General features: G+C 50.0%; 2 protein-coding genes across 3 annotated transcripts; one reads left to right on the forward strand and one right to left on the reverse strand.

Annotated features, from left to right (window-relative positions):
• Positions 1-206: 206 nt before the first annotated feature.
• On the forward strand, positions 207-35,972 carry GNAI3 (G protein subunit alpha i3). 2 transcript variants are annotated; one of them, XM_074977904.1, is made up of 9 exons: positions 207-422; positions 21,512-21,554; positions 21,660-21,801; positions 24,500-24,657; positions 29,333-29,461; positions 32,716-32,845; positions 33,463-33,616; positions 34,491-34,700; positions 34,802-35,972. In XM_074977904.1, exons 1-8 carry the CDS (start codon positions 305-307, stop codon positions 34,679-34,681), a joined length of 1,065 nt encoding a protein of 354 aa, XP_074834005.1. In that variant the 5' UTR covers positions 207-304; the 3' UTR covers positions 34,682-34,700; positions 34,802-35,972. The 2 variants fall into 2 exon arrangements, with proteins under 2 accessions (XP_074834005.1, XP_074834006.1); XM_074977905.1 differs by having other exon boundaries at positions 315-403.
• A 3,647-nt stretch (positions 35,973-39,619) lies between these two features.
• On the reverse strand, positions 39,620-56,535 carry GNAT2 (G protein subunit alpha transducin 2). Its single transcript, XM_074977859.1, has 8 exons — positions 56,418-56,535; positions 52,347-52,389; positions 51,268-51,409; positions 47,263-47,420; positions 45,366-45,494; positions 44,676-44,805; positions 40,207-40,360; positions 39,620-39,810 (listed from the first exon to the last, which is right to left on the reverse strand). The coding sequence occupies exons 1-8, from the start codon at positions 56,533-56,535 to the stop codon at positions 39,620-39,622; spliced, it is 1,065 nt and encodes a 354-aa protein (XP_074833960.1).
• Between the last annotated feature and the right edge of the window lie 9,173 nt (positions 56,536-65,708).

Raw genomic sequence — 65,708 nt, forward strand, 5'->3', positions numbered from 1 at the left:
TCCCGGCCACGCTGCACCTCCCCCAGCACGTGCGACTACAAGTCCCAATGTGCACTGCGGCGGGGGCAGGATTCCCAGCAGGCAACGCTCCACGCGACCCGCAGGGTGGGTGGGTGGTTGGCGGGGTGCGAGTGGAGAACTACATTTCCCAGCGTGCGCCGCGCTGCCGTCGGGCGGGCGGCCCCGGAGCGGATATCCGGCCACGCCCCACCAGCCGTTCTCCCGGGCTGAGGAGAGCGAGAGGAGCCGTCGCCCCGAGCCCCTGAGCCCCGCGCGGTGCGGCGCGGCCTGGCCCGGCCCCGCCATGGGCTGCACGCTGAGCGCCGAGGACAAGGCGGCGGTGGAGCGCAGCAAGATGATCGACCGCAACCTGCGGGAGGACGGCGAGAAGGCGGCCAAGGAGGTGAAGCTGCTGCTGCTCGGTGAGGAGGGGCCGGGGCGGGACCGGTCCACAGCGGGGGGGGGGTCCGGTCCGGTCCAACCGACCCCCCTCCCCGCCCCCGGGCGCTTGGCCTCCGGCAGCCCCGCGAGCTCAGCCGGCCGAGCGGCTCCCGGGGGGCGGGGCGGGGTGTGCCCGGCCGGGGCTTCAGCACCAGTCCCGGGCCCGGCTGGCGGTGGGGGGGGGGAAGAGCTCTGAGGGGCGGGGCGCATCTCCCCCTCCCCCGCCCCCGCCCCCCAGTGGACCTGGCCGGGGTCTGACCCGCTTCACCGGCCCCTGGCCCAACTCCCCCTGGCCCTCGGCTTCCACCCCCGGACGCCCTGGGGTGGGTGGTGCCCGCAGAGCTGCTCCTCCTCGGGGGCCGGTTTAATTATGCCGGCATAGAGCGGCTAGACGGGAGCGCCCCCAGTGACCCCCCCCCCGTCACGTCCCTAGTGTAGACAGGCCTCAGCCGGTCTCCGCGGTGCTTGGGGGAGTGTAGTGTAATGTTTTATTGTCTCTGAACTCGGAGCTCTGGATGTGGCCAGGCAGATCCTCTGAGGGGAGAGATGGTGGTTTTTAACCTGTGATCGTCTTTCTAACCGTAACACGTTAAGGTGCTGTGAAAACGTTTGCCTGCAATCCAGTGTTGTGTTTATTGGCGATTGCTGACACGTTGCCTTTTTTGTTATTTGTTCAAAGAACTACAAATACTGAGAGGCTATGAATAAATTGCCATGGTCTGTATGGCTTTAATGAGTCTTATTAGAAGCTGGGTCTGGTGCAATGAAGACAAGGATTCAAGGAAATAAAAGGGAAATTAAAGATTGCCTGTTGGAGAAAATTGCTAAATGATAATAGACTTCCACGTGAAACAGCAGCACTCCCTTTTCTTGAGTCTTTTAAAATGAGCTAAAGAGTAAAATGTGAGGTGCAACCTTGAATTGATTGGGGTGGAATGTGGATTCTCTCATTTCTATATTTCATAATCAGTTGCTTCATGAAGTTTGCTGTTTCAGTTAGAGACCTGCTGTAGTGTTGATGCATGTATTTATCTACTCAGAAACATACATGCTGTAGAGAGTTTCCCTCACTTGTGTGGGAAATGTTAAGCTAAGATTCCTGGTTCCATAAGGGGAGACATCCTACAAGCAACGTGTGTATTGCTTCATTTGTTTTTCATCTGTGTTTAGTAAGTGAGGCCCTCCTGTTCATATCCTTTGTGTGTATGAAATTTTTTTGATTGGCTGTATGTGGTGATAAGTCTTATTCCTGTGGAGGTTTGTTGCTTTGGAGTTGCAAAATTAATAGGGAAGGTACTTGCAATGGGATTAACCTCCTTTTTTAATACTTTGTATGGGGGTTTTTCTTTGTGCTGTGATGCTGCCATAGAGCAAATTCTGAAAAGCTGCTTAAAAAGAAGCTTGTGGTGGTATCAGCAGTTATGCCTCTTATGAACAGGCATAAATAACGTACAGAAAAATTGTACAAATCAAACATGCAGAGTTCTCATAGTGTGGGAAACACTTTTCAAAAGTGTGAAAGGTGGTTATGCACGTAATTCCTATTGTCTTTCAGTGGCAGTTAATTGGCTTAACAGCCGTTTGTGCTTTTGAAAATGTTTCCATCTACTGTAACTCCATTTTTTTAAAGAAACAAACCAAGCTTAGTAAGGTCTTTGTGACCAGTGATTTAATGATTCTACAAAGATCTTCGCTCTCCATGTATTAGGTAATATACAGCTAAAACAGAGCAAACAATTTCTAGCATGCACTGCATGCTGTAGTCATTTCATTAAAATTTCAAAAAGCTAGATTTAATAGCTTGTGAATTTTAAACAATTTGCAATAGCATTTTTCTTTAAAAAGTGTCTAGTTTGAAGCAATGTAGCTAATTTCATTAAGCTGTATGAGATGTTTGGAGTGTTTAATAACTGGACCCAAGTCACTTGAGGCTGATGCAGTGTAGTTTTGAACAAATGTATTGTTTTATAAAGTCCAAAATCCATTCTCAAATCCTTTTAAAATTCAGCAGTACTTTGAATGAAGGTGAGAACATCACATACAGTAGACCCCCGACTTACACAGAGGTTGCATTCTTGCACAGCCCTGCATAAGTCAAATTTTGCATTGCTGGGGGAGCCAGGAATCTGACTAGTGCAGTGGTGCTGGATGGTTTGGTTACTCCTGTGAGCCAGGATCTGGCTCCCCACCACTCACAGGAGACAGGAAAATGGTGGGTGCTGCTGTTCTGGTCAGTTTCCTTGCTCCTGTCAGGGGCAGTGGGAGTCATGCTGCCCACCTGACAGGAGCTGGGAAACTGGCAAGCACAGAAGTGCTCATCAGTTTCCCATTCTTGTGAGTGGCAGGGAGCTGGTGCCTGGCCCTGGGCTGCCCACCACTCAGGGGAGCCTGGAAACTGACCACTGCTGCACTGGTCAGTTTCCCATTCCTGTGAGTGGTGAGTAGCCCAGCTCCCTCCTGCTCAGTCCCGTTAACCCGAGATGCGCGCACTCAAGTTGAGTGAATTTCAGGGTTCTACTGTACATCTTCTCAGCATCTGTTTGCACTTCTCTGCAAAATATCTGAGAGCTCACAAAGGCCACATCTAGTCATTTCCCTGCCTCAGCCTTTTAGCAGAATTCTCCGTCTTATGACACTTCTAAATTGGTACATTATTCAACATGTGGTTTATACCAATCTTTAGGATTCGAACATTTGACTTTTCCCTGCCCCTTCTAAATTGATTCTAGAATTTTTGGAGTAGCCTTTTTTTCCAGCTATACATCCTGTTACTACTGGCCCCTTTTGTTCCTCTGGGTTTCTACTTTTCTCTTGTTGCAGTTCCTTTCTCTTTGCCCTTAAGAGATGCCCAGAAGTGGAAGAAAAATAGGGTGCTAAGTTGTCTGGTCTTGCTCACTAAGCCCTTGGTGTCTCTTGGGGCAGCGGTGTAACCTAATTATAGTTGGGTTTCTGTAGCACCCTACATTATAGGATCTCAAATTACCCTACAAATGGTATTTGTTTCACAATCCTGCCTGTTAGGTAGTGAAATGTTAAGCCTGTTTTGGATATAAGGAAGTGTAAGACAGACCAGTGATCGCACAAGACCTTGTCTGAACTGCGTGATTGTCATGTTGCTAACTGCTGTTAACAGGTCTCTTTGAACCAGTGCTGAAAAAAATAAACTGGTTGTGGATATCAGTCTTCACCAGTGTCTTCTATAATGTTGCTGACATCTGTCGTTGACAGCAGGTCAGTCTCCTACCTAGAATATGGGAGGCTGTGGAGAACCTGTAGGAGAGGAGGGACTAGGACCCAGGAGACCTCTGCTCTGAAGAGTACACCCTCCTTCCTATTTGTTGCCAGTGCCTCCAGGAAAATGCTGCTGAGCAGGAGCAGACCTGCAATTTAGCTGAAGTACGGCTCTAAGGGATTTTCCTGTTCCAATGAGCAAAGTGTGGGAGGGTGTAGAAATGGTATGACTTTTGTCCCCTCAGCTTAATGTCTACCCACGGGCCCTTCGTTTTCAGTTTTTGTTTTAATTTTCCTGGGAATTTATTTCTGTTTATTACAACAAAGATAGGCAAAAACCAGTGCAAAAATGATTAATTTACTGGGTAAATATCAGTTTATTTTGCTAGTTGGAAAGATGGGGAGGAAAATATTCGGAGGATTAATGCTTCACATTCCATTCATCAGTGCGGTTTGCTGCAAGGCTGAAACAGAACTCAAGACACAGTGCCACCTCTGACTTTAAGCAAGCAATATATCTTTAATCCCAAAACAAACCTTGTGATTTGAATAAACAGTTTACTGCCGTAGACTTAGAACTCCGAGCCTGTAAATATTTAATTGTGCTGTACTGTTTGCAGCACATGCCTCTCAGAGAGTAGTTATTAACAGTTCACAATCATGCTGGAAGGACATAACAAGTAGGGTTCTGCAGAGGCCTGGTTTGTGACTGGTTCTATTCAATGTCTTCATCGGTGATTTAGTTGTTGGCATAGAGAGTACACTTATTAAGCTTGCACATGATACCAAGCTGTGAGGGATTGCAGCTGCTTTGGAAGATAGGCTGGAGAAATGGCTTGAGGTAAATAGGATGAAGTTTAATAAGGACAAATGCAAAGTGCTCCACTTAGGGAGGAAGAATCAGTTTCACACGTACAGAATGGGAAGCGACTGTCTAGGAAGGAGCACTGCAGAAAGGGATCTAGGGATCCTAGTGGACCACAGGCTAAATATGAGTCAGTGTGATACTGTTGCAAAAAAAGCAAACATGATTCTGGGCTGCATTAACAGGAGTGTTTTGAGCAGGACAGCGGAAGTCATTCTTCTGCTCTGCTCAGCACTCATTAGGCCTCAGTTGGAGTATTGCGTCCAGTTCTGGGCACCACATTTCAAGAAAGATGTGGAGAAATTGGAGAAGGTCCAGAGAAGAGCAACAAGAATGATTGATCAACGTTCTAGAGAACTTGAGCTGTGAGGGAATACTGAAAGAACTGGGCTTGTTTAGTTTAGAAAAAAGACAGAGGGGACATAAGTTTTCCTGTACCTAAGAGAGGGTTACAAGGAAGAAGGAGTAAAATTGTCCTCCTTGGCCTCTGAGGATGCAAGGAGCAATGGGCTTAAACTGCAGCAAGGGAAGCTTAGGTTGGACATATGGAAAAAGTTCCTAACTGTCAGGGTGGTCAAACACTGGAATAAATTGCCAAGGGAGGTTGTGGTATCTCTGTCACTGGAGATATTCAAGAGCAGGTTAGATAGATGTTTATGAGGGATGGTCTACTCTAGACAGTGCTTGGCCCTGCTGTGAGGGTAGGGGGCTGGACTCAATGACCTCTCGAGGTCCCTTCCAGTTCTAGTCTTCTATGAGTCAACTTCTTTTTACTCCTGTTTTTTTGTTTGGTTTTCTAAGCCTTTGAATACTTGTGTTCTGAACATTTTTCTGATGCAGATTTTCATTTTCTTCCCCTCCTTAGTGGGTCAGATTTTTGAATTGGTAACTAGCATCCTAACATGTATGTGGTGGGTATGAGATTAAGTGTGTTTGGATGTGCATGCACTTCAGACTTCTATCTACACTAATGCATAAACTTACTTCAGCAGGCAGATTTGCATATACACAGACTGATACTATAATACATATTTCATGAGGTGTATAGTATTTTCTTGGACTGTCAAATAGGCTGGTAACATGGAGATGTCCCACTAGTTATCAAGTGACTGCCAAGAGAAGAGTGTTTTTCTTAATAAAACAATTTTTATCTATTTAATACAAAAGTAGTGTGAAAACTGGGGAAAAAACCCTAAACAATCCTCTTTGTGTAATCCAGGATTTAAAAAAAAAAAAGAGTTAAAATTAAAAGAGAAAGGGGTTAGTTGCAGTTTATGCCAATAGTACACTTCAGCACTCCACATTTACTGTAATGTTTTTTAAAATGTTCATGAAACTGGATAAAACAAATGCATTATTGGCTGGAGAAGGTAGTTGTGGTGTTAAATCTAGTGAAGCTCACTCCTCGGTATGGAACGTTTTACTTGATAGCATCATTGGCAACATCTCTTGTTTGAACTGTTCATGCATAAAATACACTTTACCAGTCTTTTTTTTTTTTTTAAAGTCACTCTATTTCTGTGGTACTTGAGCATAATTCAAAAACACAATTCATACAAAACAACTGGAACAGAAACCTGTTTTAAAACAAAATCTGACCTATATAATCAGTCAACCAACAAGGCATTTGTTATACAAAGAACACCCCCCCCGACCTTTAGAGAGCTGAACTACCAGCTAGCTATTTCTCTACCCTTCCTGAGCTCAGCATGTTTCTGACTAAAGGACTCGGGAATGAATTCCAGGAGTAAGGGCCTTAAATTGAAAGTTTCCTGGTGCTAGCTCCCTTCTTTGTAATCTGTAAATGCCTAGAGCTGGCACTAGAGCACATGTCTGAAAAGCAGGGCATCTAGGGTTTCATAGGGTAAAATCCTCAAACTCTGCCTAAAACTGACTGCAAGACAGTGCAAATTACAGTGCGCTAATACAATGAGGTCACCTAATACAAGTCTGGTTTCTATACCATACGTAAATCTCACCCCAGTTTGAGAGGATTGTCGAAATCTGCAGCATTCTGATTGTGAATTTCAAGTTCGTCCGCTCAGTGTGCAGCGGCAGTCAAAAAAGCAGATGCTAGGGCTCATTCAAAAGGGGATCGAGAATAAGACAGAGAATCTTACTGCCTCTGTATAAATTCATGGTACACCCACATCTTGCATACTGCCCACACGTGGTCACATCTTAAAACAGATATGTTTGACATTCAAAAAGATTCCAAAAAGGACAACAGAAATGATTAGGAGTTTGGAATGGGAGCCGTACGAAGGGAATTTAAAGACAGGGACTTTTAGCTTAGAAAAGAGGAGCTAAAGGGAGGAAATGATAGAGCTTTATAAAATCATGAGATATGTTATGGAAACAAATAACTTTTCCTTATTCACTTATTCCATAAGAACTAGGAGTCACCAAATGACATGAATAGGTAGCATGTTTAAAACAAACAAAAGCAAGTGTTCCTTCACATAGCACAGGGTCAACTTGAGGAACCCTGGTCAGAGGATGTTGTGAAGACCAGTATTTTAACAGAGTTCAAAAAAGAACTAGATAATCGTAGAGGGTAGGTCCATCGGTACTTACTAGCCAGGATGGGTAGGAATGCCCCAGTCTCTGTTTGTCAGCGGCTGGAAATGGATAATGGGTGATGGATCATTTGATTGCCTGCTTTGTTCATTTCTTCTGAAGCATTTGGCATTTGACGCGGTCTGAAGGCGGGGTACTGGGCTAGCTGGACCTTTGATCTGACCCTGTATATCTGTCTGTACTTCTATTGTCATCCTATACAGTACTACTGTTTTCTTCTCTCCACTGCCTTCTCCCTCCAAAAAGAGAGATCAGTATTTACTGTGAAACATCTAATCATTCATCAGAATGGAAAGGGCTTTCATCTACTTTTGAGGAGAAACCCCTGATCTGTCAGGCTATTAGTCAGAGCAAATCCACTTTCAGAAACTGTATGCATGAAGTGGTGTAGGTGCCAACTTTTGTTTTCCATGAGGCATAAGAATAAAAATGTGGTACAGTCTGTCAGCTTTGGAATGAAACTTGTGCCGTGGGACTTTGCGGTCTTCTCTCTGGCTGCTTTTGTTTTAAGGTCATCTCTGAACCAGTTTTGACTTGTGTGCAAGAGCTCAAGTAGGTTTTCCTGGGGTTGTCATCCTATTGATAGGAGGACAAACACTCTTCTGCTAGCTCCCTGCTCCAGCCCCTGGCTCCTCCAGCTGGTGGGGAGCCACAGAAAAGCTGTTTTGCTGCAGCTGTCTGCCCGCCCAGCTTCCCCAGCTGGGGGAAGCTGGGTGGGCAGACAGCTAGGCCTCTGAGGCTTCTCCTGGCTCCCCACCACCATGGGGAAACTGACCAGCACTGGTTTGCTGGTCAGTTTCCCAGATCCTGCAAGCCCAGGGAATCCAGGAACCAGGCTGCGGCCTGGCTCCCTGCTACTTTGGGAGCCAGCAAACTGACTAGTGGTGCTGAGTTTCCTGGCTCCCGCAAGCGCAGGGGAGTTGGGAGGCAGGCTGCCACTTGGTTCCCAGCTTGTGCAAAATTTGAGTTATGTGAGGTTGCCCAGGAATGCAACCCTTGCATAACTTGGGGATCTACGGTATGTAGAAGTACTGGTTATGCACTCTTTTATATAACATCTTTTGCTACGTCTTGTCGCATTAGAAGATGATTGAGGACATTGCTGTTTCCAGTATTGAAATTAGTAGCTGAATGCATCTGATTTCTAATCTTATTTCAGGAACATGCCCCAAGTGGTTCATGAATGGCAATTGAGTTGGAGAGTTGGGGTTGTTTCTTGCAAGCATTGAACACTTTTAGTCAGTGGTCATGTCTACTCCTACAAACTTACAGCAGCACACCTGGACTGTTGTGTTTGTGAGGTGAGGGAGAGCTTTCTTGTTGACATAAGGCCAATTCAATGAGTGGTGGTAGAGCGTTTCCTGCTGATCTAGTGCCCAAGTCAGCAAACTTTGTCGCCAAGGGCAGTTTTTGCATCCCTGAGCGACAGAAGTTTTGCCAATGTATGTGCTAGTGTAGATACAGCCTAAAGTGTGCCCCTCCCATGCAAAAAACCCTCACTGCTTTTCACCCATGCCCATCTTGCCCTGTGTGATGGGGTTCGGGGTCTCCCAAGCTCTGTACCCCGTCCACAGGCAGGAGAGCAGTGGGTTTATTAGCCGACAGGACGCAGCATTGTACAGAGGAGTCGGTACAGCTGGCAGAGACAGCCAGTCCAATCCATGTTGGGGAGAGGAGGCCCTGAGGGGCCCCTAGAGCTGGGGCCTTGCCCCCTCCTTGGTCTCGCGCGCTCTCAGCCCAGACTGCTTCCCAACTCCCAGTTCCAATTCAAACCCCTCAGGCTCCACCTCACCCTTTGTCTCCGGTACAAAGGTGTTACCTGGTCGTCAAGGTTACCCTCAGCAGGAGACCCACACACACTCACTCACGCCACCCACCCACCCTGTTCAGATCAACTAGTCCGTCAGCTCTTATAACAGACCGATATAAGCTTAGTAATACGTTGGTGGTGGTGGTCCTTTTTTACTCTATAGTAAAAGGGGCTTGTGAAATATTGCTACTTCAAATAAGCCTGAAAAGGTTGAGAATATCTGCCTAATTTAAAAAGTATCAGAGGGGGAGCTGTGTTAGACTGTATGCTCAAGAACAACAAGAAGTCCTGTGGCACCTTACAGGCTAACAGATGTTTTGGAGCATAAGCTTTCGTGGGCAAAGACCCTCTTCATTAGATGAAGTGGGTCTTTGCTCATGAAAGCTTATGCTCTAAAACATCTGTTAGTCTATAAGGTGCCACAGGACTTTGTGCCTAATTTGATGTGGCAGTCAAAGGATGAGTGATGTGACTACCATATATGTGTTCAAGTTATTTCAAGAATGAATATTTTCAGCTTAGTTCTTACATCATTCAGTAGAAAAAGCTGTGGTAAAAGGCCATTAGGAGGCAGATTGTATAATTTCATGGTTTCATGTACTTCCAGCTGGAAGATTGGCTTGCAGTGCTGCAACATTTTACTCATTCATTCTCCATATTTAAGAGCTAATGACAGCAGAGCATGATGTAAACCCATGTGGGGGGGGAAAAGAGGTTGCTAAAGCAGTTTACTTGGGAGATGGGTTTATTTGATCTTCTGTCAGATGATCTGTTTAATGCTTTGCTCCATGTTGGTAGGATGGGTTTAATTAACTTAAATGCTCCCAAGGCTGCGAAACAAACTACCAAACAAAATGGCAAGGTTGGTGGTGGTAGGCTGCATAGATCAGAGTGCATAGAAGTGGTTGCTAATGCTTTAGTTGATTAAGGAAAAAAAAATCTTTCACTGGAGAGGAAATGAGATTGCAAAGGCTCAGTAGGGCCTCATGGATTTGCTCTGCTATCCACCATGGACATTGGTGTGCAGGTGCCTAGTATACATGGGTACAGCTCATATTTGCAGTGGGCGAGTTTACGCTGTTGGCCACGGGCGACCAGAATTAGAGGAAACCCTGGTGTTAACAAGGTCTGAATTCCCATGCACTTGAGTAATAATACTTTTGAGCAATCTGTCAGGCTGGTGAAGGCCATTGTTTGCATTTGTGGTTAATTTTGTGTGCTAGAGATGGACATGTGCTCTGTCTATATTCATGTGTAATACGCAAACTAATACTTCTTCTTCTGCTGTAAAACAAGTTTTACCTATCTTCTTCTGCTTCCTCTTCGACCCCCTCTTCTTGCTGCCCATAATTTGTCATGATGGTTTTGTAGTTAATAAAAATTAGTAACCGATTCAGACTGCTTCAGGGATGAATACTTCAATTGGAATATTATATGTAGGGTTAGGGTTAGTCTTTGAATGCGGAGAACACTCCAGTGTAATCAGACATGCTGTGTTTATACCCTACAAGCATATCAATAAAGTGGGGTGGGCAAAATACAGCCCATGGATCAAATCCGGCCTGGCCGTGTGCACAGAGCCACGTTGGTCGAGTGCTTAGTTGAGCTCTGCTGGGGTGGGAGGAGGAGAGGTTTCACATGCTGTCCCTACCCTCAGAAAAATCTCTCAGCTCCCATTGGCTGAGAGAGCTGAGCGATTTTTGCTGGGCAAGGGGGCAGCCTGCAAAGTCTCTCCCCGTAGCACAAAGCACTACATGGAGTGATCTTGGGCTGCTAGCAAACCTGGAAGCCTGCCTGAGAGTGCCGCTGGTCAGGAGCTTCTTAGGTAAGTGTCTCCCAGCTAGAGCTGGCCTCTGGCACCCCAGGCCATCCCAGACTCCCTCCCCCAGGTCAGCATCCTCTCCTGAACCCTGCAGCAAAACCACTTGCCTCAGGCCCTCTGCACCCTCCTGCCCCCCTACTCAGGTCACAGCTTCCTCCCAGGCCCTGCATCCCCTCCTACACCTCTTCCCAGGCCAGAATCCTCTTAGACCCATACCCACTCCCAGACCCTGCACCCAAATCCACTCCTTCACCCACACTCCCTCTCAGATCCACCCACTCTGCCCTGTGCATCCCTTGGTCACTTTCCAAAACCTTGGAGTGCCCCCTCCCATCAAAAATTGTTGCCCGTGCTTGCTACAAAGTGATTGATTCCTAAAGCAAGTTTACTGTGGGTGCTGAGCTTTGGACTAGAATAAGATCCTCAGAGAACCATGAAAGAAATATCCACATCAGAGACCCTGTCTAACTATAGAGGTTAACAGGTTGCAAAACAGCTGTTCCTTAATCCAGTTACAACATGGCCAACAAGTTGTAATGTGGCTGAGACCTTACTTCATCCCCATAGCCATGGTGAAACCTTGCTTTCCAACTTTTAGCACTTTTATAGCTGAGTCTGGGGGTGATTGTTCTGATCCAGGTCCCAGAGTTGGTTGAAGAAGTTTCACAAAAGAAGTGGGTCTTTGCCCACAAAATTTATGTTCCAAAATGTCTGTTGGTCTATAAGGTGCCACAGGACAACTTGTTCTTGAAGATACAGACTGACACGGCTGCCTCTCTGATACTTGTCACAGAAGACTGTTAAATTTGAATTAAGGGCTAATAAGTCTTATCTGGGAGTGGGGTGCCCAGACGACTAATGTTCTGTTTTGGCGTTTCTATCTAAAAATCTGTTTACAATAATAGTTCCATATGCCAATAGTCTTTGGAAGATCTTTAGTCAACCTTAGTATCTTCCAATTGCTCAATCAAGTTTTCTAATCTGATGCCTTTAGCCTTCCTTTAAAGGCTGCTATGCATTTTACTGAAATATTATGAAAGTTTTCAAGATAATAATAGTTTTCACCACCTACCAAAGGTAAATTTTTAGGTACATCTTTGAATTCATCCTCTCAGCATCCCATGGGTCATCCTGCCTTGAAATGACCTCATTTGTGAAATGAGTATTACATGGGACTCATAAATCAGTTTCTAGTTGTTTTTATGCTGGCATGGACACATTAGCTCTGGTTTGCCTTTGTTCTGCTTGATTGGCAGGCATGACCAAATACAAACACAACACGTCGTGATTATGTCGAGTTCTTCTAGGTTTTTCTGCAGTGCAGGTGTAATTTCAGAAGCCTTGAGGCAGCTGCGTACCCTTAAGTAAAATGCAGGTAAATACAGCAGTACTATGAGAATTTTAAATGCCCCAAAGTCAAAAGTTAGTGCTTTGAATAAGTTAACGTTAACATCTTCAATAACATACATTGTTATGATCCCTTAACATGGTTTGTTTAAAATTGAGATGCGATGACCTAATGCTAAATTGCTATATTTAACATCTGTGCCTAATATTCACTCGAATTGCTTTGCTGCTGTAATTTTCAGTCAGTGTTATAAGAATATAAGTTGTGTGTTTCTGTCTTTGAAAAGTAAATCTGCAGGCAGAAATCAAGTGCAAGTTGCATTAGCTGCTTCAGCATGGGGGAGATGTACAAACTGTGGACAGGGCCATTTTTTCAACCAGAAGAGGAGGTGGTGTCTTGTGATGCCGTAAAGGGTGGATGTGACGTTTTTTGTCTTTCGGTATCTGACTTGTGAGCCAGTCTGACTTAGATAAGGTGGGGGTGATACATCCTGTTATATTATTGTGACCTAACTTCCTTCCTAACAAACTAGATTATAATTAAGTAACTTAGCTGACGGCTAGTCTGTAAGACAAACTTTGATTCGCTCCTCTCCCATTTGACAGTATGTCTGACTGTCTGACCTGCTTTGTCATCTTGATGGCTCCGCTTTCTCTGCCCTTGACCGTGTCTGCTTGAGCAATTGGCCTTAAATAGCAAGTTGTTTCTAGTTCTGTTATAGAAAAATCTATTGCAAGTCACATTGACTGTAAACGCGATGGACAATTTAGAGGGGGGAAAAAAATGTTACTACTTAACCGTCAAGTATTTTGGAGACTTAAACTGGGAAAGTAGCGTACTGTAAGCCTTTGTGTGTGAAGGGAAGTATTCCATGTCCCCCACAGCAAGTGAACTGTAATAACAGATAACATCATTTGTGTCTGGCTTTGTAAGTCAAGCATGTCAGACTAAAAGCCCGCTGAGGGCCGTGCAAATGAAAATTGATAGCTTTCAGGGCCACCAAAGAAAATGTACTTCTGTCGGAAGGGTGGTGTTCTTATTATTAGATTGTTTTGGGACTATTTTATAATTGTTCAGGTCCTGTTTGAATATAATAGAATAATTTTAATTGAGAATGTAGTAATATGAATTTGCATAGTTCATAAAATTTGTGTAAAATTTGCTCATAGGTAATTTTTAATGTAAGGTACTTTGTAATTATTTACATAATACAGAACTTGCTGCAATAAAATTATGTATAGACAGTGAGCTAAAAGTTACAAGCTTAGCAGTTGCATCACTTCCTCTTCTCCTCAGTTTTGCCTGGAACCAAAGTGGGCACCTTGTGGAATTATTAATACGTTCTTACTCAAACTGGTATAGGAAATCAAACGTCAATTTAATTTTAAATGCCTTTATTAAATTGAAAGCCAAATGGGCTGTGGATGGGCAATAGTGGCTTGTGTCTTCCCCTTATCACGTCCCCCACCCGGTCTTTGCTGCTTGCAACCTCATGATGGCGGCCCCCTTTTCATTCTCGGGACTTTGCTGCTTCTTTCTGAGGGTGCCTAATCTGTTACCCTCCTGGCTGCGTGACCTGGATTTTTCTCCCACATAAGCTCCCGTCTGCTTGGCATGGTTCGACGGTGTAGTTTGCCCAGAGGCCAACTGAAAGAGCTGCCCAAGCCCTGCTGCAGGCCCAAGATGCTGCAAAGCTGCCGCACAGAGCTAAGTTAAACTCACTGGGTAAAAAGTGCTGTCTGTCCTGGGCCAGAAATTACATTTGCCCTTCAGTGGGGTAGCCTGCAATATTTTTGTTGCTATTTCATTCATTTCTGTATTTTGGGTATGGAAAGTTAAACACCCAGTCATACAGTTGCTAGCAAAAGCTGTTTCTTGGCTATTTACTGATTGGCTGCTTCCCAGTTAACTGATAAATGTGGACTTTTTGTGAGCTTTGGTATTTTCTTCATATTACAGGAAGGTGTCTGGCTTCCTTTAAGGAAGTGTTCGGTTGATGATGTCTCCTTTTGTGTAAATGTGCCCACTGATGCTATTACTAATAAGGAGTTGACCATAAAGCTTGTCGTGTATGGTGCTCCCCCTGGAAATCAAAGGAAGTTCTGTTCATGGGCCATTGTTTAACCTCTGGGTGTGTCCACATTAGTTAGAGACATACAGCCCAGTAGCTGGTGGTCTCCATCACAAGTAAACAGGCGCAACCTGAACCCTGGGAGCCTGAGCTATGGGGCTTGAATTGCAAGTGGGGTCTTATATAGCTCTTTGCAGGGATATGTAACTAGAGGTTGACTTGTTTTGCTACTCTTCAGCCTAATGATGAAATAAGCCCTGTAATACAAAGTCTAATAGTTGACCATATATGGTCTGTCCTTTTTAAAGCCCTTAGTGCCAGCTTTGGTTTTTTTGTGGGTAGGGGTGGAGTGACTGTCTGCCTGGAGGAGCAGCTGAGATCTTGGGCTGGCTTCCCCAGGGAGCTAAAGCACTTCTGGCACTGGCTTCCTGAATATCTGATAACCTAGCCACTAAGGAGATGCTGGTTGTGAACAAGCTGTACACTTTGGGGTAACATGAGTGCTGTCTCATGTGCAGCCCTCTCCTTTACATTTTTTCTAAGGTTCGTTGTTCTCTTACTGCTGATTTTGAGGGGAATTGAAACTTCTATTTGCTGCGCAGTTACAACATGCCTGTTCTGAAATTGGTTAACCAGAGTCAGCTTTGGTTTCTTGTGCTGAATGTGATCTTTGGGGTAGCTGTTCTAATCAAAGCAAAAAACAGCTTCACTTAGAGTTTTGATAGTGAAAATGGCTAATGCTCATATGAATGCCAATTATTTTTGAGCCCAGTAAAATACTCTTATTTTCTGAGCTTTTGAAAGCTTTACAATTGGTACATCTGGTCAGGTTCTGCCTCTGGTCTCTGAGGAGGCATGAAGGAGCCGCAAGAACATCAGATGTAATGTTATCCAATTACAGGAGCCTACTTGGAAAACAACTGTTTGGTGTGAGAAACCACAGTGGAAATGTTTTCTGTTGTCTTTAAATTCCTATTTTGTTAGTAATCTAGACGTGGTTGGATGATCTCCTTTTGCATAAATATACTCTTGTATTCAGGGTTAAGTTTTCAAGCTCTGTTTAAACAGAATATACAGCAGAATGATTGGACTTGGCTGAAAGCAGTAAATTAGGGTAGTAGTTAAACATCAGTTTGAGCTGGTTGGGATTAAGTACAGAATTGGGTCCACTTGCAGGTGCTCTGGAAAAAAGAAGGCAACTTGCAAAGATTAGCATACCTCTCACATTTCAGCGCTCTAATTAGGCGGCGTTGCAAATGCTACTGAAAACTGAAATAACACTGGGACCTAGAGAGGTTGGAAACAAAGGTTCCCAGCTTAATCACATGCATCCTATCTGGGTTGTGGGAGTGGGGTGAACAATCTAAGAAATGGCCCGTGCAGCATTATGCTGCGTGCTCAAAATCGAGGTCCAGAGCAGAAAGAAACAAGCCCTCTGTGCACCTAAAGCTCCGCTTGTGGGGCTGGACATCTCATAGCCAGGAAGGCTTGTCTGCAACATTGAAAGCACACTGAGCAAAAAAATCACTAGGAGTGTGGAAGGTTGTCTTGAGGGCAGATTTAGAATGCGTCTTGTGACGCATGGCTGTTACAGATTCTGAGAGAGGAAACTGGGAAGGAGAACTTGAGCTACATAAGACTCCTTCAGGGGAACAGGAGCCCTGCGAGGGAGGTAGCCGCCCAGTCACAAATGACTTTCAAAGCTAGACTGGCTGACCCAAGGTAGGAGACAGTCCTGCCCTTGCAGCAGGAGAGGGCTAGACACAGCCTCCATGTTTTTTCCAGCTACTTTTCCTCTTTCAATTTTGTCCTTTTCTGAAGGAACCAAACAACGATAATGTTCTCTTCTGATGCAGTTTGGGGACTACTTTTTTCCCTGTTTTTGAAGTAAAATTTAAGTGGGGACTGACTTGGGAAATGAGAGGAAAAGATTGAAATAAAAAAATGTGCATTTTTAATTTATTTTAATTTTTTTTTAAATTTAAAATATCCTCGCAGCCTACCTTGGCCCTATAGCGGAGTCATGAATAGTAACATTTCATGTGGCACTTCGTCAGTGGAATAGTAGGTATCACAAATTCAGCATTGAGTGTTCTGCAGAAATAGATACCATTTAAGGTAAATGGAGCGGGAGGGGGAGACTTCAGCAGCAACGCAGTGACGAGAAATGAGTGTGAATTGAGTGTGCATCCGAAAGTAGTGTGCATGAGACTTCTTGCCATTAGAGCTTCTTGTCAGAGGGGTGGTCTGTTTGTACCAAACTCTGTATGCTGCTGCTCGAAATACACTGAAGCTATTCAAACATCCCCTTTGTAAGGGGAATGTAGAGGATCTCTGTCGAAATCAAATGAATCTTTGTCTCTCATTCTCCCCAGTGTGGAAGTTCTGAAAAGGAATATTACAGAATACTGGAACCACTAAATTCTTAGGCCTAACCTTAAATATTGCTTATTGAATGCATGAGGAATAGTGCATAGAAAAGCACTTTGAGCGATAGGCATTCCTGGTATCATTTCTGTTGCAATTCACCCTGCTTAGAAGTTATAGGCAGCCATTTTGGTATCTGAATTACAGAGGGGAGAGAACAAAGAGCTAGCTTACTAAATGGAAGATATTTTAATAGGGAAAAAGCACATTGAATTTTAAAGAAGCATTGCTAAAGTAACCCATAGTTTCGTTAGCCTCAGTGCTTTTCAGTCTTGTAGTGTCTTTTGTGGCAGATGGCTGCTCGTAATCTTGGAGAGAACAAACTTACACTGAGACCTGGTTTAAAGTCCTCTCCGTTCCCATTGTTTGCCTTAGCATCCGGATCCAGATAGTTACTCTGCATTGACTGAGCCGGGATTGGCTGCATCTTGGTACTTGATGTGTAAGTAATGAATAAAGCTGAGCTACATGAGACACTGTTAAAATATTGAACTGCTGTGCAGTACTTCATGCCTTGATTGGGTCAAAGACAGCAGTTGAAAACTCACTACTGGTGTGTTTGCCTCAGCAGCGCAGAGCTACTCGTGATGAAATATGAGTCAGTGGTCCTTCCCCACCACCCATGACAGACTGATTCTGATTGGAATTTCCTGCCCCCCGGCTTAGAAGCAGTCTTGCTGTCCTGCGGACAGCTATCAGCATTAGCCTCCTGATGAAGGATTTTGAGGCAGGTAAACAAGTAGCATCTTCTGATCAGCTCTGGGAGCATATTAGGGTGTTTATACTCGTAACTTGGTATGGCCTCAGGTAGTAAATCTGAATTAAATCAATATATATACTCCAAGAGCAGAGCTCATCCGGAATGCATGTACCTGAATGACCTGTCAAATGGATTCCTTCCCACTTTGAAATGCAATGGTTTGGTATCATAGGTACCTAGAGGCTCTGTGCTGCAAGACACTGTAAATGCATAGCAGGTGAAGAATCCAAGAAGTGTATAATCTGGATTAAACTAGTCAACCAGCAAGTGAGAAAAGGAAGTTGTGTGCCCATTTTGCAGGTTGGCAACTGAGGCACGGAAAAGAAGCATCTTGTCGATGACATGGGCAACACATGAGTTCTGTGACAGTTCGGTGCCTTAGCCACAATATGTATTCTTCCTCTTGATAATTTGAACACGAATACACTGAATTGGCTGATTTTCAAATACACTGAGTCATGTCTGTACGTATTGTGTTTAGCCACTGAGGATTTTCAAACAATACCACGACCACTTGTTCACTTTGTGTTTCCCAATTGTAGTTTTAGATTGTTTCAAACTTCAGTCTCAAAGTTCCCTGGCAAATAATGAGAAACTTTTTTTTTATAAAGGACTGCCCTTATGTTAAATTTGTTTCGCAAAGCAGTTAAATCCCCATAAACTTGTCCTGTTGCCAAGAATATACACGGGGGTGGGCGGGGGGGAAACAAAACCCTGCAGGTATTGCCCCATTCAGTTTCTGGCAGTTATTGTCTTTTTATATCCCGCTTCCAGGGTGACAACAGTTTTCTGTATTCAAGTTTGCATACTATTTCCATAACTAATGAATAGCTGCTTGTATTTGGCTCTTACATAAGTGTTTAGAAAAATCAGGTAGGTCTGTGTTTGCTCTTTCTGTTTCTCTCTAATCTCTGTACCTGGAGACTTTGCATTCACATGCCAACATTAGTACTCTGCCATGCTCATCCAACATTTTTATCCTGGTTTAAAAAGCTGTTCAAAATAAAGGAACTGTAAAAAGTTCAGGTTTTATCCATCATACAAAAGTTGTTACAAAGTCTCCTCTCTAAGTTTCAAAAATCCAAGCTGCAGACTTTCAGGTTCCTCCTGCAGCATGTCATTAAATGCCATGAACAGACAACGTACAGGATGACTTTCTTTCAAACCGTGTGTGTAGTTCTCTCTCTGGGAGCTCAGCTTTCCTGAGCTGTAAGGATGTAAAAACTAAATGTGAACAGGGCAGGCTCTCGAGCAGTGTCTGTTCCCTCTCCGTCTCTGTTTGACGCTAGCAGAGTTCCTTGGAATAGTGTTCCGAAGGCTATGCTTTCTAATGCTTCTTTGGGAAGCTTTTGCTATATTGATACTGAGAAGGCCATATACCAAAGCCCAGATTTCACTAGACAGAAGTACCAAGATTCTAGAGACCAGATGCTGTAGTAGTCTCATGCTAGATGTGAACGGGGTGTTTGAGTCACACAGTCATCAGTGTTAAAATGCTTAGAATGCCATGAGCCCCAAGTCCAAACCGAGGTGAGCTTCTTTGCAGCCTTCTGTGGGTAATAGAATTCTACCGCTCACTGTGCTCCTTTTACACGAGATCTTAACCTGAATCCTGTCTGCTCTTAGTTGGTTTTGGCATCTTTATTGAAGAATATTATTTAATCCAGAAATTTGTCTAAAAGTCGCCTGCCTCTCCACTGTGAGAGTTTGTCACCCCTCAAAGGGGCTGCCCTTCAGCAGGGTGTGTGTGGTGCTCCAGGATGAAAAGCAAAATATCGAAAAGCAGAACTTTCTAGATGCAGATAGTTTTGATGACTCTTTGGGCTGGGTCTGTGGACTCTGGCAAGGTGAGGCTTTTCATCCTGCTGTAGTTGCCACTTCCGGACACATTCCTGAGTTAAAAGAGGAGTGTGCCAAGTGGTACAGCTGGGAGGCCTGGTATCTAGCCAAGAAGATCCATCCCAAGGCAAACTTTCACTTCTTGTTACCTTTGGAACCTTATGTCCTGTGTTTCCCAGATGGCTGCCCTAAAACAAGGGAAAGTGTTCCTTCCTTGGAATTGCTTTGGGAAGAATAAGATGACCTGACATGTAAGGAATTTTCTGTACTTCAGTCCTAGCCTATCATTGAAACAAACAGTGTCACTGCTATTTTAGGTTAGGTTTCCATAAACAGCTGCGAAGTGGAATCTGGGTGAGTGCTTCATTAGACCCTCCCACTTCCAGGAAGGCAGATTGCTGATGCACAAGGTGGGAGGCTGGAATTTGCCAGTAGACAAAGTCTTATCACATCTTGCTTATGAGCCAAATTAAGTGAACTTAGGCATCGATCTTAACATAACACAACGTAAATACAGGTTAGTGTGGTGGGATGTTCCCCTGGCTGCTATTTGCCCTCTGATTTCCCGTGGTGCAGCAGGTTTTTCTCCTTTGCCCACTGCGCTGCTAGGAGTTATCCTCAAGACCAAGTGTGGTAGATCAGGAGAGAGTACAGTACAGAGAGTACAGGAGATCCCATTGCTGGAAACCTATGGCCCAGAGAGGCCTGGGAAACGACAAAGTTTCAGACTTGACTGTCTCCTATTTTGTGTGTGTGTGTGTGTGTGTGTGTGTGTGTGTGTGTGTGTAATGTGAAGGGGCAGGTACGTTCTCCAGAGTAAAAATCTTGACCTCCTTAGAGTGCCATTGACCCATGGAAAGCTGTATTGACTAATGGCTAGAGCAGGGGCCTGTGAGTGGAATCTTCTCTGTTGCTGCTCACTGAGACACAGATCATCACTTAACTTCTGGCCCAAGCTTTCTCTTTAAAATGGTAAAACAGCAGTAGGTTGTCAAAGCACTTTACAAACAATAAGCCTTACATCATTGGCCATGGGGTTATCTCTGCAGTGCAGAGTTAATGCCTGTTACTTGTGCTGCTTTGCATTAGGTACACAAATTTGCGGAGTGCCATGGTGGGGAACTTTTTTTGGGCTGGGGCTCAGTGACCCCAGCAGAATCAGTTGGGGACCACATTGCAGGGGAAAAGCTGACAAAAAAGCCCCCTTCCCAGATGTGGCCCCCAACTGAGGCTAGTTGATTTTGTGAGGCCTCCCCAGGTGCTGAGGTAGGACCAGAATGAGGGGTTCAGTGAATGGGGCTTGCTGGGCAGTGGTGCGTGGGAAGGGAGTGTAGGTGCCTACAGAGCGCAGCCGGACGAGGCGATGTGCATGTTGCTCCACTTTCCCCAGCGTGCTGCAGGGAAGGCAGCCCCCTGCCTCTCCCTTTGACCAAATCGCAGCTGACAGGGGGTGTGGGGGGGTGTCTGCACAGAGCTTTGCCCTGGAGCACCCAGAGGTGCACCTCTCCCACCCTCCAGGCAGAGCTTGCTGGCCTGACTGGGCACCTGCTTGCTTGGATTTGGCTTGTGAGGCTTGCCCCCTCTTCCCCGCACCAGCGGTGCAAGCCAGCTGGCACTGGCACTACAACTATGGTGCTCCCCACATGGCTGGAGTGCCAGCTGTGTTGGTACTACAGGGGAGCCCTGAGTCTCATAGGCCGGATATGGCCCTCGGGCCGTAGGTTTTCCCCTCTCTGACCTAATGGGAGCCCTGCTTTGGGCGAGTTTTTTTTTTTTTGTCAACTCTGACCCTCCTCTTGATTGGGACTCCCGCCTTTTCATAAGCCTTTATATTTAAACCCTCCTCTGGAACCCTCCACCCGTGCATCTGATGAAGTGGGTCTTTGCTTATGCTCCAAAATATCTGTTAATCTATAAGGTGCCCCAGGACTTCTCGGTTTTGAAGATACAGACTAACCTGGCTACCCCTCTGATATTGCAGGAAGGTGGTGACAGGCTGTTTGTGTGAACTGAAGTCCCAGTTTTACAGCCTGGGGGACAGGGACTAAATGAGTACTTGGAACTTGAGTATTGCAGAGGGATGAGCCCTTGGTTATCAGCATTTGTAAACAAGCGGAGAATACAAATTGGCATCGAATGAATGTGGTGTACTGGTGCCTCGTCTCTAGAGAGCCACCCTGAGAGATGGATTACTGTGGGGAATAGCAATTAAATTCTTCATTTCAGTCTGTCAACATCTAGACGTGGGACTACATCTCATTGTGTCTTTCTCTTAACTTCAAATTAAAACTAACACGGGTCTGTTTGTACTTTTCAGGGGCAGGCGAGTCTGGGAAAAGCACCATTGTGAAACAGATGAAGTAAGTAGAAACCCAAATATTTAAATCAACAATTTGCATTTCTGTGTTGCACTGTTCCTCCTGGTTGGGCTTGTGATTATGGCTTGTTTCCCCCTCCTCCCTCAGGATCATCCATGAGGATGGCTATTCAGAAGAAGAATGCAAACAGTATAAAGTGGTTGTCTACAGCAATACTATCCAGTCCATCATTGCAATAATAAGAGCCATGGGAAGGCTAAAGATAGACTTTGGGGAAGTTGCCAGAGCGGTAGGTATTTCCCTCATTTCCTTTAGCTTGCTTCTGTAATGTAGATCAGGTTGAGTCCATGGAACATGTGGTGGAAATCATTTTTAAACTACAAGATATCAGTAGTGGAGTACATCTGATAACCGGTAACCTCGGGAAGAGAGTGGGAGCCCTAGACAACTTCATGAACTTATTTCTAATAAAAGCCTCTCTGATTCAGTTCGAAGTACTACATTGACAGCACACGTTTCTTTTGAATTAATATAAAATACGTGGCCTCCTGCATTGGTGTTCCAAAGTACTACAGAAAGTTGTGCCCTAAGGTTTTGAATCGAAATCCAAATTCATTGAGTTATCACAACTTAAGCTGTGAAGAGTATTACAAAGAGAACTCTTTGACTTTCTCCTTTTCAAATCATATGGTTTCCTCCTCTGTATCATGTCCCTAAAATTTCTCCCTGCTCAGACACTCGCCTGTCAAATTTCCTGGTTATTTCTTCTCATTTCTGCATTTCATGTATGATGGGGCGGATGGAGGGGCGGGGGGCGGAAAGCAGTGAAAACAAATGAGGGCGATCCAGGAGGCCCTTGAAAGGTAGTGCAAATACAAAAGTGCAGGAAGTAAATATCTTAATTGCGAGGAAAAGCATCCTCAGGATGCCCCTGTCCAAAAACACTCTCCTGAGTTCAGTTGTGCTTTCAACCTGGGCCCTCTGGCGTGACTGCAGGCGAGGTGAGAGCGCTAGCTCTGATGTCACTGCGGCTGGTATCCTGCCCATTTGGTGGTGGTGGTGGTCTAAGCCCAAGCGCTGATGATCCTTCAGGGCCTTTATACAATTCTCCTGTGTGCCCAGAAGGGCAGGCGGTTCTCCCACAACTTACTGGAACAGGCTCCTAGAGCAGCTCAGTGTACTGCAGCTCAAAGAGCCAAGGGATGGTTCCCCAGCTGCCAAAGTGAGATGCAGTGGATTGTAGCACCAGGAAAGTCTCTCTCAGGTAGGGTTTAAATCTGGTTGCTTCAGATTCATCCAGGTACCGATCACTCAGGCTAACTCTGCAGTGGCACCTGCGCATTATCAGTATTCCCTGTAAGCTGAGTGCTTGGGCAGCCACCTGGGAGAGATTCAGGTGCTGCCCAGCAGGTAAGCAGAGCGCCCACGGACGCCCAGAGCCAGCAGCATGTTTCTTGGCCTTGGTGCGCATAACAAAACTTATTCTGCTCATGGATGGAAAAACGTAGAGCAGCAGCGTCCAATCGGTTCTGAAGCAGTGGCCATTATTGTGGCTACTGCTGTCACGATCTAGCCACATAATTCTGAAAATACATCTATTGTTCAAGCCAACTAGCCACACGTAGCTAGTGGCTAGCATGTTGGACACCACAGACTTCCAGGGGACCCTGAGCATTTTTCAGCTGCAATCTGGCTGATCGTTTCTGAATCGTACATTCAGCTCACTGGTAATCTTCTGATAAGTTTAATGTAATCCAATGCCAACAAACACTGGAGTACTGAGTGGCCCCTACCCTTCCTCCCTGCAAAATGTTCCGATTGAGAAATTGGAAGTTGTCTTTCTTTTGACAGCCCATACGGAGATGACCGTTCTTTAGAGCTGTAAATCATCCACCATTTGCTTCTGATACTGGGATTTTTCCTGTTAGAACAGTAGAACCCCAAGATATATGCACTCAAGTTGTGCATATCTAGGGTTAACGTGACTGAGTGGCAAGGAGCTGGTACCTGTCTCCAGGCTGCCCGCCAGGAAAATGGGTTGCTGCCCCTGACAGGAAACTGACCAGTGCAGCAGCGCCGCTCAGTTTCCTGGCTTCCCTTAGTGGTGCAGTCTGGAGACAGGTACAAGCTCCCTGCCACTCAGAGGAATGGGGAAACTGACCAGCACTGCTGCACCGGTCAGTTTCCTGTTTCCTGTCAGGGGCAGCAACCCAGAGCCTGACTCTGACTCTGGGCTGCTGCCACTGACGAACTGCTGCTGCCCAGCTCCTGATAAGAGCGGTTTCCCACCTCCTGTCAGGGGTGGCAGTCTGACTCTTGGCGGCTGCCATTGACGGGACCCTCTCCTGTGAGCAGTGGGCAGCCCAGAGCCAAACTCACAGGTTACAGGAAGCTGACCAGCATTGCTGCCCTGGTCAGATCCTGGCTCCTTCAGAGTTATGCAAAATTTGACCTGTGCTGGGTTGCATAAAAATGCAACCTCCCCATAAGTCGGGATCTACTGTATGCAGTAAGGCGTCTAGTAAACTGTAGGCTTAGACAGGAAAAGCTTTAATCTCTCAGTAGTCTGTTGTACAGTGCTTGTGCTCTTCGGAGATGTGCCAGGCCCAAGTTGTAATGCTGCAGGTTAATATAGCCCGTGCACCTTATTAAAACAGGTAAACATTGCCTTTTAAGTTGGAACTAAGATCTGCCTCTGAGAAGGGAGAGTTGGTGCTGTGATGGGTATGTTGTATGCCACAGACTGTTGCCACTACCACCCGCTTGTCTGAAACCCTGTCCTCTTGGGTGGCAGAGAAATAGTTGGCATCTTGCTCAATCCATGTGCTTCTAGTTGGACGAGCAATATTGGTTTAACGTAGAGGGAGGAGAGTCTAGCTATGCCAGTCAAGAAGCTGTCACTGGTGCCACTGCGGGCTTTTAAGTGGTGAGTAAACCTCCCTTCAGCTGTAGCATTGACCAACTCTTCTTTCCCCCTCTTCCTGCAGGACGATGCCCGTCAGTTGTTTGTGTTGGCAGGAAGTGCTGAGGAGGGAGTGATGACTCCTGAGCTGGCCGGAGTGATTAAACGACTATGGCGAGATGGTGGGGTCCAGGCCTGCTTCAGCAGATCGAGAGAGTATCAACTTAATGATTCCGCATCCTAGTAAGAGACCTTTCCTGACCCCCGTGTTTTGTGTAGTAACAGGGAGGGAGCCGTGCTAGTCTATATACTATCAAAAACGAAAAGTAGCATTTTAAAGACTAGCAAAATAATTTATTAGGTGAGCTTGTATAGACGGCTTGAAGTCTACTTGCGATTAATGCAAGGCTTAGTATTTCCTGGAAACTAGGCTCCTATTAAGTAATGAACAGTGTTTAACTGAGGTCCTAAACCAGTATCAGTAAATCCATTTTCTTGCTGTTCTTCACTTTGTGGGGAATAGGGTGGCTGTAGGGTAGGTCAAAGAGGTGGGTGGTTGGGGACTTAGAATTAGGGTGGCAGGGAAGACAAATTATAAGGCCAGGGGATGGAGTCTGAATGTTCTGGTGGGGAGAAGCGCTGAGGTTGAGTTGCCAAGGATGGTGGTGGCTAGAAGTGCTTGGGATTAAGAAACAAGTAGGGCAGAAGGGCTCATTGCAGGGCGAGAATGACCCTGATCTGATGAGGCACCAGGCTGCTGGGGCCAACTGGGATTTGCTTGGTAAAGAGAAGGATGAGGAGCTGGGAGGGCAATGATTACTTTAAGTAGACAAATGTGGATAGGGAGACGGAGAGGGGATGTGTCCTTGAAGGCTGGAGTGGAGGGTGGGGGAGAGAGGCTGGCTCAGGAGTCAAGGTGTGGGGAGAACTGGATTGGCTGGGGTGGGAAGAAATAGAACCAAAGGACAGGGGCGGGGTGGAAGTAGAGAAAATAAATGGAAGAATCTGAGTCCATTGGAGCACTCTCCCCTGCAGAGAGGGATGGGAGCCAAGGTTCCTCAGTTTCAACATTCATTTGCTATCAGTGAATATCTGGAAGCCTTCTACATGGCAGTGTCCCATCCTGCTGTAGTGCTGCTCAGCTTTGTGGATGAGAGTTTAGTCCAGCTATCCAATGTCAGAGGTCTGTGGGGCAGGTCTTATGGCTCCTACCCCCCCCGCCCCCCAATAACTGTTGTGGGTGTCAGCATGTTCTCGCAGGTTGGAATTTGTTTCCATTTTTAATAAACCCTGGGAAAGGACACATGAATAAAACGACAAGAAACGAATGCTAGTGTTAAAAATTAATGCTGGAATTAAGATCTGTGCAGTCTCGATTGAGTTGTTTTGTGTCTGCATTATTATGCAATCTAATTATGTGACCACGTGCTATTTTTTTCCCTGCACTTCAGTCTCCATCTGTTCTCAGAATGGCCTGTGCAGCAAAAGGAGGCTGTTGCCTGTCAGGCCTTCGATGAGTTGTTGCAGAGATTGGAAGCTGTGTAACGAATGAGGCAGGGGATTGCAGGAAGAGAGGATGGGTTGTCCTGGGGAACGGGATAAGATCTGCTCTTCCCAGACAGGCACTGGGAGACTCCTAGACCTCCCTGGTTATCATATCTCATGGGTGTTTGGCCTTTGAGTCAAGCCTTTCCAGAAAGCTTGTAGTTCAGTGGTCCCAAGTACAGACCCACGCGCTCTTATGCTCTCTATCAGTATGGAGTCAAACAGCAGTTGTCTGTTTTCTGTTTTTCCCTAGAGATGTTAGTGACACCTTCTCTCTTAGCTCAGGTTGAAACACGTCAGCATCCTACAGCCTCTTCTGTAATAAATGCTTTGAATCTTCTCGAGCTTTTAGCTGTTTGGCCTCGTAACAGTTCTTCTCAGTGGAAGAAAGGGAACGTGACTGCATTGTTAGGCAAATACCCCGCCCAGTCTTCATGTGAACGTGAGGAGGAGGGGCAGAGAGCCCATTGTAGCCACCAGCTGAATCCTGGCCAACTCATTGACAGACTCGGCCAAAACCTGCCTGGCTTTGCGAGCAGTTGGTGTTCTGCTTTATACCTGGAGTCTCCTACTGAGTTTTAGGTAGACTACCCTGAACCTGTCTGAGATTCGGTTTGAAGTTGCGGTTATAAATCTCTGGACATGGGAACATTGGGAGCTGCCCTAGGATGAGTATGGGTTCTCCTGGGAAGGCTCAGTTTAATGTAAGGACTTGCACTTCTACTGGGGATTGTTTTCATGCTTCAGCTATCCTCCCTGTGTAAGAGGTGGTGGGGAGGGAGCAAATCTGTGTGTCAAAAATAGTGATGAAATTATCAAAGAAGGTGAGGGGAAGCCCCTGGGTGCTTAAACGTGATTAAACTAGATGAGCTATAGGAAAACAGTCGCGTTAGGTTAAACCCATCTCTTCTTTGAATGGTAAGTAAATTAGGTTGGTTAGTCCGAGTTTTGACCCACGCAATAGTGGGGAAACTGGGTTATTAATACCATGCCTGTTAGTGTGGTCTCTGCATTGTTCTTTTCTCACACTTTTCTTGCATTTCTTTTTTTCTAAAAAGCTGACAGTGTCTACCTATTAGCTGTGTACCCACAGAGCTAGCAGCAGCTCAGAACTGACGAGATTTGTGCAACGTCCCTCTGAAAGAAAGCACTTCTTTGCAAGACAGTGCTGTATGGGTGTGGCTGCTGCTACTTTCCACAGAGCAAACCACATCTGTTAAGTCATGGACAGCTGATGACAGATAAGGAAGTGTGAGGGAGCCTTTGTTACAGATCCACACGCCTACGTGCGTTTGGGGAAATCTGAGGAGCCAGCGCTTATGGCCTGGTGTCAGGCGGTTCCTTTGGATGCTGCCAGTGCAGTTCAGCTGACCGTGGAGGTACAGATGAGCGTTAGGCTGCAGCACGGTCCATTTCCACCTTTTCCAATGACCTGGTTATGAGCTCAGCATAGATTTTGTAGGTTGTTCGTGCTGGTCAGTTGGCCCATGTTGGTTTGATTGTAGAATAGTAACAGAGAGGTAGCCCATGTTAGTCTGCATTCTCACAGAACAAAACAGCAGTCATGTAGCACTTCAGTAAATTATTTTGTTAGTCTTTAAAGTGCTTCTGTTTTTTGTTTTGAGTGTAGAAGTCACACCAAATGCTAATTGATGCAAGATGCTAACTGGACTAAAAAACTCGTATTAAGACCATGTGTGGGATTTCTCCATTCATTTGGTGATAGTAACTTCAGGCACTTAACTTCTCCATCTGCTGTAGAAAGAGCTGCTGAGAGAAATAAACACATTTCACTTCCAATAGGTCTTGTGCTGAAACCTGACAGCGTAGTGGGTAGATTAAAAATGCTAATGGAAGAAGCCGAGCATCTGTTTAAATAATTCAATAGTTAGTCACATGCTTTTTGTCAAAGTCAAGTTATAGTTGCTAGCTCTTGAGAATAGCTATTGCTTCTACCAATAGAGCACAGCTTGTTCAGCGTACAGTGCTGATTGCCAGGGCCGTTTCTTAATTTGATTAATTTTGCTGTCTGGTTTGTGTATTTTGTTTTTTCCATTAGTGCTTTTCTTCTAAATTACCGGTGTCCTGGTGTGTGTGACTAGTATGCTTACGTTTTTCCTGTGGTGTTAGGCAAATTTGGACTTAACTTCCAGGATCTTTATATCCTAGGAGAAATAACTTTATCACAAGTCTCGTAAAAGTGACACTAGCTACACCCGCAGCAAAATGCAGTTCTGTAGCTATTCCAACTCCTTGTTAAACCAGGGTACAGAATAAGGGATCTTGATGACTGAAGTTGGCTCTCTGAACTAGTTGGCAGTGTCTGTTAGACTACTGAGGTGAGGAAGACCTTGACACGTTATTTTTGTTGGGGGAGGCAGAAGAATTATCATCCAGTAGTCCAAAGTGCCTGGGCTAGAAGGGAAGGCAAAGGCAAAAGACTGCCAATTCCAACCCCACAGTTATGGACCACTCTGAGGTTGCCAGAGACGGAGGAGCTTGCAGCTAACGCCTCCTCTGAAATGGACGAAAGGCAAAAGTCTGGGTTTGCGGGTCCAGACTAGAAGAGATGCACCCATGCACGTCACGGGCGCTCCAGAGGGATGCTTGTATGAGGCTGGGCATTGAAGGTGGCCTGTTGCTGCCACAGGGTGGCTGTAATTCTGCAAAGAGGGAAGAATTCCTCCTCCTCGGAACTGTGAGGGAGCTTAGCTGCATGGCACAGCTATGTGGGCGGGGTGCCCAGGCAGAATCAGAATTCTGGTCTCCTGGCCTGTAGTCACAGGCAGGCAGCACTGCATCCAGCCACAGGCCAAGTAACAATAGTTTTGCTCTCTACAAGCTAGAAATGGAGAGTTTGTTCTCCACTCGTTGGTGGGGAAGGCTCTCCAAGTTGTCCAGGAAAGTTCCTGCTTGCTTTTGCCTGGGGGGGTGTTATGCTTTGGTCAGAGCTGTGAAGGGTGGCTTATGGTCCTGCCACTTTTGGTTGAGCAGAAAGCTTAGCTTTATTCCCTTCTCTTTGAATACATTAGTGTGAATGTTTTTGGAGGCCTCGATGAATCTCTTTATCAAGCGTATTAATGACGTAGGGAATCCCATGGTCATTGTTCCTGTGCTCTACCCCCTCGTTTGATTGCCCAGTTTGAGCTGGTGACTAGCTGAGCGCTGTCTGTTCCTGACAGCTGCTCTGTTGGGCTGGATAGCAAATGGCTGTAGGAAAGCCTAGGATAGGGCGGGGGGTCTGTTGGAGGGAGGTTGGGCCTGTGCTGACAGTGAATGCACTTCACGGTGACTTTCTTCTGCAGTTTATAAAAGATTCATAGCAAGGAAGCAGACTATAAAAAGCATGTCTTGGGTTGTCTGTTTGGTTTAGTTACCTAAATGACTTGGATAGAATATCCCAGCAGACCTACATTCCAACTCAGCAAGACGTTCTGCGGACCAGAGTGAAGACTACAGGCATCGTGGAAACTCACTTCACCTTCAAGGACCTGTACTTCAAGTGAGTATGGCGCAGGGTGTCCTGCGTCCCTGCGGATTGCACTGCTTTCTTCTGCTGAGTGCTCTGGCGTGGGAGCACGGTTGGGATCTAGTTTCCCCTCCTGCGACTGTTGTGGAGCCTTGTTCTTGTTCAGCACATCCAAATACATTGTGACATAACTCCATGTTGTTACTCTTGACTGGCATTGTCCCTTTGGGGTACCTCTGACTTCTATTTACGTTCTTTTGTTCTTTTCAGCTGCTTTTCTGTTGGAGTCACAGACACAGGTACTGAATGCTTGTTCCCAGAATCAGGAAGTACTGAAAGGAAATGTATCAGAGGGGTAGCCGTGTCAGTCTGGATCTGTAACAGCAATGAAGGGTCCTGTGGCACCTTATAGACTAACAGGAAAGTTCTGAGCATGAGCTCTCGTGAGCAAAGACTCACTTCATCAGATGCTGGTCAGTTTCCATGACCAGCATCTGATGAAGTGAGTCTTTGCTCACGAGAGCTCATGCTCAGAACTTTCCTGTTAGTCTATAAAGTGCCACAGGACCCTTCATTGCTGTAAAAGGAAATGGCCACCGGGGTTAGTTTGCATGTAACCCACTGCTGGTGTTAGTTTGCATTTAACCCCTTCGTTTGATAAGATAAGAGCCCTACCCTGTAGCTCCAGTCGGCTTGACAATCCTGCTGACTAACCACTGCTGCAAAGCAGGAAGGGGCATGCATAAATCCTGCAAAAACTGGCTGCCTTTATTATGCAACATCACAGGGGCTGAGACTTGCCTTCTGTTGTAATACACGGAAAACCTTTTGAAGTGGTACTGATACTGAGCCTAATCTTGACAGTGTCCCTTTAAGTGTGACAAATTGGAGTTCCCTCCTTATCCCCCATGCTAGCTGTTTGTGGTAGCAGGGAGAGGGTGACTAGCACAGGCTTCCCCAGCTTCCTCCTCACCCTCCTAGGCAAACCTTGCTTGGGATTCTGAGCGTGGTCGCTGACACAAGCTGGAATCCTCTGTGGTGGGTTAGTGCTGTGTAACATTGTCATAGGAAGCTGCTCTGTTTGTACCGAGGGGCCAGATCCTCTTCCCTGTCTGGACTGTTAATTACACGAGGTCTTTAAGCCTTAATTTGCCAGCTGTGATCTTGATCTTCCTGTATAACCTGGTTTGAAAGGTGGACAGGAAAAATCTAAGCACTTGTGTGCGTGCAGTCCAGCTTGTACGCTTCTTGGGGCTACCCTGGCCAGCTTGGCTTCTGAGTTCTCTGACCTGTGGCTTATTTAACACAAAGTGCCCGCATACTTGGCATCAGAGTTATACTTACGGCTGTTTGTGAGCGCGGGGGGAACTTTTCTTTCATGGCTCTGTGCTGGGATTAATCTTGCTGTGCTGTGCAGGACTCTTGTTAAAAAGCCACTTGTGTCTGACTCATGGGAAACTGAACTCAAAGTGGCAGACATTTAATTTAACCATTCTGTGTACAAGGCAGATAGGCTTGTTGGGAAAGTTTCCAGTTCCTCTGCTGTACAGTGGGTAAAAAATAATTGTTTAAGGCACCGCAACCCTCACCCAGCCCTGCAATCAGGGCTGTATTCCTCTGCGGGTCCATGTGAATAGGACGTCAGGTGAGAGTAGATAGATGATGAGGCTAGAAGGGCCCAGCCATGATTTGGTTAAGAGGCAATTTCAGATCATAGGGATCTGAGAAGAGGTGGTTATTGCGAAAGAAAAGCAAGCGACCCTCTCTCTTCCTTCCTGCTATATAAACTCGGGATTCTACTTTTTTCTAATCCAGTCCTCTGAAGAAGTGGGTCTTACCATGGAAGCTCATGACCTAATAAATTTGGTAGTCTCCAAGGTGCTAAATGACTGCTCGTTATTTGAAGCTAGAGACTAACATAGCCACCCCACTGAGACTTAGTGCTAAATAGTTCTTTTAATTAGATCATTAATGTTGAGCATTCGTACCTCCCTTTAGGACACTGGCTTCTACAGGGCTAACGAGGCCTGCTTTAAACTAATTGGGCATCCATGGAAACTGAGCCGCAAGGCATCTATTTCAAAGGGACAGGCCTGTTTAGCGAAATAGTACATAGATTTTAAAAGTGAAGCAGCAGTCTTTCTTTCTCTCTTGCAGCCTGCTCTATCTTCCTTTGATCCTGGAATGAACTCTCAATGTAGAACGAGAGACTGGCCCTGCCTTGTGGAGCTGAGGTGGTCTAATGTAAAGGCATGACTGAATTCAGGATCAGCGTGGAGAAGTGGGGCTGGCAGGCAGTGGAGGAGTTTTTCAGACATCTTTGCACTAACAGCAAAGATAGTGGAAAACTTGAAAAACTAACCCTGTATTGTTGCACAAAATTCCCTCTTCCCTTGCGTGGTCCAGTGGGATGCTTTTCAAAAATAGAAGCAGAGTTACTGAGCTACAATTCTGGGCCTTTTGGTCAGAATCAGTAAATTGTTTTCCTTTTGGCACACACTGAACAATTCCTGCCTTTGTCTGACGGCCTGTTTGCTCTGATGATCATCAAGTTTCATTCCATTTTTGTACCTCTTGGATATTGACTTCCCTCTGACCTGATTCAATTAAATGATTGCAGCCAGTCGGAAACCATCAGGGAACACTGCCTCTCTTCAGAACGTTGGAAGAGGAGGGCATTGTTACTTGCCAATAAACTCACATGTCTTTGTGTTACAGCCAGAAATCTTGTAGCAAAATTTAGATTCACATCCCACCACCCCAAGACCTTCAAACTCCTTTAGTTCATTAAACTGCTGCAACGCCCAACTTAAAAATTCTGCCGGCGTCCCAGTAGTAGGTTCAGGTTCTCCTACCTCAGAGAACCTCCTGCCTGTCGCAGGTAATTGGAAGAGCTGGCCTATGCCGAGCAGGTGCTTGGCATCCAGTGAAGCCAATCGGTTAGTGCTCCAGGGAATGTTTCTCTCGCGAGGAAGAGGACCAAGTTGAAGCTGCAGGCTCTGGTCTTTCCATTCAACTCAGTGTTACAAACAAGGCTTTCAGGGTTATCTCCACCTGGGAGGTGTAGAAGCTTCATATTTTAAATTAAAACTTGAGTTCCCTAGAAAAAGTAAACCCCTAAGTGGGGAGAATTTGTTTCTTTTGGCCCTATTGATGTACAGGCTGTTATCCTGCGACATTTCACTTGCACTCTGCTTCCTAAAAGTACATGGGACAGTTTCTTCCCCATTTTCTGTGATTAGGAGGGTGAGTGTAGCGTGACAGGCGCTTTCCCCTCACTCTTCCAGGATGTTCGATGTTGGTGGCCAGCGATCAGAACGAAAGAAATGGATCCACTGCTTTGAAGGTGTGACCGCCATCATATTTTGCGTAGCCCTCAGTGATTATGATCTTGTCCTTGCAGAAGATGAAGAAATGGTATGTCGCTGTTACTAACACCCGGCTGCATCGAGGTAGAAGTTGGCCTCAAGCTACCTATAGACTTTGTATCCAGGTTCAGGGGACTCTAGCTGTAACTTGTTCGGTGCTCGTACCAGCTGTGTGTGTGTTTTGAGTGGTGTTAGGGGCGTTTGCTTTCTGAAGCATCTGGCAAGAACATGCTGTGGGAATGCTCTGTTTTCAAAGAGCAGCCTTTTAGCCTCTTGCTCTAAGAGCGCAGAATAACAAATACTCTGAAGTGAGATTTTTTTTCTCCTGGACCTATTAGCTGCTGTGGCAACCCGTACAAATACATGCTGGTTTAGGAACCAGTGCCTCCCTGGCACAGCTTGGAAAAAGATTATGGGATGATGAAATGCTGAGAGAGATTAAGACATGGGGCATTTCAACCTTTCCTGCGTGGAGTTCTGATCAGGGCCAAGCACAGCAAGGCATTATCTGACCTCTGCTGCACCACTCGCATTGCTGCGGCTGCACGTACTTGAGCAGTGACGCTTCCCATTTTGAACACTAGTGGCTTTGTTCTAATGCTCACCAGAGAAGAGCCCGCTTCCCAGCTTACCATTGGCATAATGCAGTGTACTTTGCATTTTCAGAACCGAATGCATGAGAGCATGAAACTGTTTGACAGCATCTGTAACAACAAGTGGTTTACAGACACGTCCATCATCCTCTTCCTGAACAAGAAAGACTTGTTTGAGGAAAAGATTCAGAAGAGCCCGTTAACAATCTGCTACCCAGAGTACACAGGTGAGATGAGCTAAGAGGAAGAAACAGAACAAAGGTTCCTCAGTGTTTGGTGTTTGATCCCAGAGCCAGGCAGCTGAAATACCCAGGAGATCAAAGGTGACCTTGAGTCTGCCTTTCCTGTCAACTGTCCAACTGTGGACTTCATACGTGGGCAAGGGGAGAGCTTTGTCTTACCTTGGGCGGTTACACTTCAAATGACCAGAAAAGCTGAGCGCTAGCCTGCCTGGGGCGTGATCTGGCTGGCGCTCTCCTCTGAATAGCGTTGATGCCATGTGGAACGCTTGTCCGTCTGTTCGTATAGCTTGGATTAGCACTAGAGCAGATGTCTGACCCATTCTGGAGCTGCCCAAAGTTGGGTCCCTTTGCGTCTCGCTGATGGCGTAAGATTCCAGGTTTGTGCTCTGTCACAATCCTGGAAACACCATAAAACGAGTCTGTGCAAATGCCATAGCAACAGAAGTCTCCATTTCCTCCGTTAGAGAACCCTGTGCAGCCACATCCCCATTGCAAAATGTGTGTAGGCTGGTCGTTCTCCCTACTCCATCCCTCTCTTGAAAAGGCCACACCAAGAGGGTAACACCTGCCGTCTAGCACGATCCTCTTGGGGGGCTATGGCTAGCCATAGGTCAGCTGGTGGGGCCTCCCCTCTATTCACACCTGTCACTGGCTTCATCCCCTGCTTCCGTTTTGTAGCTTAACCTGCTGTGAAGTAGGTTTGGTACTAAGCCCTCGTGACCATTGACCCAAAGTGAGTAAGGGCAAGATTGTAGCTTGCTAAAGCATGCGGTTGCGAGAAGCTTAGCTTAGGCTTGAAAGACTTGTATCTAATTCTTCCTGTGAGTTGCTGGCTAAAGTCAGGTGTTCTCCTTCCCAGGCTCGAATACGTATGAGGAGGCAGCTGCATACATTCAGTGTCAGTTTGAAGATCTGAACCGAAGAAAAGACACCAAGGAGATTTACACGCACTTCACCTGTGCCACTGACACGAAGAACGTGCAGTTCGTGTTTGATGCTGTTACTGATGTTATCATTAAAAACAACTTGAAGGAATGTGGACTGTACTAAGGGAGGGCGTGGGAGAAAGGTAACGCTGAGCTCTCGAGCTGCTCTGAGTTCTAGAATTGCCCTGACAACTTGATGTGGGGTTGGAATATGGTTTTGCTAACCCTCGTGTTCTTCTTTCAGTTTTAAGAGGTGGTGTGTTGAGAAGCCGACTCTTCCTTCACTGCCTCGTAGACAGCTGCAAGCATGAACAGGACCAGAGCAATGAAAACAGCATGCAAAATTTTTGCATTCCTTAGCACAATCCTTCTCTCTTAGGGACCTTTTTATTGCGATGGGATATTGAAGTCAAAATGGAACAACTGTTAATGTGATTTGATCATCCAGGCAGCCTTTGGATTGCATAATCTCAAACGTGTACAGCTGTTGTTGAAAGTGAGGTGCTGGATTCCAGAACTTCAGTATGTAGCTTTTCTTTCTTTGATTAACAAGCCACCACTAGTCTGTTTTTAAAGTTTTTTCCATCAAGAAAACTATATAACTTTACTAAATTTTATTTCTTTCTTTGCAAATGATTCTTGTTTTAAAAAACAAAAAAAATCACTTAACTATGCACATGATGTGACCAGATCATGCAGAAAGTATTCCTCTTAGTAGGAACTCTTTGTTTTTAATGCTTGATGTGGTCAGAGTTTAATATTTCTGCAACTATTTAAAAGATCCATAGAACTCTTAGGAGTAGAGCTTCAGCTTCTCATGATGTGATCTCATCCTGCTACAAATACCATAAGGCTTTTGAAAGATGTAAAGGAGGCTTCTGCAGCAGGATACCACATTAACTTTTAGTTGGGCTTTACCTGGGGGTATGTGGATTACCAGATTATGGAGATTTGTACTGGGGTAGTAAGCTTTAAAGCCGGCTTCTTGGGTGAAGATTTACCTGGGGCTGCTTCCATCCGAAGGGGACAAACTGCTAAATTCCAAACTGGATGGAGCACACATGCTGCTACAAAGCTACTAAATCAACCACTTAAATTCTTGTGTGCGCGCGTGTGGGTGTGGTTTTTTTCTTGGTCTAAAGCAATGAGAAATTTTGTAAAAGGTGCACCTTGTTCTGCATTTTACCATGGCCTTTTTTGTTCAGAGGTTTCTGAACGGTATTGACAGCATGCCTTTAATTTGTAAGTGTGGTGCCAAACTCCTGTTTGCCATTTGTTTTTACTGTAGTAATGTTCTTAACAAGTCAGTACATTCCTTTGCTGAAACTGTTGTGTTATGGGATGGTTCCCAGTTTGTCACGTGTACAGTTTCAACCTGTTATAGTTGTTGGCAGTATTAAAATGGTGAGTAAAGAGTTTAGCCTTTTTCTCTAGTTTATTCTGACCATGCGTGGAAACGTGCTCCCATATGATGTGCTTTATCCATATTGGTCCGCTTGCGAAAATAAGATGTGCAGCTAGGAACTGAAACTGGGGACTAGGCAGATGTCGACTAACTCTTGACGACAGAACCTCTAGACCTGCTCGTGTCTTGTACAGTGCTGTCTTCTGCGGTCAGCAGCTTGGCTGCATGGGCATAGGGAGAGATGAGCAGACCTCCATCACCTCTGCAGGGTGGCAGGTCTCTTGCTAGAGAGCTAGTTCCTGATTTGAATGCAGTGGAAAAAAATAATGCTGCAAGCCAATCTGTTACAGTAGGTGGGTGGGTGTAGGTTGGCTTAAGAACATTGTCTGGAAGTAGAGCACCACTTCCCTGCTGGCACGAAGAACCTCAGCTGGTCCAAGCTCTCACTGCTCCATACTTGGTGTCATGTGTAACCTCCCTAATACACAGCAGTGTTCAGCAGTTGTAAATAGCTCATTTTGATGGGAAATCCCCTTCAACTGTGTGTATCTGTATATGTATGATATCATGTGTATCTGTATATGTATGATATCATGTGTATCTGACAATGTCCTTGTAACCAAACCGTGGAGGCTTCACTGCAACTTTATTTGCTGCCAGGAGTAGCTCCCTCTTAAAGCACATCTACGCACTGACCGCTCCAGTCCCATTGAACGCCAGCATTGTGCCGCCCCAAGGAACTGCTGAAGCCGGAGCTGGGGCATGATCCTGCAAGGGGCTGTGCTTTTTAAGGCTTTTTCCCTCCCTTCAGCGAGACTATTGAAGGTGAAAAGGGAGGTGGGGGTGGGGTGAGTGGGGAACTTAATTGCAAATGGCTCTTACCCAACCAGCCAAGGCAGCAGCGATCGGAGTCCTACAGCACAGCCAGCCTAGCCACTCGGTGTGATTGTGACCACCATGCCCATGGTGCTCTTGTTGGCTGCAGTGGTGGAGGGAAGGGGGGGGTGTCTGTCTGTCTGTGTGTACAGCTGCTACTGGCCAAGGTTCAGTGTTTAGAGCGTAACATACACGGTTGCTTCTGAGCTCTACTGGTGTTTTGTGTTTTCAGGATCAGGAGTTCATGCTGCGGGGTGGGGAGGGGAGTATCGTCGTTTTAAAGATGGCTAACCCAGAACAAATGACAGCCATCTGCTCCATGCACACTTCTTTATTTTGGTTTTACTACGGGTTAGGTGAAGCATGTAAGACTCTCTGCAGTAATCGTTGAGAAGGTAGAAGAAACCTTGTCTACCTAGAGACTTATTTACAAATGAGGGCAGACGCAGCTTTAAATAGCAGAATGAGAACCTTTTCAAGTAACCGTTTCCTCTTCGTATTTGACCTGTTCTCCCTCTCTTCTAGTGTGGAAATTTTGGCCACACCCTAATACATTCAACATTGTCCTACTGTCTTGTGATCTCCTACACTAAGGTACCGTGGGACAGTAGCTGGGATCAGAACTGTTACACTGGGGCGGGGAGAGAAGGAAAACAGGTCTGTGCTCAGCAGCCTGTCTGGTTAGCTAATACAGGAAATTGGGTACTAGAAATAGTCAATCGGCCACTTAAAGCTGTGAGGACAAGTTGCATCACTTGTGGAAACTCAAGTGTTAATTTTTCCAACGGAAGGCTTGAAAATTTCTCAGTTCTTGGGGGCCTATTTACAACTGGTCAATGGCTTAGTTTCTAAAGAGGGATTTGAGTTGAACTGGAATCCGACCCATTGTCCAATTTCAGCTATACTGCACCACTTAGAGATTTTGACACTTTCCACAAAATATAATCGAGGGCTGGTTTTCTCTGGGATTTCACAGAAGCATTGCCTTCATCTTCTCCACTTCGCTTTGTATTGCTTTTTTTTTTTTTCCTGCAGCCATGCAGAGATGTGAAACGTTAGTATCCAGATTCCATTTGATGTACTGAAGACTACTTCCTCTCTTGTTTCAGGTCACACTGGATCTCTTGTAAGCAGCAGTTTTAAAGCGCACGTAGACTTGCAGAGAAACTATTTTTTTTTTTTTTTCTTTTTCAATGAGGAAATGACCCTGGAAGACAACTGGATTGCAGGAAGCGTAGCCTCACTGGATGGCTTGTTTTTGGAGGTGTGCGGCTTTTGTGTGCTGGCCGGGTCGTAGAGTGTGAGCTTTGAGTAATTTTTGCTGAGTCCTTTGACTCTGCTCAGCAGAACGGTGATGCTAAGTGGAAGTCATTTTCTTTTCTGGAGGGAAGTGATGAGGAAAGAGAGGGAAGTTAAATATTACACAGTTTTAAAATTCAGATGCCATTTAAAGAAAATACTGAATCCAGTGCACAAATACCAATCAAGATTGAGGGCCAGATTCTGATTTACACTAAGACGAGAGCTCTGTAAATAGGCCACGGTCTTAATGAGAATCTCTCAGCAGCACGCAATGTGAAAATCCAGTGGTGGTGGTAAAATTTACAATTTATTCTCCACCTAGTCAACTGCTTCTAGAGGAGCTGCTTTCCAGCAATGCTTGTACCTGCAGTCCAGCGCCGTGCCTTGCCAAGCTAGGGTCATGATACGATATACAGTGAGCATTGCCACATTTACAGACCGCTATGTGCTCTGGCAAAAGTTGTTTGCAGCGAATAAGGCAGAGGAGAAATCAGTGATCTCTGCCATGCTGCAAGCTGGCTGGTTAGCTGCCTTTCTTTTCCCTGCTATTGCTATTTGCTGTTCTTGGAGTGGAAAGCTCCGGGATGGCTCACTGTACTCCTCCGGAAATGAACTAGTGGAGGATGCTGGCTGGGTGTTGCTTTGTCGGTCGCGGGTGGGCAGGGAATGCTTCAGAGATTTTTCTGGGCAGGCAACACAAATGTACATCAAACTGAAAATAAGCGTGCTAAAAGCAGCCTGGTGGTAGCCAAAAGGCTGTCTAAGGCGAGACCCTGCCCATAACTCCTCTCTTGAATCCTGCCCACACTAGCACGCTGCTTGTGCTAGGTTTCAGCTGTAGGGCAAGCAGGGGTCTGGAACAGTTTCCTGAACAGCAATAGTTATGGGCCAGGTTATACGGCTAGCCAGGGTACTCTTATGGGATTGCCACTGCCCTCACTACAATATGGCCTGATCTTTCCTGACTGCATGGGGCCTGGTCTGTATTACAGTAGGCAGCACATCTCCACGGACAAGGCTGAACAGTTTTGAAACAATGCCTTAAAAGGCTTTGCTGCTCAGATAGACCTGCTCATCGGCTCTGTATCCAATTCAGTTTAAAAACCCCTTCTGCACGGGGAGGAGGGAAATCAGCCAGTGCGAGGGCTGGTAAGGTTTAAGCAGTTTGCTTAATGAGTTCTTCAAGAAGTGGCTGGTGCTTGCAGCCACGCTGCTGTTCCCATACAATGAAATAGCGGGAGGATACTGCCAAGGTGGAAGGGGAAAGGTTGAAAACCAGTGGAGTGGTGGTACTGCTGCTTAGAGGCAAAAAGGAGCAAAGTGCGTTTTAGAGATCTCCGCGCACTATCAGCGAGAAGTTGGACTAGCTACCGCCTTCCCATCCTAATGCCCGTTCCTGAGTAAAGTGGCTAAACTGTGACTTACAACAAGGTTTGTAGTTCTCGGCTTGAACTTCCAGTACCTGAAAGACCTGGAGTTCTAGAAGAGACCACAGTCCTTGAGGTTCTCTTTGATGATGACGTCCGTGACTGCATCGAACACAAATTTGACGTTCTGGGTGTCTGTGGCACAGGTCATGTGACTGTAGATTTCTTTCACATCTTTTCGCATGTTGAGATCCAGGAACTGACTCTTGATGTAATTTCCTGCATCTTCAAATGTGTTGGGACCTGTGTGGGGGAAGGAGAGAACTCTGCTGGTCAGCAAGCTAGTACTCATTTGAAACTCCTCAAAGTGCACGGCTGCTAGGCTGGGTCTATGGCCTGCAAAGGATAAGTGAGTCTTTGCCATGTGGTGGTTCTGAGAGTTAAATGCATGTTGAACAGGACTGGAATGACAGCCCTGAGCAATGCCATCAGTGTGCCACACAAGTGAAGAGCAATCAGACCTTTCGTTGGTGGTTCAGCCTTCAGCCAGAACCTCTTTGTTCCTACCCCAGCAAATCCCCCTGGCTTGAGCCTAATGACTTATTCCCCATGAAAAGCATTTTCTGTCCATTCATGGCTTGTGTGCTACTCCTTTCTCTTCTCTTGCCCCCCCATCCTCCCTGTATTGAACCAACTCACCATCATAATCTGGGAAGCAGATGCTGAGGTGGACTTTCTTGATCTTTTCCTCAAAGAGGTCCTTCTTGTTGAGGAACAGAATAATGGAGGTGGCAGCAAAGAACTTGTGGTTGCATATACTGTTGAACAGATGCAAGGACTCGTGCATGCGGTTCTGAAGGGAAACAAACACTCTGTCACTCATAAAGAAATTTCAGAGGTGGGTGCGTTGAAAAGACCTGACTCTTTCGGGTTTCAGGAAGCAGGGGTGGGCGTGCCCAGTCCGTAGTTCCTCAGATACATACAGAAAGTTCACTCCTTCCTTCACACCCTAAGTTTCTGTGGCTTGTTAACGTGGACACGCTTGTTCCTCAAACCAGGCTCTACAGCAGCCGTTGCCCAGGTTGCTGCTAATGGTATTTCTTGTGGAAATCGGAAAGCATCTGGTTTTTGCGGCTGTGAAGAGGGCCGCCCTAGCCTTTACCATTACAAGCGTGAAGCCTTTGCAGGTTAGAAAGCTGTGATGCGTCCTGTTTGTCCTAGCTCAGGTAAGGCTCTGTGGAGGAAACGGGCATCCCTCGGTGGTGGTTTTGTTGCCGTTTCAGCAGGGCTCCAATTTTCAGGTGATGCCATGATGGCAAAAGTACAAGGGAGAACAAGTTCACTTGCCTGTAAGTGCTACAGAGTAGACTGTTCAGTGTCTGGCACAGGGACCCCTGCTCCATCACAGCTGTTATTCCAACACTCTTTGAGCCCCCCTCAAATGCACAAACTGTGGCAATCAAAAGCATTCAGGAGAGAGTGACTGTTGTAAGGGCAGCCTCAAAGTACTTCCCGGCAGCCAGGAGAGAAGTAAATACAACCCCTGCAAACGGGCTGCCAAACCTGCTGCATTCCTGCAGGTTTATTTACCTTCTGTCTTTTGCAGCCTGTCCTGCTCTTACGATGTAACAGCACCTCTGGAGAATATTTATCACCATGGTGAGTGATAGGGAAGCCTGGCAAGCCGCTTGGTCAGGGTTGTTTATTTTTCTTTGGAGAAGCCTCCTGCTTCTGCTCCCAGAAGCCAGCTCGCTTGGTAACCCTACTTGCCTTGCTAAGCCATAGGCAGCTGTCTGTTTTATGGACCATCACAACAGCAGCTGGGGAGAGTCCAGGGGGGAGGACTGCTGTCCCTGCACTCCAGCAGCCTCGTGTCATAAATCTGTCAGATGCGGGATTGCTGCAAGGTGGCAAAATCAGACCTGTCAGGCTACATGGAGCTCCTGGAGGGCAGTGTTCCTTGTCAGCCAGGTGCTGGGCAGCTGCTCAGGATGGCAGTGCCACCCAGAGGGTGTTTCTGCACGTCCCTCCATGTACAGAACAAATTATTCCGCACATGAATGGCAAAGATGGGGCAGGGGAACTTCACGTGAGCCTTCAACAGTCTTGTGAACCTTCTCCGCCCCCTTTCCAGTTTAACAACATCCTCCGTGAACTGGGCACAGGGTTCTGGCCCTGGTCACACCAGTCCTAAAGACAGAGGTAAAATAGCTCTGGGTCACCTGGAGATTCCCCTGTTGATGCATTCCCAGGGTCTCATTAGCCCTTTTCATGCCCCCCCCCCCCGCCCCACTGAGATTACACAACCAGCTGTTGTAGCAAATCTGTTTTCAGTCTGTTTCCCCATGTAATGAGGATGCCAACTAGAGCGGGGCTGCAGCTGGGAGCCAAATTCAGCGGAGCCCATAGGTCGGGCCCATCTGTGGCTCTCCCCCACCTGCACATTGCTGCACCAAGCAAGCAGGGGTGAAGGGATTGTGATTTATTTGATCGGTCAGTTACGGAACTGCACAGACAAGCAGCAGAATTAGGAAGCTTTTCAGGGGAAGGGCACGGCTTCAGCTATGGCTGCCCCTTTCTCCTGCGGCTCGCTGCCTGCCCCGCTCTGCACTTGTCCCTGCCTTTTAGATGTTTACCAGAGGCGTTGCTGCTTGTGGACTTAACTGCCATCCGTAAGCCTCTGTTGCTCCCTGCCCTGACAGCTGAACATCAACCTGGGTGACCACCGATCCTGTGAAGTCTGTGGGAGCTTTGTGACTGATGTTAAAGGGGCCAGGATTTCACCTGGGCTGTCCCTGCACAGGAAGTGGTCATTCTCCTGGGTTTTCTCAGAGCTGCAAGCTTGGCTGTGCTGTTTTGGCAGCTGGCTTTTTTTTTTCCAGCTCCTGCATTGCAGTGTAAATTTTAGAAATGAAGAGGATTGTTGTATCTGACCTGCACAGCACAGGCCAGAGATGAGGGGTCCTGCCCCACCCCACAGCTTGTGGTGAACTAGAGCAGAAGATTTAGGAAAACACCCCTGGTTTGGGTTTAAAGACAGGGCTAGATCTGCACGGATTGAAATGTGTACTGACTAGGCACCTAAATTCAAGACCGAGCTCCTTCGACCCCCTGCTCAGCTGCTGCTTAACCCTGAATGTGCAAATTCTTTCCCCCACCAGCTTTCACAAGTGGGCACTTACAAAGCTGGTGACTCCTGAGGCTGCTGAATTCCCTGCCACACAAGCCTACCTGCCACCCTTCCCTGCTGTAGCTCAGTGGTTCTGGCTCTAGCCAGGGAGCCCTAGGTTGGAATCCCCCTCTGCTCCATTCAGAGCAAAGATATGACTTGTCTGTCCTACTGCAGCTGGGTGCCCAGACTGCCAGGTGCTTGTGGGGTTCTCCTGTTCTGGCAAAACTGTTTTGTGTGGCATATTGATATAGCCATGGGGCCAAACAGAGACTAGCCCTGGGGTTAGGTGCCCTCCTGCGAGAGGCAGAGCCCTGTCCCCGCTCCAAGGGCCAGTCAGGACCAGATGTGGGAAAAGTTACTTGAGTAAAAGCACAGCTGCTTTGGGGGATTAAGTACAAGTCATTGGCGTCCCTCTGGGAAACTACTTGAGTCACACTCTGTCTTACACACATGCCCCCCACACACATCCTTTATCATACTCAAGTCCCCAGAAGTTGGATTTTTTTCCACCTCTGATCAGGTGTTTAGGACAAAATTGGACCAGCTTCAGCAGGCAAAGGCGGGAGACACCTGCTCTGGAACAGCCATCCTGGGACGCGTAGCTGGGAGGTGGACGGTGAGTTCAAGTGCCTGCTCCAGATCAGAGGCGGGGTTCCCAGTGGGGTCTCCATGCCCCAGGCGAGTGCTCTGGCTGTTGGGGTGCCCTTCCCTCACCTCCTGGGAATAGGGCACTGAGGAAATGCACAGGCCTGCTCCTCTGTTGGCTGGCTGAGGGGGCCCTCTGCTCTGGCTTTTGCATTCTGTGAATTCCATTCTTACCCAGCTTCCTGAGGCATCGTAAGGGGAGCCGGGGCCCTGGACACACAGAGGAGGTCCAGCAAGCAGCAGCAAAGCTCTGCACCACCTACTCTCCATGCCCCCCCACCCAGGCCATCCCATGCCCACGTGGCTCCAGTGGTTAAACCTGGCCGCTAAAACCAAGCGCTGTCTAAATCTGCATGAGTCCAGCTGTTGGCTCTCCCAGTCGCTGGACCTGGCCGTCTTGGCCTGCTAGCTCAGAGCCTCTGCCATTGCTCTGATCAAGTCGCCTCTTCACCCTCTCTGGGGCAAACAAACTCCACTCCGCTGCTTTCGTTGCCTGTGCAACAGGCTGCTGAACCCACCCTGACCACCTCTCTGGAGGTGCAGCCGTCAGGCCGTGTACGGGTTCTGAAACCAACGGGCCAGCATTCGGCAACTGTTCCATGCACAGGGGCCAAGGAAAGTGTTACATGGGCTACCCAGGCTCTGGCTGCAGTACTGACGTGTCGGTGAGTTCAGGCTCTGGTAACCCTGCCAGGCAGGTGCTGCGATCCCTCGCTGCCAGAGGCAGTGGCTGCAGAACAGCTGAGTGCTCTCTGTGAAGGTGTGAGCCCTGCCCTGCCTCCTGCAATCAACCAGGCGTGCGTGTACCTGGCAGGAGTGACAATCAAAGCACCAGGGCTGTGCCCAAGGCCCTGCTGGGAACGTTATCCAGCTCTCCTACCCTCTGCTTTAACCACACATCCCTCTTGCTGCCCCATTCATTTTGGCTGCCCTCTTGAAAAGCAAACAGCTGGCCAGCCCCCTCTGCTTGCACCAGCCATGGGATGTCATTGCTACTGGGCTGGCTGGAAAACAGGCGTTCACTTTCAGCCCGGTTAATCTGATGTCAGGCAAGTGCTCTTTTTTGTTTCCTGCATTTGCGTCAGTAGCACAGCGTAAACCACAAGCTGACGCTCACGGCTCTTCCGCTTCCTGTGCCTGCTGGGGCCTCCCTGTGCCAGGCCATACAGGCCTCGAGGCAGCCCAGGAGTCGGTCCGGGCTGGGGTGGGGCTATCTTCTCAACCTAGCTGGGGCGCTCAGGTCCTACTCTGCTCAGCTGGAGGCTTTCCCCTTCCAGCAGCTGCGCTCTGCTGGCAGAGAAGGCACAGGCCTCACGCCAGCAGCAGATGGGGATGAAGAGGGGGAACATACCACTTCATCATCCTCGACCAGCACCATGTCATAGGCGCTGAGGGCACCGCAGAAGATGATGCAGGTCACGCCCTCGAAGCAGTGAATCCACTTCTTGCGTTCTGACCTCTGGCCGCCTACGTCAAACATCCTGTGGAAGAGGGACAGAGGTTAGTCTGTATTTTCCCAATGCACAACAGCAGCCCTGTAGCACTTTAAAGAGGAACAAAATAATTTACTAGGTGATGAGCTTTCGGGGGACAGACCGTAGGCGTAGGTCTGTCCCCCGAAAGCTCATCACCTAATAAATTATTTTGTTCCTCTTTAAAGTGCTACATGGCCACTTTTTTATCCTGTGGCTGCTGTCAGGTCATCCCTTTCCCCACCCAGGCAGTGCCGGCACCTAATAAATCATTTCGTTTGCCTAAAATGCTACAGGGCTGCTGACGTACTCCGCCCCTGCTGGGCTGGGATGCAGCAGCTGTTAAGAGTGCAGAGGGACGGATCCTTAGCAGGCATGCAGAGAGAGCGCCGTGTGCCCTGGAGATTTACAGACCCAAGAAACTCGGCTCTTAGGCTGGGACATGAAGACTCTCCCAGCCCACTGAGCTAGAGGGGCCTCATCGTGGCCGGAGTGGGGCCAGGACTCCCGTGTTGCTACTGTTGCCTGGGGCTGCCAAAGGGGAGAGGGGCACGTCCGTATGTACCCACCTGAAGTTAAGATCTTTGACAGAGAACTTGGTCTCTATGATCCCTGTGGTCTTCACGCGTGATCGCAGTACGTCCTGTTCATTGGGGAGGTAATCGGGGGCTGTGATCCGATCCAGCTGGTTCAGGTAGCTAGGCAGGAACGCAGAGAGCCCTCAGGAGGAGCCCTAAAGGGCAGGGTGTGGAGGTTCAGGGCTACCTGGGAGCTAGTGCTCTCGGAGAGGAGGTGGGATGGGCCACGTGATTCTGCTGGCCTGGGTGAGAGGAGATCTACTCTGCTTGCAAGGCATGAACAGCTCCATTGGCTTGCTGGAGTCCAGCCTGCACGGGGCCTGACCTGGCTTGCAGTAGCGCCCGCTGCCAGGCACTAAACAGACCCTATGGCCCAAGAGCCGACTGTGCCGAGAGAGGACGGATGGAGGCAGACAGACGCGGCTGCTGCTGCTCCAGCGGTAGGAGCTAAGCAAGGGCTGGTTGCAGCGGCGCCTAGGGAGCTGATGCTTTGGGTTGGAAAGCCTCTGTTCCAGCATCCCCCTGGCTCCTCCAGCCCCCAAGGGGACGGTGAAGCTGCTGCAGCCTGGCTGGGAGCTTTGGGGCAGGCTGTCATGCCTGACTCAGTGGGTGCAAGGCCACTGTGTGCTCCCAGCAGCTGTCGCAGGAGTGTGCCTGCTCTGCCCTGCAGCCCTCAGGCTGCGCCCTGGTACAGGCCCTTGTGAATGATGCTAAACTAGCACGAAGGGCAGGCTAGCGAGGGCCTCCCGGAGTCCCTCCAGTGGATTTACACTGAGTGCAGCCGCAACCCTTGGCCCTGCAGCTGCTGAGATGCAGAGAGCCTGAAAGCCCTCCAGGCCTGGAGGTAGCGGGGCCTGGGCCGAGCAGTGCCTGAGTGGGAATGATACCTGGGTCCCTAGCCTCAGGTCCTAGGCTGAGCTCAGCGGGGCGGGGTGGGCCAGCCTTGTTGCAACTGGGCTGCTGCTGGGGAGGGGGGTTGTTAGCTCCCCTTCAGCAGGCAGTGACAGCCGGCTCATTGTGTGACTCACCAGTGCTGCTCCAGGGTTCCCTATCTCATCTCAGTGATCCATGGGGAGCCGCCTGGGCTCACAGGGAGCATGGTTAGAGTGACCATATCTCCCCCACCCAAATAGGGGACAAGGGGAATGATGCTGGCCTGGCCAAAACAGGAAGGGTGGTTACCTAGCTGGGAGCTGGCTGCCTTGGGGGGCTGTCACCCTCCCACTGAAGCTCCTGGCTTCCAGCAGCTGGGGGGCCACAGTGCTGCCGCTCTGGCTTCCTGCACCCCCAGCAGTGAGAAGTTGCGGGGACAGCTGTACCGCGGTGGGGGAACTGAGGGAAGCTGGGCACCAGCCTCAGGAAAATATAGGGCAATTTGCCCCCTTGACAAAATACATCAGGGCACCAGCCTGGTGTCCCAAATACGGGACTGGCCCCCTGAAACTGGGAGGGATGGTCACCCCAAGCACAGAGCACCTCGCTTGTTGCTTAGTGGATACAGGAGCGCATGCAGCCTGACCCACCTAATGCTTCAAAGTCATTTCCCCCCCGCCCCCCGCCGGGCTTGTCCCCTGGGGCCCTTGAAGGCGTGTGTGCCCTCCCTTGATGGACCAGGCTCTCCTGGAACTGAGCCCTGGGCTTCCCCAGGCTTCCACGGGAGGCAGTTGGGCCCACCCCCTGCACTTTCTCCTCCCCGAGCCCCTCCCTGGGTGGCTGCAGAAAAGCTGCATCCGTGCCCTTTTGAGTGGGGATGGGGGGAGCTCCCTGCTCCATAAACGTGAGGGGAGAGGCCGGACACTAAGCCCCCTTGAATCGCCGCCCCTTGCTGGTGGAGTTCCCCCTCTGGCATTTGCTTTTCCTCGTGGCTGGGTTACCGGGTCGCACTTACTACGAAGCCGAGTCGTTGAGCTGGTACTCGGCCGCTCGGTCAAAACAGGCCTGGACTCCCGCATCCTTCCACAGCTTTTTAATGCAGTCCACTAGCTCCGGGGGCATGGTGCCCTCCTCGATGGAATCTGCCAAGTTGCACAGCTGCCGCCCGTCGTCCTGCAAGAGCCAGAGCCGCTGCGTGGGGAGGCTGCTTGGGCTGGGTTTTCCTCGGGATCATGGGACTTCAATCCACCCGCCCCAGCTGCCCTGATGTTCAGGGCCCACAGCCCCGGAAAACGTGGGAAACAGGCGCAGGCCCTGGAGTCAGGTTCTCAGTGCTCCTGCGTCAGCAGAGGGCACCACATGCCATAGCTTGGCACCCGGCTGGAACCCAGCTTCTCCTTCAGCAGGTTGGGAACAGAGCCGGCCCTGCTCTCAGCCTTGGAGGTCCTGTCTTGCCCTGCCCAGCCAGCCCTGGCAGTCCTGTCATGAAGGAGCTGGATTGTTTAGAAAAGAGGAGACCCAGGGGGTACATGATAGAGGTATATAAAATTATGACAGGGGTGGAGAGGGTGAATAAGGAGAAGTTGTTTACTTGTGCCCCCAATACAAGAACTAGAGGACACTGAATGAAATTAATGGGCATAGAATCATAGAGCACTAGGACTGGAAGGGACCTCGAGAGGCCATCGAGTCCAGCCCCCTGCCCCAATGGCAGGACCAAGTACTGTCTGAACCACCCCTGATAGACATCTATCTAACCTGTTCTGAAATATCTCCAGCAATGGAGATTCAACAACCTCCCTGGGCAATTTATTCCAGTGTTTGACCACCCTGACAGGAGCTTTTTCCTAATGTCCAACCTAAACCTCCCTTGCTGCAGTTTAAGCCCATTGCCTCTTGTTCTATCCTCAGAGGCCAAGAAGAACAAGTTTTCTCCCTCCTCCTTATGACTCCCTTTTAGATACCTGAAAACCACTATCATGTCTCCCCTCAATCTTCTCTTTTCCAAACTAAACAAGCCCAGTTCTTTCAGCCTTTCTTCATAGGTCACATTCTCTAGACCTTTGATCATTCTTGTCGCTCTTTTCTGGACCCTCTCTAATTTCTCCACATCTTTCTTGAACTGCGGTGCCCAGAACTGGACACAGTCCTCCAGCTGAGGCCTAACCAGCGCAGAGTAGCGTGGAAGAATGACTTCTCGTGTCTTGTTCACAACGCAACTGTTAATGCGTCCCAGAATCATGTTTGCTTTTTTTGCAACAGCATCACACAGTTGACTCATATTTAGCTTGTGGTCCACTCTGACCTCTAGATCCCTTTCTGCTGGGTAGCAGGTTTAAAACTAATATAAGAAAGTTGTTCTTCACTAGCACATAGTTAACCTGTGGAACTCCTTGCCAGAGGAAACTGTGAAGGCTAGGACTGTAACAATTGAAGAGTGAGCTAGATATATTCACAGAGGTTAGGTGGGCAAAAGTCTATTAGCCAAGGATAGGAATGGTGTCCCTGGCCTCTGATTGTCAGAAGCTGGAGACGGATGGCAGGAGACAAATCTCTAGATCATTGTCTTCGGTCCCACTCCCCGGGGCACCTGGCAAAGGCTGCTGTCGGCAGCCAGGCTGCTGGGCTTGATGGACCTTTGGTCTGACCCAGTTTGGCCATTCTTATGGGGGGATGAGTTGCACCCAGCGCAAGTTGGCAGGTGACGGGGAGCTGGGGCTGGTTGCTAGCCTGGCGGGGAGGCAGAGGTAGGGATGACACTGGGGTGACTGGTGAAGAAGGATGAGGGGGAGGCGGCGCACCAGCCGTATGACCCCCCCGCCTGTCTCTGCCCCAGCCCCACAGCACCGAGGGGAGAAAGGAGAGTGCCCAGGCTCCATGTCTGCCCCACCTCCTCCCCCATTCCCTCGGTACGACAAGGTGGGCAGCCGCCCCATGGAAGGGAGGGGCAGGGGCGCGGGCAGGGGTCTCCTCCCCTACCCACCTACCACCGAGGTGGTGCCAGCAGCAGCCAGCTCCACTCTGCCGCACCGCCCCCTTCCCAGCCCCACTTCCCTCCAGCCCCCCGTCCATGCTGCGCCGCTGCTTGCCCTGCCCCAGGTAATCCCCATCCCTGGGGTTGGGGAGGGGAGTAGAGGACAGGGTGGGGGTGGGGGGATTGTCCTTTGCCTGGAGCGCTGGGTGGGGTTGCCCTGGGCCAGCCCTGCCCTCAGCGCTGCAGCCTGGGGATTGGCAGGGGTCTGCCCCCCACTCCCAAGCGGTGCTGCAGGGAAGCAGAGTGACTCAGCTCCTGTGCGGCGCGACTGGCAGCTGGGGAGCGAGATTTCTTGCTCTGTTTCCCCCCAGCCACCAGTGAGGGCCGGGTCCTACCCTGCTAAACCCCCAGGCTGCCCAGAGCCTCTCGCCCCATGTTCCTGCTACTTATTTTTCTCAGCCGGGGCAGAATAAATGTTGGTCTGTGCATAGGGGGACGTGCAGCTGGGCACCACCAGCAGAAACTCAGGCTGCCGGCTGGGGGCTCTGCCAGCGCTCTGCTAATCAGCCATGCGGCGCCTGAATCCGTCCTGAGGGGCTGCCCGAGTGCTCAGCTTCCAGGGCACGCCGGCCTTGTCCCTCCCAGGGCGCCTGGAGAGGCATGTGACCCCTCAGACCCCATCACCAGTTGCCAGTGGATGGCACTCAGCTGGGGGAGAGGTAGATACAGTGGAGGGGAGGGATAGCGTCCAGAGTGACCTGGATAAATTGGAGGACTGGGCCACAAGAAATCTGAGGTTCAACAAGGAGAAGTGCAGAGTCCTGCATTTGGGATGGAAGAATCCCCAGCACTGTTACAGGCTGGGGACCGACTGGCTCAGCAGCAGTGAAACAGGAAAGGACGTGGGGATTGCAGTGGATGAGAGGCTGGATATGAGTTAACAGTGTGTCCTTGTAGCCAGAAGGCAAATGGCATATGGGGTGCGTTAGGAGGAGCATTTCCAGCAGATCTAGAGAAGTTATTATTCCCCTCTACTCGACACTGGTGAGGCCACATCAGGAGTAGAGAAAGGGAGTTGATGCATTGAAAAGAGTCCAGCAAAGGGCAACAAAACTGATTAAGGGCCTAGAGCACGTGACCTAAGAGGAGAGGCTGAGGGATGTGGGGTTACTTAGTTTGCAGAAGACTGAGGGGTGATTTAATAGCAGCCTTCAGCTACCTGAAGGGGACTCTAAAGGGGATGGAGAGAGGCTGTTCTCAGTGGTGACGGATGGCAGAACAAGGAGCAGTGGTCTGAAGTTACAGTGCAGGAGGTCTAGGTTGGATATTAGCAAAAACTCTTTCCCCAGGAGGGAGGTGAAGCACTGGAATGTGTTACCAAGAGAGGTGGTGGAACCTCCTTCCCTAGAGGTTTTTAAGTCCTGGCTTGACACAGCCCTGGCTGGGGTGATTTAGTTGGGGCTGATCCTGCTTTAGGCAGGGGGCTGGACTCCATGATCTCCTGAGGTCCCTTCCAGCCCTGGGATTCTACCTGTGCCCACCGACTGGTAGTGACATCTAACAACATATGAATCGCTGTGGTAGGAAGTGTTGGGCCTCTAGTACATGCTGGCGTGAGACCCAGCGTGCGCCTACTCGTTGGAGGAAGTGGGTCTTGCCCATGAAAGCTCCTGAGCTAGTAACTGCGTCAGTCTCTCAGGGCTACAGGCCTGTTATTGGGGTGTGTCTACCCCGCCCCCTGCTCCTGGCACCCAGATCTGAGCAATTGTGCTTACAAACTCCAGCGAGGGCTCTTGCATCTCAGGCACAGAAGGGGACTAGCCCTGTGCTCGGGCTCTGGGCATTTGGGCTCGCCCGGCTCACCCCAGCAGCCACACTGCTCCTCTTCCCACGCTCGCTTGATTGAGACAAACGTGCACCCCATACGCCCCTAGGCTCAGAGGGAAACTTCCTCCCCAAGGCCAGAGCAGAACGCTGCCCTGCTGGCTCCAGCCCGGCGTTCCTGCACCCGAGCTGGTGGGGGCTGGCTCCCCGGCGCATACTGACCGATCGTCCCGGCTCAGCATAGTCTATCCCCAGCGTGGACATGGCCCGGATGATGGCCAGGATGGACTGCAGCACGTTGCCGTAGATGATGGACTTAAACTCTAGGCACTCTTCTGGCGTGTAACCGTCTTGATGGATAATCCTGCAGGGCGAGGGGAACAAAACGCAGCCCTTAGCAGGGAGGGCAGCCTCGCACCGCTCCAGGGCGACCTGCAGCCTGGCTCTCGGCACCTGGCTAGGCAGCCTGCCGCAGAGGCAGGGTAGGGACTGCAATGGGACCATTTGGCCCTGCTTGGAGGCTCACGCTCCCCTGGCCTGGCTGCCTTTCCCTGGTGGGGCTGGGGCATGTTGGCAGGGGCGGGGTGCGTCGCTGAAGAACCGAACGGGGTCGGTGGCATTTGCTAGCAGCATTGGGCAGCGTGTTCCTCCGGGCAGGGGAGGGGGCTCCTTACACCCGGCTGGCCCGCGCTGGCATGCAGCCCGGCTCCTAGTGGGGCCCATTGTGAGCTACCCAGGGGCCTTACAGCTAAGCCCAGATGTAGTGATGATTTAAGGGGTCTCAGCCCCGGAGGCCCTGCACAGCAAGGAGTGCTGAGTCACCGGGTTGGCTGTTTCTGCCTCCCTTGCACATGGAGATGGCAGCCACACCAAACCGCCGGCTGCCAAGCAGCCTGGAGGAGCACACCGCCATCTGCCAGCATGGCAGGGCTCCCTGGGACAGTCCGTGGGGAAGGGACGTTGAGATCAGCTGCGCAATCAGGCTGATCTCCCTGTCCTGGGAGGGGTCAACAGCCAATCCATGGGAGATATGACAAGTCCTCCCACCCCCAGTCCGTGCCTGGATGCGAAGGAACCGGGCGCCTTTCCCTCCCCGCTCGCATAACAGCAGCTGCTGTTTTTATTGAATTGTTTAATCCATCTGTATTAATCTTGCCACACTCTTCCCAGCTGGCCGCAGCCTGGCCCAGCAACACCGCGGGATTCCTCGTGCCACAGCCCTGCGGAGATCGGGCCCCCAGAAGGACACGGGCCTTGGTCGGTGCTCTGGGCAGCTGCCCTCAGTCCCAGTGGGTACTCACTTCATCTGTTTGACGATGGTACTCTTGCCTGACTCCCCAGCACCTGGAAAAGAGCCGGAGGAAGTGTTTGAATGCCAGCACCCAGAGAGACGAAGACGCGTGCGCCTTGGGGGAGCCCAGCTCTGCAGCACTGGCGCCCTGTGGCATTGCAACTTGCTGTGCAGCGCTCAATCTGTGCTATCCTGCCCTTCACTCCTCTTGCAGGGGCTTGTCTGGGCACTGGGTCCAGATGCAAACAGGTGGATTTTCTCCGGGGTGGGGTTAGTTTGTGGCAAACGAACGTGGCTCAGGCCCTGGGTTTCCAGGAGCTGCTCAGGGGCCCAGCCCTGCAACTGGCCTTGTTGAGTGGAGTGAGGTGAGCCCAGGGCTTGAGCTTTGACATAACGGCCTGGACTCTCCCCTTCAACTGCTGGCCAGGAGGTGCTGGGATCCCCGCGCTGTGCGCTGTGGGAACGCGGCTGTGGGAAGGGGGACCTGCACGCCCCGGCCTGCGCAGTTCACCAGCACGTGGCAGGACCTGCAGGCAGCACCCAGCTCTGCGCTGTGTTACGCAGACCTCCCGACCCCTGGCCAGGGTTCAAACCGTCTTGTGCCCCAGACGGGCCTGAGGAAGGAACCGGCACGTGCGGTTTGGAGACAGGACACGGGATTCTCAAGGTTGGTACCGAGGGGCTGGTGCTCTGTTGCTCTCCGTGGCCACCGAGGCAGCACAAGGAGTCAGTTTGCAGCCAGGGAGCCTGAGGCTGGATTTTAGACCGGTAAGGTGAGCTCAGAGCTGGACCAGGTGGGCTCAGTTGGCTGGCGGCCCTGGCGTGGGGGCTTTCAGAACAGGTTACGCTCATCGGGCTGGGCCAGCAAGGTGGGCTGGTCGGCTTATGGCAGCCCAGCTCTCCCTCTTGCTACTACTCCCAGGACGTATCCCACAGAGCAATGCCCTGCAGCTCCCGTCACCCTTCCACTCCCCCTGGGCCGAGCCCCCACCTCCACCCCGCCTACCAGCCCTCCTGCACCCCCAGCCAGAGCTCAGCGCAGGGACGTGAGCTCCCTGCTCCTCGGCACTGGGCTGTGCAGGTCTGCTGGAGCGGGGAACCTTCCAGCTTCCGCCCGCCCTGGTTCTAGCTCCCCGCAGCCACTCGCGAGCCATGGCCAGGGCTGCCATTCCTGCCAAACCTGGCACTTGGGCCACCTGCAGCCCAGCAGTGGAACCTGGCCTGGGAGCCTGGCAGGCTGCGCCCCAGCCTTGTGGAAATCACCATGTTGGAGGGACTGGCTCCAGCCTGTAGCAGGGAGTTCCTGCCCGCTCAGCCAGCCTCAGCCTGGGGCCCACCCAGCCCAGCTGGGCTCTGCCTGCCCCTGCGCTCTCCTGCTGCTCGTCGGGGCTGTGCGGCCGGCGATGGGCATCACCTCAGCTCAGCGCTTTAAGTAGCTTATTCCGTCCCAGGAAGCTGCTTAGACTTAGGCCGTAATCGTGTTGATCCCGGCCCCCGGGCCAGCACCGGGATAAACCTCGTCGGACTTCGCAGGCTTCCTGCCTCTGCAGCGCTGGGGCAAAGCCGCCACGCTGTGACCTGCAGCTCTGGGCAGCGTTGTCCCGGCACCTGCCAAGGACGGCTCTGGGACTGCGGGGCCCGGCTTGCGCTCCCTCCGCTTGAGGGGCCAGGCAGGCGCAGGGGATGCTGCCTCGGTGTCCCCCTCCGCTCCAGTGTCTTCCCTCCCCAGCCCGTCGCCCACTGGAGCACGCGAGCGCTGCTCTGGCGCAGGCCAGGGAGGGAGGGTGGGACTCGCAGGGCACCGGGACGGACCCCAGCTACCGTAAGGGGGTGGACCCCCAACCCCTGTGTGCAGCTAGTCTGAGCTGCTGCAAGGCCCAGGCCCGAGACCAGCCAGGCACTGCTGCGGCCCTCCATCTGCCGGTGTGACTGGAGCCTCGCCTTTCGGGGAGACAGCTGGGCTTCTTTGGATCAGGGTGGGGGCGAGCTACCCCAGCTGAGCGTGATGCTAAGCAGGGGTTGGCAGGAGGAGCTTGTGCCTGGGGGAAGGGGAGAAGGTTCCACCTCCCATGACCGTCCCTGGCCTCCTAACCTTCACCTGATGCTGTGCCCTGATCTGTGGCCCATGTCCTTTCCCTGGGACGTATCCATACCTCACGCCTCCCCCCGGCCGCCTGGGAGAAGACACTTGGCCTCAGCTGCTGGGGCCTGTCCTGGCTGCCCTCGCACGCGCACGCTGGATTGGGTCAGTGGTGCTGGAGCTGTTTTTAGGGTGGCGCCCCTCCCCGCCCCAGGCTGGGGTCACACCGAGTGGTGGCAACCCTCCTGCACCGGGCACTGTCGCTGCAAACGGTCTCTGGTCCATCTGGCACAGGAGAGCTGGCAACTTAATAAAAGCCGGAGGCGGCTGGGGAGCCCTGGCTGGCAGAAGGGCCCCGAGGGCAGTGCAGCCTCCCGGCCGGCTGGCTGCAGAGTCCCGAGGACCCCCCGTTGGCGCTGAAACCAGCAGGGCCGCCAGGACTCCAGAGGGGCCGCTTGGAGGCTGCGATGCGGAGCCGGCAGCGGGGCTGGCCCTGGTGCAGGGAAGCCAGCCCTTTGTCCCGTGACTGAGTTGGACGCTCCCTGCCCCCGGCAGGCAGGATGGCAGCTGTGCTCCAAGCTGGAGCATGGAGAGGGGCTGCAGCAGATGGCGTGAGCTGGGGATGCCGGGGGGTCCTCTCCAGGCCTGGCAGGCTGAGATCTGCCCCATAACCCCACTCCGCGGTGCTCAGCTCGTGTGCCGGTGCCTGCGGAAGGGCTGAGAGAGGCGTCTGCTCCAGGCAAGGGGCCGCCCCATCGCTCCAGCTTGCGGCTGGGGAATCAGCAGGCTCCTGCAGCCTCCGCCTCGCTGGCCCTTCTGCCTCTGGGTAGTGGCGAAGCCCAGGACAGCCGTGTGCCCAGATATAACGTGCGCCCTTTCTAGTCCCACCGCTGCCGGAGCACCAGTTGCAGTCACCCTCCGCCTCCCTCCAGGCCCGAGATCTCAAAGCACTTCAAAGCTGTGGTTCAATCCTGCGAGGCCCTGCTCACCGGAGCCGCCTCGCTCCAGGTCTGGCTGTTATGCCTCACAAGTAGGGGGGCGATGCCACCATCAGCCTGTTTTACAGCTGGGGAACTGCGGGTCATGCTATGGGCCAGCTGTGGAGCGGGGCCAAGGAAGGACTAGAAGGACCAAGGGCTTGGGTCACACCCTGCAGCTGTGGGGCTGGGGCTGCGTCCGCTGCTGTGGTCTCCAGTGCAGAGCCACAACACCGGCGTTGCTTAGCCTGGCATCCCGGGCCAGAACACACCTCTCCAATTAATCCCCCTTTTCACCCCCGGCTGTGGGGCTCTCCCAGTCGGCCCAGCTGGCCCTGAGGCTGGCCACCCCGTGAAGACACAGTCCCAGGGCTCCTGTTGGCTCCCCCGCCCCGGCCCTGGGCACTGCAAATAGATTTTAATCCCAGCAGAGGAGCCTCTCTCAAGTGGGTTGCGACCTCTTGTCACATCTGATTGGTGGAGAAATCTGGGTCCCAGCTAATCACTTTGATGAGGAAGTCATCAAGCTAATGAGAGCCCATCTGGTGCTGCTTAGGGCCTGATCCCCTCTCAGCTGGGGAACGCTGGGTGCCTGACTCTCTGAACCCCCTGGACGGAGCCAGCCAGACTGACACCGAGCCCCCTCCCCTCTGCCTGGGACCTGCACTGCATTTCACGTTCCCTCCCAGCCCCGGGCCGCCAGCAGATCCGGCCATGTTCTAATCCCTTCCCATCAGCTGCTTGGTCTCCAGCCCTGCCACAATCACCCCAGCCTCTCTCCTACCCCATCTCCCCAACCTTTGCATCCCCACATCTCACCGAGGGCTCACTCTTCCCAGGCTTTGGAACGGGAGGGGGGTGGCAATCTAACCCCCCCTTCCTGCACTGCCTCCATCTCGACTCACCAGCATCCCTCATAGGGCCATTCCCCGCAAACAGCACCTTTCTTAGAGACCAGCTCTGAGTGGTACCCACCCTCCTCGCTTCACAAGGCCCCCCCGGGTGTCCCAGCTCTCCTGCTTACCTAGCAGCAGCAGCTTGACTGTCTTCGCTTCCTTGTCTGCATCTTCCTGGAGCTTCTTCTCCAGCTCCTTGGACCTTTTGGCCAGTTCTTTATCCTCCGCGCTCGCTCCGCTCCCCATCTCGGCACCTTCCTCCTCGAGCTCCTCTAACTCCTCGAGCGCCTCTGGTTCTTCCAGCTCTTCTCCTGGGGTCGCTCACCCTTTACGGGGTGGGGAGCGAGAGAGAAAAGACGGGGCTCTATTCCTGACCCCCCCCGCCGGCACCTGCGAAGGGCCCCGCGCCGCAGCCCAGCTCTGGAGCTCCACGCAGGACGGCTGCTGGCCAGGGACTGCCAGGACAGCAGCATGGGAGCCCTTCACCGGGCCCCTCTCTCTGCTCTCTACCTTAATTCCCCAGGGGCAGCCTAATTTCTGTCCTGTGGATTGGGGGCTTTTCATCTCACCATGTGACCTTGGAAATCCAATTACACGAGCCGAAGATGGCAAAGATTAATGCCTGAGAAATGCGACTGCTGGCCGGGGGTGGCAGGCAGGGTGGAGGAGGCCATTATGTAAGGGGGCGCAGCTCCCCTCACCCCAAAAGCACACCAGAAAAGGACTCCCCCAGCTGTAGGGGTTGGGAGGCATGACCCAAAGGCCCCCCAGGCTGGATGCCTAGAGCTGGGGCCTGCTGGGTAAAACCAGCCTTCGCCTTTGTGTTGCGCCCAGACCTGGGAGAGGCTGCTGAGCCAGCCGCAGCAGGGAACAGCTGGCATCCCGCCCGCTGGTGCCTCAGTGCCCTGGCAGTGGGGCCCTATAAATTCATCAGTAGTTAGCTGGAAGTTTGCACATCTCAGAGGTCCTTGCCCACAGCTTCTTCAGGACTCCCTCCCAGCCCGTCCCCCATCCCAGCAGCGCTCCCTGCCCACCTCATTTCCCCTTTCCACCTAGGCCTTCCACTGCCCGTTTTCCCACCATGGCAGGGACTCCGTGTCCTGCTTCCGGCCCCCCAGACTGCTCTCCTTCCACCCCTACCAGGCCCTCTACTGCCGCTGGCCTAGCCAGGCTGCCGGACACCGCTCCACCCCCAGCCCCAGGACTCTCTGGTCCTGGAACATCCATGGTCTGTCGTCAGACGAGAGAGTCCTGGGCTTGAGAAATGCCTCCTCTGTGAACAGGCAGACAACTGCCAGGAGTGGTCATTGCTTCTCCCTCACAGCCCCTGCCCCGCAACTATTGCGTCCATCTGACGCCATTTGTCTTTTCGTTTTGTGTGTAATTGTCTGGCTGCCTTTTGCAAACTGGCCGTTTCATTTCGCAAGTGGATTAAGTCCCTTCTGAGGCGAGTTGGTGCGGAGCAGAGCCATGGGGACACGTGTGTATTTCAGATGAACAGTTCTGCCTCTGGCAGTCCTCCCGCTGCTATCCCACAATGCACTGCTTTGCGGGATTGGTTGGGCTTGTCTTGCCCTTGCTACCTTCGACTGCTCTGGCGTCACGTTGCCCCATTGTCATGCAGCCATCTGGGCCCCTTCTGTGTGACGTGCACCTGGCCGAGTAACCGCAGCCATGGAGAGCTGCGCAGAGAGAAAAGGTTTCCTTGTGGGCCGGGGCACCCAGGCCTTAGCAGCTGTCAGCAGAAAACCAAGCTGTATGACCTTATACTGAATCCAGTGATGGAGAAGGAGTCACTCCCAGGACCGTCCCACTCCACAGTGGAGAACAAGACCTCTGGAATGGTCCCAGCAGCTCCTCCTTTCACAAGTTGAGTCAGGTTTTTGCCAAGGGGTGTCCGTCCCATGCTTTCCCCAGGTGGGTATTCCAGGCACCCCATTGTTTTGTGGCCAGCACCAGAGGGCTGAAGAAGCCCGGTAGTAGCCACCCACTGAGCCAGGAAGAGAGGAGCCAGGCCAGGCCGCCCCTCCTGCTGGAAGCTAAGAGGTGGGACAGAAGACAGAAGTCTATAAGGTGGGCATGTGGCCATGAGCTCAGCCGAGCCTGAGCCAAAGAAGGAGGTAGATCTCCCTTGCCTGTTGCTGACCCCTAGCGCCACCCAGCCGAGGCACACCCTGACCCCCAGGGAAGCTGAGACCGGAGTGCCCCGGTAAAAACCCTGCTCAAGGCTGTTCCCCCCGCTGACAATGTGGAGTCCCTCAGGAGACCTTAAAAATCCCTTGCCTCAACAGGCTTCTGCTTAAAAGCTTCCCGAGGTCACAGATTCCCTGACCCTGGGAGGGAGCTGCCACCACCCCAGTGAGAAAACCTCTCTTTGGAACCCAGGAAGACACACTTGGGATGTCTCCCTGGGGAGGTAACCCCAAGCTCTTAACCCTCCCTGAGGAGAGAGCTTGAAAACAAAGAGGAAGAAATTACACTGCAATCTCTGAGTGCTGACCTTTCAGCGTGAGCACATGAACTACGAGGAGAGGCTGAGGGATTTGGGGTTATTTAATTTGCAGAAGAGAAGACTGAGTGGTGATTTGAGAGCAGCCTTCAACTTCCTGAAGGGGATTCTAAAGAGGATGGAGAGAGGCTGTTCTCAGGGGTGGCAGATGCAGAACAAGGAACGATGGTCTGAAGTTACAGAGGGGGAGGAGTAGGTTGGATATGAGGAGAAGCTACTTCCCCAGGAGGGTGGTGAAGCACTGGAATGTGTTACCTAGAGAGGTGGTGGAATTTCCATCCCTAGAGGTTTTTAAGTCCTGGCTTGACATAGTTGTGGCTGGGATGACTTAGTTGGGGTTGATCCTGCTTGAGGCGGGGGCTGCACTTGAGGTCCCTTCCAGCCCTAGAATACTGTGATTCTATGATATTCACAGACCCTTCTCTAGGACACAGGAATCAAATCAGAGGTGATTTATTAACAAAACAAAATCTACGCAGTAAAGCATACTTGGTTGCTGGGTGTTACAGAGCAACTAGGGAAAAAAAAGTTTAAAAGCAAAAAAAAAAAATTTAAAAATTTAAAAGATTAAAGCACAGAGGATGACTTCCCTGGGAGCCAGTCCAGAAGTTCCAGTGTACGGGGGCATACCTCAGCCAGCCTGAGTATTCCTACAGCAAATCCAAAATGAAAACTAACCTGATTAGGTCTGACTACACCTTTCCTCTCTACTTACATAGCTGTATGCACAGATCTCCATGTAGCCTGGATGTTTACTGAATTCCTCAACCCTGCTCAGGCTTTCAACCGCTGTCTCTCCTCGCACAAGAGAAAGACCTGTCAGCAGGTAACTGCTTCAAGTCAAAACCCAGAGTTTAACTGGTTAACTCATTTAAATTGGATTTGTCATCCCTAATATGGGGGAGGGAGGTGCAAATGTCTTACCTGCTCCATGCTTTCCCTAGGCGGGTATTCCAGAACTGAGGAGAAGACAACATGTGCTCATTGTTGCCATGGAGCCTGGACTTAGTACAATAAGGACTTATTTTGTTTCGCTGGTCCTGCAGCTGAGGCCCCTCCATTCCCCGAGCACCAACCAGGAGCGTTTTCAAGCTCCAGGGCAGCAAAGGGAAGACACTTGGGAAGTTTGGTGGCCATGTATCTGTCCTCAGAAAACTGTTAAGAAGGCACCTGTGGAGAGGTCTCCTGGCGGAAAAGGCCAGAGAATTCACAAGGGATAGCTATGAGAAAGAACAGGGCGTGCAGGAACAGAACAGAACAAAGCCCTCAGGAACAGCTCCTGGAGCGGGCACAGAAGCCGATAGCTCTGTTTGCGAACACCTGCACCAAAATGTTCTTTTTCTCAACCCATCCCTGTGCTGGCACCTGTGAAGAGCAGTGGATGCTGGGAGCAGCAGTAACCTTCTCCAAGTTCCAGCCAAGTTCCCTCCTCACGCTGCATCCTTTGACCAGAAAAGCAGTAGATCCTGGGCCCCCACATCACCATCATCATCATCATCAAAAACAACCATGAGCTCAGCACCCGTTGGTGTCTGATGCCTCCCTCGCTATTTCCTTCCATCTCTCTCTGTCCAGTGCGGAGTGGCTTAGTTTCTGTAGACTAGCTCCACACCAATCTACTGTGTCATCTCCCCATGCTCTGTGGGGTCTGCCTCTCCTGTTCGAACCGTCCATTATGCTGAAGTCCAGGGTCTTGATTTTTCGTTCCTGGTTCATTCTGCAGATATGCCCGAATAGCTGTAACGTCCGTTGTGTAACCTTCTGCAGCAGGTTCTCTTTCGGCTGTATGTTCTTATCTAATTTCTCATCAGTGACCTCCTGCGTCCATCCTATTCTCAGAATCTTTCTAGAACAACTCTCGAACACCAATATCCTGCTCTTTGAATCTTCCGTTATCGCCCATGTCCCATATCTGTACAACATGCTGCCGAATACACGTTTTCAAGATGCTCAGCTTCGCTCCTAAGCTACTTGCTTTGCTTTTCCAGATCTTACCCATCGCCCTCAAACCGCTCTTGGTTTTGCTATTCTAGTCACGATTTCCTTCTTATAGTCTAGATCGTATGTCATATTGCTCCTCAGATGTGTGAACTTCTCTGTGTTCCCCAGTTCGGTCCCATCTTCCTAACGATTTCCTTATCTCCAAATCTTTCTTCCTTTGATGTTCTACACCCCAAGGTAAGGGCAACAGCTACACTCCAGACCTATCCACACTGGTGCCCAGAACAGCATGATTGCAAGCATTCAACACTTTAGGAACATTTGGTGCGGACACTCTGCTGCATCCCCTGCACGTTCAGCTGTCTCCTTGGTTTTACAGTAGCACTGTTCTGCCCAATAGAGATTTTTATTATTTGCACTGTTGGCTGTACATAGAACTTTATTATTGTCGCAGATGCGGACGATGCGCATGCAACCGCGCAGGTAGCAGAAACAGGCTCATAAAAGCGACGGATAAAACCTAATAAAAGCCTGACAAATTTCCGGTCAAATAAAGTCATTGCGCCCAGGTTGACGCGGTACGTAATCGACATTTGTATCACCGTTTCATTCTGGGCCCTGACACTTTGCTGTGACGGGCAGATGCTGCCTCTCCAGCGGGTCGCAGCATTCCAAAAGCCTGTCTCTCCGTCTCCTGGCCATTGGGGAGGCCTTGTGAACCTTCTAAGGCAGCAGAGTGGAACGGGGGCTCCCAGAAGGAGAGGGGAATCCCAGACCCATTGCTCCCTGGACCACTGGGGACATCTACAATTTCCCTTCTCAGTCCAGGAAACTGGCTGAAGGTCCGTCTCCACACAGGTTCAACTAGTTGTTTGGAAGCAGGGGACAGGCAAGATAGGATTTCGGGCCCCCTTCTCCTCATCCTGCTGAACTCTTGAGCGTTACTACTTAGCTAACATTATGTATTTTATCCCACCTTCTCAGTGTATTAAAGAGCAATTAAATAAGTTCATATAATTGTAATTCCACCAAATTTTTCAACCACTCAAGCGCCAGTCTAGATTACCCTGTCTTCCAGAGCACTTGGCTGATATCCCAGGTTCAGTAGTAAGGCTTGCTCTGAAGCTCAGTACAGTAAGTATCAATGGTATTAATACAAGCCTGTCGTCAGAGGTGGTGTTCATCTTTACTTCTTACAGATTCTCTCTGTTTCTTTGCATCTACTTTAGACAAGGGAGACCTTCAACTCTTACACCACAGCTGTGATTCTGGTTTCTAATCAACCTCTCTCACTTTCCCCGGCACACTTCATTCCACACGGCTAACTGCGTGCTTGAGATGCACGATACTTGAGCAATGTCAGTTATTTTGTTCTCCAAGGTGCTTTGACAGTTGGATTTTTAATTTTAGTGGAACTCTTACCATGCATTGTGGGTGGGATGCATTTAACGGGCATAAAATGAGCCAAAGCGTGCAGCTGAAGCTATTTTAGGTGCTTGTTTTTGTTTTCTGAACAATAATGCCAGGGCCAGTGCTGTTAACCCTCAAGCTGCCCATGACTCCAGGGGTCAGGATCCCTTATTTAATCAACAGCTCTGCTATATTCCTGGCAAGGATGTGTGTGGTTTTTATGGCTTCAGTGTAGTGATCCAGGTGCCACAGAGACATCAAATTGTTCTGAGATAAGGAGAATGTATGTCTCTAGCCCAGGACTGAGAGTCAGGATGCCGCTGTCTTGTTTTAGCAGAGCCACTGATGTGCATAGGGACCTTGGGCATGTCCCTTTACCTCCCTGCACTGGAGTTTCTCCATTACTGAAAATGCTTCTGTGAAATGGTGCAGCAATTCATGTTTTTAATTCAAAATCTGCATCATTAGTGACACCTTATGGTCTGACAGACCTCAGGCAAGGGCAGAGTCCAGTTGTGCTAGGTGCTGTACAGACACAGAGTGAGAGACACAGGCCTTGCCCCAAAGAGCCAGAGCTGTAAAGAGGATAACTGGGATAGGAATTAGGTTAAGGGGAGAGATGCTGAGCTTCCAGGGAGTGATGGCTTACGCACTTCTCCCACCGCAGGGAGCTCTCATAGTGCTTTGTCACCACTACAGCCTCCGCAGAGCTCTCCAGAAAAATGGCCTTTGCCTCCCTGCATGGTGACAAGTATCAGAGGGGGAGCTGTGTTAGTCTGGGTCTGCAAAAACAACAAGAAGTTGTTGGCTGGCAGCAGAGGGGCTCACAAAAGACCAGCGCCTCACGGGACGTCAGATGGGGACTCATGGGACTTTGATCTCTTGGAATTCCAGGGCTTCCCGGGGATAGATCGCAAGAAAACCCCCAGAACGCACGGACCCCGGGAACAGGACAGTGCATGATGGGCCATCCGCCCTGCAGGCGGCGTGCTTACCCTGAAAAAACGCACTAATTCCCGGGGAAGGAGGATGATGGTGGACGTGTGGAGCCAGTTGTGTTGGGTTCGTTACTCTGTGAATGTTCACACACAAGGCTGTAGTCTGTAAAAGCCACCCTGTGCGGATAGCAGCTTGGGGACTTGGGGGCTCTGGTCTCTCAACTTCTGGTTGGCTTTTGTGATCTCAGACCTGGGCCTACTACCTGGGCAGGCAGGCAGGGAGAGGAAGAAGCCAAGTCTGGGTCCCTGACAGTTGGGGTCTGTGGGCTCAGGCTGTGATGCTCTCTGCCCTGTTAACGGAGCTGGTTTCCTAGCACACTGCTGGGGCTGGTCCCACAGTTCCTGTCCTCCCAGCAGCTTGGGCCTGCGTTGTGAGGGTGCAGGGGCAAGGAAAAAGGGAACCGTCTCCTCCATCATTTCCTCCTTGCAGCACTGGCTGCTCTGAAGGGTGGGTAAGGAGCACCCTTAATCCTTTGCCGCCAGGAGCAGGACTACCGCTGGCTAATCGGGCTCTTTGGGCCTGCCACTTAAGCTGTTTAAAGGGTTAGCTTTGTGAACCAAATCCTCCTCCTCCTCTCTCGGCTGCAGACAAGGCCCTCCCAGCCTGCCTCTCAGTAGGGCTGCCTCTAGCTGGGTTGGCACTCTGCTCCCAGCTTCCAGCTGACACCTTCTAGGTGGGGACCTTAATGCTCACAGCAAGCTTCCCTCCCCCACAGCGGTTCCACCTTTTTTTCGGCCACTCCTCCGAGCCCCTGCTCATTTTTGTGACGGTGCTGCAGGTTAATCTGGTGGGTTTCCAGCTGCTCCCCTCCCAGCTACTTCCCAGCCTAGTGCCTGGCCCCTGCTCCCCAGCCACAGCAGTAGTTCCTGACCTTGTCACTAACCCGGCATGCTCCAGTGAGCCCAGCCGTACCATGGCGCACCTCCTTTGTTCAGCTGAATTGATTGCTCATAACCATCACATTGACTTCCATTTCCTGGGGCGGGGGGCGGGGGCAGTCTTGCCAGAGAGGGTTGTAACCCAGTAGTGAAGACGACAAGCTAAACCAGGATCAAATGCATGAATGTTTCAGATCCACCGCAGAACACATCTTTGACAGCGAGCACAGGCTCCTTTTCAAAATCTGCTCAGCACCATGCAAGGCACATTGAGTACATGAGTAACCACTGAAAGCAGCTCCCCTCCCCGCCAGCCCGTTGGAGCCAGGACACGGCATTTAAACTGGGTCCTGGCTCCAGAAGGGTCCTGCTTTCCCTCCCTGCAGCAAGGGTGGGCTCCCTGCCAGCTGCTTCTGGCAGGGAAGCAGGATTTCAGCTGCATCCTTGCACGAAGGGGGTCTCACAGGGTTGCCGTTTCCCCTCATGGTGCCTCTGCGAAGAGTCACCATGAAGGGGAAATTGATGAACCCCAAACCAGCTGGGACTCAGGCAACCTATCTGCTTGAGCCCCAGCTGGTGCAGGGTCGTCAGTTCACTGCCTGCCCAGCGGTGGCTCAAATTGATGAAATTTCATGGCACACCCCTGTGCCACAGCACCAATCCCTCCCATGACCTGAGCTGTAGTCAGTCCCTCAGGCGTGCAGCCCCCAGACCCAGTTCAATGGGGGTACCAGCACTGGGAGGCCTTCAAGGGGCAGGCCTGTGGAAGTACCAATGAACAGCCCCCTGCAGACAGCTGATGTGACAGCTCCCAGCCTACAGGCTACTTTCTGGACGTGTTAATATGAGAAAGACCTTTGGGGGCTGGGGAGAAAAAGAGAACCACAAAAACTGATCAGGAGCAGGAGGCCTTAATTTCTGAAGCAAGCTCGGGAATGCGTTGCCTAGAGGTGGTGGATTCTCCATCCCTAGAGAAGTAAAGTAGCACTTTAAAGACTAACAAAATAATGTATTAGGTGATGAGCTTTCGTGGGCCAGACCCACTTCTTCAGACCAGAGCCGTACCAGAACAGACTCAATATGAAAGGCACAGAGAACCAAAAACTCTATGGTTTGGTTCTCTGTGCCTTAAATATTGAGTCTGTTGTGGTCTGGCTATGGTCTGAAGAAGTGGGTCTGTCCCATGAAAGTTCACCTAATAAATTATTTTGTTAGTCTTTAACGTGCTACTGGACTGCTTTTTTGTTTTGATAGTATATAGACTAGCACGGCTTCCTCGTTGTTACCAATCCATCCCTAGAGGTTTTTAAGTCCTGGCTTGACAAGGTCCTGGCTGGGATGACTTAGTGGAGGTTGATCCTGCTTGAAGCAGGGGGCTGGGTGACCTCCTGAGGTCCCTTCCAGCACTAGGATTCTATGATAAGACTAAAGGGCTCAGCGAGCAGATCTTGGCCAGGGAGGACGGCGGAGCTGTGACAGCCAGCTGCAGAGAGCCGAGAGGTGTCATCCGGGGGGAGAAACTGGGAGGAGGTCAGCAGGCGCCGGGGGCAAAACTCAGAGGAACTGGAGGAAATTACAAAGGCGCACAGCAGAAAGCAGACAAGTAATTGGTGGGGCATTCTCCCTCAGGAGCAGTCAGCTCCAGTGTTACCTCAGAGAGGAGCGCAACTTTCAAGTGGGAA

The sequence above is a fragment of the Carettochelys insculpta genome, chromosome 26 (genome assembly GCF_033958435.1).
Source record: "Carettochelys insculpta isolate YL-2023 chromosome 26, ASM3395843v1, whole genome shotgun sequence".
Lineage (NCBI taxonomy): Eukaryota > Metazoa > Chordata > Testudines > Carettochelyidae > Carettochelys > Carettochelys insculpta.

Excerpts from the sequence above, each read along its gene's own strand:
- GNAI3 (XM_074977904.1), top strand. The coding sequence starts at position 305 with ATGGGCTGCACGCTGAGCGCCGAGGACAAGGCGGCGGTGGAGCGCAGC. Across the intron at positions 423-21,511 it reads GGTGAAGCTGCTGCTGCTCG|GGGCAGGCGAGTCTGGGAAA; the intron begins GTGAGGAGGGGC and ends TGTACTTTTCAG. Across the intron at positions 24,658-29,332 it reads CTTAATGATTCCGCATCCTA|TTACCTAAATGACTTGGATA; the intron begins GTAAGAGACCTT and ends TGTTTGGTTTAG.
- GNAT2 (XM_074977859.1), bottom strand. The coding sequence starts at position 56,535 with ATGGGGAGCGGAGCGAGCGCGGAGGATAAAGAACTGGCCAAAAGGTCC. Across the intron at positions 47,421-51,267 it reads ATGCTGAGCCGGGACGATCG|GACGACGGGCGGCAGCTGTG; the intron begins GTCAGTATGCGC and ends TGGCTCTTGCAG. Across the intron at positions 44,806-45,365 it reads GTCAAAGATCTTAACTTCAG|GATGTTTGACGTAGGCGGCC; the intron begins GTGGGTACATAC and ends CCTCTTCCACAG.